Source organism: Leucoraja erinacea, chromosome 36, assembly GCF_028641065.1.
Source record: "Leucoraja erinacea ecotype New England chromosome 36, Leri_hhj_1, whole genome shotgun sequence".
In the NCBI taxonomy this organism is placed as follows: domain Eukaryota; kingdom Metazoa; phylum Chordata; class Chondrichthyes; order Rajiformes; family Rajidae; genus Leucoraja; species Leucoraja erinaceus.
In genome coordinates, this window is record NC_073412.1 from 2,703,293 (window position 1) to 2,775,381 (window position 72,089).

The 72,089-nt window shown below is 46.1% G+C and overlaps 1 protein-coding gene across 10 annotated transcripts; it reads left to right on the forward strand.

The window, feature by feature from the left end:
* Positions 1 to 2,768: 2,768 nt before the first annotated feature.
* Positions 2,769 to 60,494, forward strand: LOC129713677 (protein mono-ADP-ribosyltransferase PARP6). 10 transcript variants are annotated; one of them, XM_055662927.1, is made up of 24 exons: positions 2,769 to 3,206; positions 16,035 to 16,184; positions 18,201 to 18,317; positions 20,093 to 20,170; positions 30,066 to 30,160; positions 35,468 to 35,528; positions 39,043 to 39,133; positions 40,035 to 40,101; positions 42,279 to 42,428; positions 42,834 to 42,984; positions 45,401 to 45,454; positions 46,224 to 46,319; positions 46,714 to 46,806; positions 48,175 to 48,300; positions 49,047 to 49,112; positions 50,464 to 50,531; positions 52,275 to 52,323; positions 53,538 to 53,650; positions 54,165 to 54,237; positions 55,899 to 56,022; positions 57,501 to 57,583; positions 58,932 to 58,995; positions 59,455 to 59,539; positions 60,053 to 60,494. In XM_055662927.1, exons 2-24 carry the CDS (start codon positions 16,182 to 16,184, stop codon positions 60,144 to 60,146), a joined length of 2,001 nt encoding a protein of 666 aa, XP_055518902.1. In that variant the 5' UTR covers positions 2,769 to 3,206; positions 16,035 to 16,181; the 3' UTR covers positions 60,147 to 60,494. The 10 variants fall into 10 exon arrangements, 7 of the variants coding, with proteins under 7 accessions (XP_055518902.1, XP_055518905.1, XP_055518901.1 ...); XM_055662930.1 differs by having other exon boundaries at positions 3,049 to 3,206; positions 55,953 to 56,022; positions 57,501 to 57,580; XM_055662926.1 differs by lacking the exons at positions 2,769 to 3,206; positions 16,035 to 16,184; positions 18,201 to 18,317 and having other exon boundaries at positions 20,057 to 20,170; positions 57,501 to 57,580.
* Positions 60,495 to 72,089: the final 11,595 nt, after the last annotated feature.

The following is a 72,089-nucleotide window of genomic DNA, read 5'->3' on the forward strand; positions in this document are numbered from 1 at the left end:
AACTTGTTCTGTTTGATCTTCTGTTTGTGCACGCCAGGTTGATTGCATTCGTCGAAACAGTGTAGACCATGTGATGGTTGCAATCTCCCACCCCAATAAAACTTGGTGACCAAAACTGAACACAATACTCTAAATGTCACCAACGTCTTATATAACTATAACATGATCTCCCAACTTCTGTACTCAATACTCCGACTGATGAAGGCTATCTTTGGTATAAGCTGGCAGCTGCAGTTCTTGCCTACACATTTTGTCTATCTTGAGTGAGAATATTGTTATTTAGTTATCTACAGCATGTGGGCATCATGATAGTGGTTGCGGGATGTTTCCAGGTGGTCGGGGGTTATGGGAAGAAGGCAGGAGAATGGGGTTGAGAGTCTGAAGAAGGGTCTCGACCGAAAATGTGACCCATTCCTTCTCTCGAGAGATGCTGCCCGTCCCGCTGAGTTACTCCAGCATTTTGTGTCTGTCTTCAGTGTAAACAAGCATCTGCACAGATTATTATACAGTCCTATAACATTGACAGTTTAACAACCATACAGTTTCAGTTTAGTTTATTGTCACGTGTGCCGAGGTACAGTGAAAACCTTTTTGTCGTGTGCAAACCAGTCAGCAGGAAGACAATACATGATTAGTCTGAAGAAGGGTTTTGACCCGAATCGTCACCCATTCCTTCTCTCCAGAGATGCTGCCTGTCCCGATGAGTTACTCCAGCATTTTGCATCTATACATGATTACAATCGATCCATTTATAGTGTATAGATACATGATAAGGGAATAACGTTTAGCGCCAGGTAAAGCCAGCTAAGTCCGATCAAGGATAGTCTGAGGGTCATCAAAGAGATAGATAGTAGTTCAGCACTGCTCTCTGGTTGTGGTAGGATGATTCAGTTGCCTGATAACAGCTGGGAAGAAACTATCCCTGAATCTGGAGGTGTGCGTTTTCACACTTCTGTACCTTTTGCCTGATGGGATTATTTCTCCAGTGATGTTTGAGCACTGGGGAGCTTTGGTGCTTACCTCCGATATGAGAGATGTGGGGAAAGGGAGTCAAGACTCAGCCTACAGCCATGACTCTACTGAATGATGGAACGTGGGTTCACCAGCCTGCTCCTGTTCCTTCGACATGCACGTTAAGCGTCTTTTTCAACATCCTAATTATTATTTAATGTGTCTCCGGAGTGAGAATGCACAGCCTTCTATATTAGAACAAAAGTGGTTGCCGTAAATCACAGCTAACGCCCGAGAGACGATAGTCTGGAGAAGGACGGATGGACACAAGAAAATAGGAGGAGGAATAGGCCTCTCGGCCCCTCATGCCAGCCCTGCTGTTCAATGTGATCATGGCCGGTCTCTCCTAGGCCTCATTTCCTCTTCTGTGCTAATTCCTCTAAGTTTAGTTTGTTGTCACATGTACCGAGGTACAGTGAAAAGCTTTTTTGTTGAGTGCTATCCCGTCAGCGGAAAGACTTGGGACGGCGGCCTTGCAACGATTGCAGCGCCAGAGACCCGGTTCAATCCCGACGACGGGTGCTGTCTGTACCGAGTTTGTACATTCTCCCTGTGACCTGCATGGGTTTTTCCCCAAGATCTTCGGTTTCCTCCCACATTCCAAAGACGTACAGGTTTGTAGGTTAATTGGCTTGGTATAAGTGTAAATTGTCCCTAGTGTGTGCATGATTGTGTTAATGTGCGGGGATCGCTGGTCGGTGCGGACTCGGTGGGCCGAAGGGTGTTGTCCATGCATAGTTTGACCGTTCTCCCTGCAACTGCGTGTGTTGCCTCCCACATTCCAAAGACGTGCGGGTTTGTAGGTTCATTGGCCTCAGTGTGTAGGGAACCGATGCAAAAGTGAGATAACATAGAACTAGTGTGAACGGGTGATCGGTCTTGACTCAGTGGGCTGAAGGGCCTGTTTCCATGCTGTACCTCTGAACCAAAACTAAAAATGATCATAATACCTTTAAAATATTTTTCTAACGAGTGCCATTATAAATGACAACATGTGCACAAAATCATGAGAGGAATAGATTGGGTAGATGCACAGAGTCTCTTGTCCAGAGTAGAGTCATCGAGGAGCAGAGGACATGGGTTCAAGGTGAAGGGGAAAAGCTTTAATAGGAATCTGAGGGGTAACTTTTTCACACAAAGGGTGGTGGGTGCATGGAACAAGCTGCCAGAAGAGGTAGTTGAGGCTGGGACTATCCCAACATTTAAGAAACAGTTTGATAGGTACGTGAATAGGTTTGGTGGGATATGGACCAAACGCGGGCAGGTAGGACAGTTGGAACAGGTGCATGGATAGGACAGGTTTGGAGGGATATGGACCAAGCGCAGGCAAGTGGGACTAGTGTAGCTGGGATATTGTTGGCCAGTGTGGGCAAGTTGGGCTGTTTCCACACTGTATCACTCTATGACTCTATAACTTTAAAAGATTATATTTTTCTAATGCATATACATCTTTAAAAGATGATGCCTTTCTAGTGCTCATCATAATTTTTAAAGAATATATTTCTTATAACTTCAAAAGAAGATATTTTCAAAGTATATTACGATAACTTTGATATTTTTCCAATGTATCTCACAGTATGTTTAAAAGATTCTTTACAATATATAACGACAAAATATAATTTTCTAATGAATTTGACAATGTGAAAATATTCCACTGTATATCACAATAATTTAAAACAATATTTGTCTACTGCATATCACAATTCCTTTAAAAAATATTTCAGTAGTATATCACCATAACTTTATATGATATTTCTCTAATGTATATCACAATATCTTTAAATAATATCTCTCTACTGTATATCGCAATATCTTCTTGCTATGGTATATTAGCTGTGAAAAGCCGATAGCCCTGGGCATTCCTGGCTTGCTGCTGAATAGGACTAATTAGAGGGAATAGCAGTCGGCACACACTGCCAGAGACAAGACACAACCCCTCACAGTTGTATTGGTGTTGCTTTTGTACAGCTTGGGTTCAGATGGAAGTCACATGACCAGCTCGGCACCGAGCATGCCCGAACTAGCTCAGAGTGGAGCTTAATACAAGAGCTGGGAGAACACGGAGCTTGAGATTCATCCCTGTCCGCCCGCCCGCCTGCCTCTTGCTTCTGCCTCCTTGCTCCTGTCTCTCTGGGTGCCACGGTGCTGCAAGCCAGCACACCAACCGGCATAGAACAAAATCCGCATCGCTCACAGTGAGTACCCATCATTGTTCCATGGCTCTTTTAATTAAACAATGACAATAGAGGATGCTGCTAAATGGCATTAAACCCACCTACCCGTCTGTTCCAAGAGAAAGAAAAAAAAGCCCTGGTCTTTGTTGCTGTCTCTGCATCTGTAAATTCCAAGCTTGCGTTTATTTCTCTGTGGCTGTTTGTAGGTTTGGTCTAATTACAGCACGAGCATATTAGTCAACCGGTTGTGGGTGACACACCGTGGGTTTGTCATCCCTCCCCACACTTACAATGGCTTTGGCCCACTATTGGGCCTGTCTGTAGCTGCTTGCGTGGAAATGAGAGGAGAAGAAAGTAATTTGTAAAACAAACCTGTCTCACTCCACATCTGAATATTCCTTCAGGTGTTAGTCTTTAAAATGCTACGGATGTTAAATCACCTTTGTAAGCGATTTAATCTGATTTAGCCCTCTTGTTAGTGAAGAAAATGAATTTTGTGTCTGGATTAGATCATCCAAAACACTGAATGTGTTGACTGTGTCTGTTGTTGCACTGGCTTCTAGTTTCCATTGTAATATTACCGTTGCAATAAAATGTGTCAATTTGGCTGTCGGTCAGGCTTTCTGGCCCAGTTTTTAATCTTGAATAATGGCTAGTTTGTGCTAACGGATTTGAATTTCGTTGGTTTGAATTCATTTCCTTTGAATGACTTGTTTAAAGAGAAAAAAAAAATCTGAGGTAGGAGGGTTATGGAACTGAGCATTGGTTGTGAATTTGGTGTTTGTGGTGACTGTTTTTGTTTGCCATCCACGGAACAACTAATAAGTGAGACACCCTTTAGCGTGGTGATACCCTCCAGTCTCGCAGTCCCGTGTTCACATTTTTTGAGTTGGGCAAGTCCTATTTCTCTGCGAGTTTCTCCTGCGTTAATTGAGTTGGTCCTGGGGCTTTGAGCGGTCTGGTCTCAGCACCACTTCTCATTGCTACACAAGGATCGACATCAGCGATATCCACAGGACGGTGGGAGCAGGGATTTGGGCTTAAAAAGAGGGAACACTGTCACTGGACGTTCATCGGCCACCTGTGTGACCCACAACAACCGGAGTTTATTTGTGTGGGATGGAACTGCAGACGCTGGTTTACAACAAAGACAGACGCAAGATGCTGGAGTAACTCAGCGCATCAGGCGGCATCTCTGGAGAAAAAGATTAGGTGATGTTTTCGTGTCGAGACCCTTCTTCAGACTCTGTCTGACTCTTCCAGTCTGAAGAAGGGTCTCGACCCGAAACATCACCAATTCCTTCTCTCCAGAGATGCTGCCTGACCCGCTGAGTTACTCCAGCATTTTGTGTCTATAACCAGAATTTACAGTTAGAACAGTTTGTCACACGGACTTAACTTAGTGGAGATGATTTTATTTTTTATCGAGTGCGTTTATTGTGAGCTTGCCTGGACTTTAGCCGCAATGATAGCCTCTATTGTCATGCATTTGGATGCATTTGCATTCAGTTATCCAAATTAATAATGTCCAGGTCAGTCTGTGTGTTTCTGAGGGTTTTGAGGAGCTTTGAAGCAGAGGTTTGCAGCCTGGGACCATTGACTGGGACATTGTGGTGGAAAAGGATGCATCTTATTGTACACACAGTTAAGCAACACAAGCTCAGGGCTTTGTGGCATATGCAGTAGAAATATGTCCGCTATTGTATTTGCTCAACAAGTATTGTTCCACTGAAGTCAATGGAGCCAGAATAAAGCCAGACTTTTTTTTCTAGAAACATAGAAAATAGGTGCAGGAGTAGGCCATTCGGCCCTTCGAGCCAGCACCGCCGTTCAATATGATCGTGGCTGATCATCCAAAATCAGCACCTCTTTCCTGCTTTCTCCCCATATCCCTTGAATCCATTAGCCCTAAATTGTCCCACTGTACAAGCTAATTCAAGAGTTCTCCTGCGTTCTCCTGAGTTTCCCCCGATTCGAACTCGGAGAATTACGGTAATAGCTGCTCATAGGTACTCGGGGCTCTCGTGGACATTTTTTCGACATGTTGAAAAAACTTCACGAGTCTTCACGAGCTTACCGCGTTTCCCGAGTACCCTTCCGTTAGCGTTACGAGCCACTAATAGATTCCCCGAACTCCAACGTACCCGCTACGTTCATTCTACGTGCTTCCCACGAGTTTGATTTTTTTTTAAACTCGGGAGAACTCTTGAATTACCTCGAACAGTGGGACAGGGCCTTTAGAGATAAATCTAACTCTCTTGAATACATCCAGTGAATTGGCCTCCACTGCCTTCTGTGGCGAATTCCACAGATTCACAATTCTGTGGGTGAAAAAGTTTTTCCTAAATGGCCTACCCCTTATTCTTAAACTGTAACCCTGGTTCTGGACTCCCCCAACATAGGGAACATTTTTCCTGCATCTAGCCTGTTCAATCCCTGAAGAATTTTATGTTTCTAGAAGATATCCTCTCATCCTTCTAAATTCCGGTGAATATAAGCCCAGTCGATCCATTCTTTAAAGGTAAAGCACTGAGTTCTCACTGATGAGCGATCCTACACACTCGGAATAATTTATAATTTTACCTGCAATTAACCCTGTACATCTTTGTGTTGGGAGGAAACCAGAGCACCCGGAGAAAACCCACATGGTCACAGGGAGAAAGTCCAAACTCCTTACAGACAGCACCCGTAGTCAGGATTGAACCTGGTTCTCTGGCGCTGTAAGGCAGCAACTCTGGGCAACATTCAGCGCTCATGCTGTGGATCATCAGAGAATGCACTTGATGCGCATCATAGAGTGGTACAGCATGGAAATAGGCCCTTCAGACCAAGGTGCCCTATCTATCTAACATGTTGAACATTTTCGGTGACCTGCTGCGACTATGACTGGTGCCGGCAAGTCGCCAAAAAAAATCCTGTAGGTGGGACAGGCCCTTTTGGATACTTCAGACCTGGCCTCTTCTACTATTTGCGATGCTATTTATAAGAATAGAATAGTAGCAGACCTCTCAGATCCTGTTGTCTGGTCTGCCAGTCAATATCAGGATTAATGCTTCATCTTGATTCTATTTCCAGCCAACCCTCCATGTTAATATTCAATATAACACTGTAAGAAACAGGAATGGAGCAGGCCATTCAGCCCCTTAAGCCTGCAGTACCATTCAATAGGTTCATGGCTTAGTCTATATTTATATCAGCACCATTTTAAACCTATTTCTCTTGGCTACTTAATACATAAAAATGTATGAAAAGAATTTGGAGACACAGCACCGAAGATATACATAAAATGCTGCAGTAACCCAGTGGGACAGGGGCAGAAAGAATGGGTGATGTTTCGGGCCTTCATCTCCTCCCCACTGGACTACTGCAACTCACTTCTCCTTGGCATCAGCTCCACCTACATCAACCGACTCCAACTGGTCCAGAACGCAGCCGCCCGACTCATCACCCACACCAAATCCTGGCATCACATCACTCCAGTCCTCAAACAACTTCACTGGCTTCCCATCTCCTACCGGATCTACTACAAAATCCTGATCGTCACCTACAAAGCCCTACACCATCTGGCCCCCCCCCCATATCTCACTGACCTCCTCTCCCCCTACCAACCCTCACGGTCCCTCAGATCCACATCAGCCGGTCTCCTCTCCATCCACAAGTCCAACCTCCACAGTTTTGGGGACAGAGCCTTCTCCAGGGCAGCTCCCAGGCTCTGGAACTCCCTCCCCCAACTGATCCGCAATTCCGTGTCCCTCACCATCTTCCAGTCCCGCCTCAAGACCCATCTCTTCACCTCTGCCTATCCTTAGCCCCACGTCCCCCTCCCTTTTCATCTGTGCATTAATTGCCTCATATTGTGTTTTGTATTGAATTCTGTATTTACTTTGTGTACTAGTCATGTCTCTACTATTTATTTCATTCCCCTTGCATGTTTTTCCTCTACCTGCTAAATTTTTGTACGGTGTCCTTGAGACTCTTGAAAGGCGCCCATAAATAAAATTTATTATTATTATTATTATTCCTTCTCTCCAGAGATGCTGCCTGTTTCGTTGAGTTACTCCAGCATTTTGTGCATATCTTCGGTGTAAACCAGCATCTGCAGTCCCTTCTTACAGAGAAACAGGCACTTCGGCCCACAATTGTTCTTGACAACACACCGGGACACTGAGACCACTGAATCCTGTTCCATGGTGCTCGGAAACTAAAGCCCGGTGGGTGCAATTGAAGAAAGAAGGGGAACGCAAGAGACTGCAGACGCTGGAATCTTGTGTAAAATGCGCAGTGCCGGAGGAGCTCAGCGGCTCAGGCAACATCTGTGGGGGGAAATAGAGTGACGTCGATTTTGTTTGGGACCCTTCTTCAGCCTGATGAGAGTAAAGTCTCAGAACCTTCATGCCAAGGGAGAAACATCAAAGACTAGAGGGCAGAGCATCAAGGAGAGAGTTTAAATGAGGTGAGCAGGACATGGTCTTTGCTTGGAACAAGCTGTGAGGGGTGGTGGTGGAAGCAGATACGATAGTGGTATTGAAGATATGTTTGATAGACACATGGTATGGTGGCCTGGAGTGATACGGATTACGTCCTGGCAGGAGATTAGTTTAACTGCATCATTTTAATCACAGGCATGAATATTGTAGCACTCGCTTCTGTGCCTTACTGTTCTATATGCTTGTAGAATTACCCCAACCTGAAATGCTGTCTGTCCATTTCCCTCTACATTGTTGCCTGGGCTACCATAAAAGCAAAGTAGGAAGCCATTTGTCCATAGGATTCATTCTGCCGCGCAATCTTATCAATGGCACCTCACCTCCCCTTATTTGCCTGTTGTCCAGTAATTGTATTCTCTCTCACAGCTCATCAACTCCACTTTGATTTATTTGCCTCTTATCTACTCTTTTGGGTATGTTACAACCAATTAACCTACCATCACATTTTTGGGAGGAACCCCACATGGCCATGGAGAGAACGTGCAAACTCCACACAAACAGCATCCAAAGCCAGGACTGAACGCAGGACTCGGGAGCTGTTACACGGTAGTACTATCTGCCGCACCATTGTGGTCGAAGACAGACACAAAATGCTGGAGTAACTCAGCGGGACAGGCTGCGTCTCTGGAGGAAAGGAATGGGTGACGTTTCGGGTCGAGTCTGAAGAAGTCTCGTTCCGTAATGTCACCCATTCCTTCTCACCAGAGATGCTGCCTGACCCGCTGAGTTACTCCAGCATTTTGTGTCTATCTTTGGTGTAAACCGGCAACTGCGGTTCCTTCCTGCACCATTGTGGTCCTTGTGTATTTGATGTTACATGGTAAATACTCCAGTAAGTGAAACTCCAGCATGTAGATCACATTTCTGGCGAACACACCATTAACAAACTGGATTTGGAATGGCATCTTTAACACATTGTACATTGCATTAAAGGTAAATATAAGGAACATGGACATAAAGCTTGGAGAAATGACGATGGGTTGCCCAAAGACTTTATGCAACATACCACCAAATTGAATTAGAGTGGTTCTTGACAATGTTTTCCAACACATCATCACCATTGACATATTGGCAGTGTCTTCCTCTCATGGGGAGAAATTCTACATCTTCCTTGAAGATGCACTTCTCTTTTCAGTTTCCAAAGACAGCCTTACAAAGGAGATCAACTTCAAAGCTGATTAATTGAGCAAGAAAATTAAGGCATTAATAACCTACTGATGAATCAATCAGCCTTCGGTGAAGAGATACAGACAGCAACTGATGGCCCGGGGGATTGCAACATGCTCAAAGTTTGCAGTGAAGGAGCCAACTTATAGCCCTGAAAACACTTAATCATAACAAGATCTCTTAAATAAATTATTTGCTAATGTTGCCTGCTATCACGAGACTGGATAATAAGGTGATAAGCCATAAGCGAGATGGAGCAGAATTAGGCCATTCAGCCCATCTAGTCCACTGTGCCATTCAATCATGGCGGGTCTATCTCTCCCACCTAACCCCATTCTCCTGCCTTCTCCCCATAACCTTTGACACCCGTACTAATCAGGAATCTATCTATCTCTGCCTTAAAAAAATCCACTAACAATACAAGGAAGACGCTATTATGAGACAGCTAATAGATTTGACAAACTAAACAAATAAGAGACTACCACATTCTTGCGTAAGAAGTAATTCAATGTCACAGCAAGATTGCAAGTAAAATGACTATGTTTACAGATTGTAGAAACAAGGAACTGCAGGTACTGGTTTATTTAAAAAAAAAAGACAAAGTGCTGGAGTAATTCAACGGGATAGGCAACATCTCTGGAGAACATGGATAGGGGATGTTTTGAGTCGGGACCCTTCTACATCCTATCCATCCATCCTATCCATATCCCCTTCACCTTAAACTTATGTCCTGTGGTCCTTGATTCTCCTACTCTGGGCAAGAGATTCTGTGCATCTACCCGATCTATTCCTCTCATGATTTTATACACCTCTATAAGATCTCCCCTCATCCTCCTGTGCTCCATGGAATAGCGTCCCAGCCTACTCAACCTCTCGCTGTAGCTCACACCCTCTAGTCCTGGCAACATCCTCGTAAATCTTCTCCATACCCTTTCCAGATGTCCTCTGGCACTCGATTCCCCCACTCTGGGCAAGAGATTCCGTGCATCCACCCTATTTATTCCCCTCATGGTCTCTGCTCAGATACAGTAGCGGGTCATAAGTCAGTTCCATGGCACTGGATGCGAACATCACATCATGATGCCGGTGCTGCTGCCAACTTCAGCAACAAGCAGGCTTCCCTGCAACTAGCTCTTTGCATCCCGTGGAGCTTGGCACGGAGAAACATGCAATCCGAAATGTACAATCCAGCATTCTGTGCTGCAGGAAGCTTGCAAACAAAATGCCCACATCCATACCACGCGAGCAGCCAAGATGCACTTGGTGGTAATCTGTTTGTAGCAGTAGCAGGAAAACTGGTACACATTAGATCAGAATCACCAGTGGCTCACTAAATGACCACATGTTGAAATGGGGAACTGCAGGCACTGGATTACAAAAAAAGACATAAAGCGCTGGAGTAACTCAGCGGGTCAAGCAGCATCTCTGGACCGATGACGTTTCGGGTCCATATAACCATATAACCATATAACCATATAACAATTACAGCATGGAAACAGGCCATCTCGGCCCTACAAGTCCATGCCGAACACATTTTTTTCCCCTTAGTCCCACCTGCCTGCACTCAGACCATAACCCTCCATTCCCTTCTCATCCATATGCCTATCCAATTTATTTTTAAATGATACCAATGAACCTGCCTCCACCACTTCCACTGGAAGCTCATTCCACACCGCCACCACTCTCGGCGTAAAGAAGTTCCCCCTCATATTACCCCTAAACTTCTGTCCCTTAATTCTGAAGTCATGTCCTCTTGTTTGAATCTTCCCTATTCTCAAAGGGAAAAGCTTGTCCACATCAACTCTGTCTATCCCTCTCATCATTTTAAAGACCTCTATCAGGTCCCCCCTTAACCTTCTGCGCTCCAGAGAATAAAGACCTAACTTATTCAACCTATCTCTGTAACTTAGTTGTTGAAACCCAGGCAACATTCTAGTAAATCTCCTCTGTACTCTCTCTATTTTGCTGACATCCTTCCTATAATTTGGCGACCAAAATTGTACACCATACTCCAGATTTGGTCTCACCAATGCCTTGTACAATTTTAACATTACATCCCAGCTATACTCAATCGTGAGCTTTCTTCAGATTGAAGAAGGGTGCTGACCCGAAACATCACCTATCCGAGTTCTCTAGGGATAATCCAAGTATCTATTTACACCAAAGATAGACACAAAATGCTGGAGTAACTCAGCGGAACAGGCAGCATCTCTGGAGAGAAAGAATAGGTGGTGTTTTGGGTCAAAACCCTTTTTCAGACTGTTCCCAGCTACACTAGTCCCACCTGCCTGTGTTTGTTCATAGAAACATAGAAATTAGGTGCAGGAGTAGGCCATTCGGCCCTTCGAGCCTGCACCGCCATTCAATATGATCATGGCTGATCATCCAACTCAGTATCCCATCCCTGCCTTCTCTCCATACCCTCTGATCCCCTTAGCCACAAGGGCCACATCTAACTCCCTCTTAAATATAGCCAATGAATTGGCCTCGACTACCCTCTGTGGCAGAGAGTTTCAGAGATTCACCACTCTCTGTGTGAAAAAAGTTCTCATCTTGGTTTTAAAGGATTTCCCCCTTATTCTTAAGCTGTGACCCCTTGTCCTGGACTTCCCTAACATCGGGAGCAATCTTCCTGCATCTAGCCTGTCCAACCCCTTAAGAATTTTGTAAGTTTCTATAAGATCCCCTCTCAATCTCCTAAATTCTAGAGAGTATAAACCAAGTCTATCCAGTCTTTCTTCATAAGACAGTCCTGACATCCCAGGAATCAGTCTGGTGAACCTTCTCTGCACGCCCTCTATGGCAATAATGTCCTTCCTCAGATTTGGAGACCAAAACTGCACGCAATACTCCAGGTGTGGTCTCACCAAGACCCTGTACAACTGCAGTAGAACCTCCCTGCTCCATATCCCTCCAAACCTGTCCTACCCATGTAGCAGTCTAACTGCTTCTTAAACCTTGGCATAGCCAACTATCTCCTCTGGCAGCTTGTTCCATACACCCATCACCCTTTGTGTGAAAAAATTACCCCTCAGATTCCTATTAAACCTTTTCTCCTTCACCTTAAACCTATTTCCTCTGGAGCTCGATTCACCTACTCTGGGCGAGAGACTCTGTGCATTAACCCCAATCTATTCCTCCCATGGATTTTATACACCTCTATAAGGTCACTCCTCATCCTCCTGCGTTCCAAGGAATAGAGTCCCAGCCTACTCAACCTCTCCCTGTAGCTCAGGCCCTCTAGTCCTGGCGACATCCTGGTAAATCATCTCTGTACCTTGATCATTCCTTGATCACTCTTCATCCAGCTTGAATCCTCTTGCTTGTGAGTCCCAACGCATCCTCAATGTCCTTTCTGTCACTGCTCATAATTGTTACTTCTGTAGTGTTTCTTTGTGAAGTTCGAAGCTGCTTTGATTATAAAAAAAATAATTTAATTATTTATTTCGAACAGAATAAAAGAATAAACAGCAAGTGTGAAACAGCATACAAAAAATAAAAAAAACAAAACAAGAATATTATTCATATATTTATAAATAAATGAAATCCTATGTGTCCGAAAGGGAGCAGGAAGAAGCCAAAGCTTATTAATTCCCACCCCTTAATTCATTTCTTATTTTATTCAGGATTGAGAAACAAATTCATATCTGACGAAGCAAAGGGAGCGATGAATCATTCTGTCTTTAGTCAAAATACCGACAAAGCAGAGCATTTAAAACGCATCTTCACCCAGTGAAAGCATTTCCCATAATATATCTTCACATTCATTCCATCCACGTTGTTCGTAGATTGCCAGGTCGAGGCAACCTTTCTGAGATTCCAATATCGGTTGAGTTTATTGTCACGTGTACCGAGGTACAGTGAAAAGCTTTTGTTGCGTGCTATCCAGTGAGCGGAAAGACAATACATGATTACAATCGAGCCGTTTACAGTGTATAGATACATGATAAGGGATTGCCATTTAGTGCAAGGTGAAGGCAGCAAACATGTTCGAAGTCACTAATGAGGTAGATAACAGCTCAGCACTGCTCTCTTGTTGTGGTAGTTGTGGTTGTAATATCATTTGTGGGCGGCACGGTGGCGCAGCGGTAGAGTTGCTGCCTCACAGCGACAGAGACCTGGGTTCGATCCTGACTACGGATGCTATCTATACGGAGTTTGTACGTTCTCCCATGCGGCCCGTGTGGGTTTTCACCGGGTTTCCTGGTTTCCACCCAAATTACAAAGACGTGCAGATTCGTACATTAATTGATCTCTGTAAATTGCCCCTAGTGTTTCGGATGTGAAAGTGGGATAGCATGGAGCTAATGCACGGGTGATCGATGGTTGGTGGGGACGCAGTGGGCCGAAGGGCCTATTTCCACACCATATCTCTAACCTAAACTCAAATCGACATTGCAATTGTATTAGCAAATTATAAACGAGAGCTTGATGTATGCAAGCTTATGCTACATGTGCAGATGTCCTATAATTTTCCCAGCATGGCTCCATCAGTCAGTGTGTGAAGATTTCACCTCTGTTCAACTCAGGAATCTTCTGTCACTCCTCTATCCCTGTGAAGCCATCTGCAAACCGGCTATTGTTTCCGCTCCTGTTGGTAACATCTGTTTTCCACCATGAGTCCCCAAACGCATTGGTCCCATGCTTTAGTGACGTCAGTGCCTTGTCCCCAGGGTATCCCAGTCAGCAGCTGCCCGGCCTACTCCTGCCGTTCTTTGTAGAAACAGTGTTGGGGGGGAGAGGTGAGCTGGGGTTGGCAAGAGCTGGGGGAAGGGATAGGACATTTATGAAGGGACAGAGAGCCGACAGCAAGGGGTTCCCAACTCATCCCGTTTACCCCCCCGGCAACTTTAATAGCACGTAACAATGTTATGTCACTTATTTATGAACAACTAATGATGAACAGATATAGCAGATCCAAACACAGTCAGTCAGTGAGAAACAATATGTTCAAATACAGAATCAACACATTTACCCCAAGGTTGGGAACCCTTGGCCTACAGCAATGATAGGCATGACTCAATAGCAGGTCATTAGTGGGTGAGTGAGAGTAATTCTATACATTGCAGGAAATAGTGATAGAATGAATCTATAGCAGTGAGGAATAGAGAGAGATGGGGGGTGGTGAAAGAGAGCATACAAGCACCTGCCATTTAGTCTGAAGAAGGGTCTTGACCCAAAACATCACCCATTCCTTCTCTCCGGAGATGCTGCCTGTCCCGCTGAGTTACTCCAGCATTTTTGTGTCTACCTTCGGTGTAAACCAGCATCTGCAGTTCCATCTGACGCATCTCGTCTGCTATTTAGTTTAGTTTAGAGATACAGATTTAGAGATTTAGAGAGAGACTTCCAATAATATGAGAGAGTTAGAGAGGGAAATAATAATAATAATAATAATACATTTTATTTGTGGGCGCCTTTCAAAGTCTCAAGGACACCTTACAGAAATTACCAAGAGTAAAAAAAAACATATAATCGTAGTAAAATAAATAATAAGGACATCACCAATACACAAATTAAAGACAGAATTCGGTCCAGACAAAAAAAATCAAAAACACAATGTGAAGAGAGAGCAGCGGCAGCTAAACCGCGCCAGCGTCCACTCTCCCATCCGACAGGGAATGCGAGCGCTATCCTGCTCACTAGGGACGATTTACAGTTTTTACCGAAGCCAATTAACCAACAAACCTGTCTGTCTTTGGAGTGTGTGAGAAACTGGAGCAGGTTTCCCTGAAGATAATCCTTGGGGAGCATACAGACTCCGTACAGATAGCTCCCGTAGTTAGGACCGAGCCCCTGCCTCTGGCGCTGTAAGGCAGCAACTCTACCACTGCGCCACCGTGCCCTAATATGAGAAAGAAAGAAAGTGCACAAGAGCCCATCAGTAATATGAGTGTGAGTGAGGGAGAAGGAGCAGGCAAGAGCTTATTAGTGGTGGGTGTTTTGTTAGAGTTTGTTGTGAAATACTATTGTTCATAAGTTCTAGGAACAGAATTAGGCCATTCGGCCCACCAAGTCTACTCTGCCATTCAATCATGGCGGATCTATCTTTCCCTCTCAACCCCATTCTTCTGCCTTCTCCCCATAGCCCCGACACCCGTACTAATCAAGAATCTGTCAATTTCAACTCTAGAAAATACCTAATGACGGTCACCACAGCCTTCAGTGGCAATTAATTCCACAGATTCACCACCCTCTGACAGAAGAAATTCCTCCTTATCTCCTTTCTAAATGTACGTTCTCTTATTCTGAGGCTATGGTCTCTGGTCCTAGACTCAACCACTAGTGGAAACATCCTGTTAACATTCAGGTCGTCACTGTTCGGTACTCTTCAATGAGGTACCCCCTCATCCTTCTAAACTCCAGCAAGTTCAGGCCCAGTGCTGTCAAACGCTCATCATATGTTAACCCAATCATTCCTGGGACCATTCTCTTAAACCTTCTATGGACCATCTCCAGCGCCAGCACATGCGTCCTCAGATACGGGGCCCAAAACTGCTCACAATACTCGAAATGCAGTTTGACTCTGGAATTCTCTGCCACAGAAGGTTGTTGAGGCCAGTTCATTGGCTATATTTAAGAGTGAGTTAGATGTGACCCTTGTGGCTAAAGAGATCAGGGGGTATGAAGAGAAGGCAGGTACAGGATACTGAGTTGGATGATCAGCCATGTTCATATTGAATGGCGGTGCAGGCTCGAAGGGCCGAATGGGCCTACTCCTGCACCTATTTTCTATGTTTCGATGTTTCTATGACCAGTGCCTTATAAAACCTCAGCATTACATCCCTGTTTTTGTATTCTAGTCATCTCGAAAGAATTGCGGGCATTACCTTTGTTTTGTATTGTGTTGTAAATAGAGTCATAGAGTCTTACAGTGTGGAAACAGGCCCAACTTGCCCACACCGGCCAACATGCCCCATCTACACTGGGTTAAGGAGTTACATCTGGATACAATTCCCACAGATGTGGTAATATGCGGTACCAACAATTATTCAAATAATTTAGTAAATTTAATTTTGTTAAATAAAATGTAGGCAGTAGATTCACACTTTTAACGTACTTTAAGAAACTGAAGCTTCAAAACATTTAATTATTATTTTTAACAGATTCTGAATATTTTTCGAGAGCAGTTCTGTGTCTACTTCAGAAGATGCAGCCATTATTTACCGAGATCTGTTTTTTTTTGTACTGACAGGAATTTGAGAAAAGTTTGGTCATTGTAACGGAGGCAACAGGGTGCTGGCGATCGTTTGGAAGGTCTCTCCTTCTCCCGTCGTAACCCATCTCCAGCATGGAGGGCTGGCATCTAGTCCTAGTACAGGCACGACTCTGAATTGCACAAATGGTGAGCAAATCGCACAGATTCTTTTGCAAGACCCCACACACTGTCCCTGCAGGCATCTGCCCGCACTCCAACCATCCTGAAGACGGCTGGCTTCCTTATACTGCAGTCTGACCATTCCAGGATTCAGACCAGCGGCCCCTGTTACATAGAAACATAGACATAGAAAAAAATAGGTGCAGGAATAGGCCATTCGGCCCTTCGAGTCTGCGCCGCCATTCGATATGATCATGGCTGATCATCCAACTCGGTATCCCATTCCTGCCTTCTCTCCATACCCCCTGATTCCTTTAGCCACAAGGGCCACATCTAACTCCCTCTTAAATATAGCCAATGAACTGTGGCCTCAACTACCTATAGTGGCAGAGAATTCCACAGATTCACCACTCTGTGTGTAAAAAATGATTTTCTCATCTTGGTCCTAAAAGACTTCCCTCTTATCCTTAAACTGTGTGACCCCTAGTTCTGGACTTCCCCAACATCGGGAATAATCTTCCTGCATCTAGCCTGTCCATCCCCTTAAGAATTTTGTAAGTTTCTATAAGATCCCCACTCAATCTTCTAAATTCTAGTGAGTACAAGCCGAATCTATCCAGTCTTTCTTCATATGAAAGTCCTGCCATCCCAGGAATCAGTCTGGTGAACCTTCTCTGTACTCCCTCTATGGCAAGAATGTCTTTCCTCAGATTAGGATTGTTGTGTTCTGTACAACACATTTACCATCAATGTGCTAGAAAGAACTGGAGATGCTGGTTTAAATTGAAGGTTGAAGGTAGACACAACATGCTGGAGTAACTCTGTGGGTGAGGCAGCATCTCTGGAGAGAAGGAATGGGCGACGTTTAAGGTAGAGACCTTCTGTTCTTTTCTTCGCTGGCCTTTGTCCAACCATCTGTCTATCGAAGCCCCCCTGGCCTGCGTTCAGCTATTACTGGCTGCACTTTCTCTTCCGGCTTTCTTCCCCACCCCTCCCCTACAATCAGTCTAAAAGAGGGCCCCGAACTGAAACGTTACCTATCCATGTTCTCCAGAAACCCGCTGAGTTACTCAATAGTTTAATGGTTCAATGGTGCAAATATTTATGTGTCAAATATACAACTGCAGAGTGAAATTCTTTTTGTCCGCATTAAGAGTCAAGAGAGTTTAATGTCACGTGTCCCATATAGGGCAATGAAATTCTTGCTTTTGCTTCATCGCAACAGTATATAGTAGACATGAATACAGAACAGATCAGTGTGTCCATATACCATTGTATAAATATATACACACATGACAGATAAAGTGCAAATAAACAGATATTGGTATATTATTGTTCAGAGTTTTGTTTCAGTTAATAGCCTGATGGCTTTGGGGAAGCAGCTATTCCTGAACCTGGATGTTGCAGATTTCAGGCTCCTGTACCGTCTACCTGAAGGTAGCAGGAAGATGAGTGAGTGGCCAGGATGGTGTGGGTCCTTGATGATGCTGTCAGCCTTTTTGAGGCAGCGACTGGGATAGATCCCCTCGATGGTAGGGAGGTCAGAGCAGATGATGGACTGGGCAGTGTTTACTACTTTTTGTAGTCTTTTCCGCTCCAGGGCGCTCAAGTTGCCGAACCAAGCCACGATGCAACCGGTCAGCATGCTCTCTATTGTGCACCTGTAGAAGACAATCGAATAAACTTATTTATTGATTGATTCATCCATTCATTTATTCATTCATAACCTCAGAATAAAAGGACTACCTTTAGAAAGGGGATGAGGAGGACTTTCTTTAGTCAGAGGGTGGTGAATCTGTGGAATTCATTGTCACAGAAGGCTGTGGAGGCCAAGTCAGTGGATATGTTTAAGGCAGAGATTGATAGATTGTTGATTTGTAAGTGTGTCAGGGGTTATGGGGAGAAGGCAGGAGAATGGGGTTGAGAGGGGAAGATAGATCAGCCATGACTGAATGGTGGTGTAAACTTGGGCTAATTCAAATGGCTTAATTCTGCTCCTGGGAACTAATGAACTAATCAACTCCTTTGCTGGTTTCACTTCAGGCTGGGAACAGTTCAGAGCGAGGAGCAGCATGTCTCACGAGGCTTTCCCCAATTGTCTGGCGCTTCCCACACTCCAGCCTAAAAGGATGGTCAGGAGGCAAGCAAAGCTGCCAACAGGTAGGACCCTGTTACCAACCTCCCTCCCTCCGACCTGCTCGATGTTGCATGCAAACTGTAATGCTTGATGGTGCTTGTTCACCGACACCACTGCTGCCTCACCCCTCCAGCAGCCCTGCTCTGATCCAAACCTCGACTTCTCGCTGTACAGAATTCATACGTTTCAGTCCATCAAGCCCTTCGCTGCTCCAGTTACTTCGACGAAAGGGATGCTGTTTATTTTTTAAATTTTTAATTTTTTTAAATTTTTAATCAAAATATTTATTCAATTATTTTAAAATAATATTGACACCACAATAAAACAAGCGGGAACCCACCACCATCATACAATACAAACATATATCCATAATCAACTATTATACAACTAGGTAACAATCCTTATTGAGGATACATTCAACACCCTGCGGTGTCCAGTGGTCCCTGGAACTCCGTCAGGGTGCCTGTGGACAGGGGGGGCGTGTTCCCTTTCTAACCGCACCCGGGCAAGGACATATCCCCGGAAAAGGGGCAGGCAGCCGGCAAGGGATGCTGGTTGGTAGGTTCATTTGTACAAGACAATGGGCTGCACGGTGGCGCAGCGGCAGAGTTGTCGCTTAACAGCGCCTAACAGCGCCAGAGACCCGGTTTCGATCCTTACTACGGGTGCTGTCTGCATGGAGTTTGCACGTTCTCCCCGTGACCACGTGCGTTTTCTCCAGATGCTCTTGTTTCCTCCCACATTCCCAAGACATGCGGGTTCGTAGCTTGTTGAAGAAGGAACTGCAGATGCTGGTTTAAACCGAAGATAGACACAAAAAGCTGGAGTAACTCAGCGGGACTGGCAGCATCTCTGGAGAGAAGGAATGGGTGACGTTTCGGGTCGAGACCCTTCTGGTTAGAGATGCGGGAAACAAGGGATATAGAGAGTGGTGCGGAGAAATAAAGAACAATGAATGAAAGATATGCAAAAAAGTAACGATGATAAAGAAAGCAGGCCATTGTTAGCAGTATGTATGTTCCACTCAGCCCGCCTGAACCAACCTGATCTCCCGGTTGCCAAACACTTTAAATCTCCTTCCCATTCCCACACTGACCTTTCTGTCCTCGGTCTCCTCCATTGTCAAATTGGAGGAACAGCATCTCATATTTCGCTTGGGCAGCTTACAGGTGGTATGAATTATAATTCCTCTCACTTCAAGTAACCCCGGCGGGACTGTTTGTACCATCGCCCAGTGGGGTATCGCCTCAGCGCAGAGGGAGAAGAGGAGGGAAGAGACTGCAGCCCTAAGATTTTTGCCTCCACCACAGTGAGGAGGTGCTTGGAGGACTCACTGTGGTGGATGTTAATTTGTGTTTATTGTTGTTTATTGTATGTATGGCTGCAGGCACGAAATTTTGTTCAGACCATATGGTCTGAATGACAATAAAGGTAATTCTATTCTATTCTATTCATTCCATCTCTCTCTATCCCTCCCCCACCTAAGTCACACCAGCTTCTCATTTTTACCCTACAAACAGCTAACAATGGCCTGTTTCTTTAATCATCGTCACTCCTATTGCATATCTTTCATTCATATTTCATTATCGCTCTACATCATCATCTATATCTCTCGTTTCCCTTATCCCTAACCAGCCTGAAGATGGGTCTCGACCCGAAACGTCACCCATTCCTTCTCTCCAGAGATGGTGCCTGGCCCGCTGAGTTACTCCAGCTTTTTTGTGTCTATCTTTACAGGTGTATGTTACCTGTGTTCGTGTGGCATAAGGCGTTCTTAATGTCATTTACTTTCCTTCAGGACATCAAAGGTCAGTACTGGACTGATGAGGATTCTGATGGGGATAATGACTCCGATGAGTTTCTGTATGGTGTGCAGGTAAGGAACTCTTTGATATTGGTCACAGGGATATTGAGTCCGACAGTGTGGAAACAGGCCCTTCAGCCCAACTTGCCAACACCGACCATCAAGCCCCAGCTACACTAGTCCCACCTGCCTGTGTCTGGCCCATATCCATCTAACCCTATCCCATCCATGTACTAGTCTAAATGTTGCTTAAACGTTGTGATACCTGCCTCTACTACCTCCTCCAGCAGCTTGTTCCATTCACCCAGCTCGCTTTATGTCCCCACAGGTTCCCATTAAGTATTTCCCTCTCACCTTAAATCTATGTCCTGTGGTTCTCGCTTTCCCCTTCTCTAGGCAAAGGACTGTGCATCTACTCAAACTATTCCTCTCATGATTTTGTACACCTCTATAAGATTACCCCTTCTTCTTCTCCTTGCGTATGGTGTGCACAGTCTAAAGTTGTCGGACAACTTGTTCTATTTGATCTTATTTGATTGTGCACGCCGGGTTGATTGCATTCGTCGAAACAGGGCGGACCACGTGAAGGTTGCAATCTCCCCCACCCCTACCCCTCATCTTTCTGCGCTCCAAGGAATAAAGTCCTTGTCTGCTCATCCTCTCCCTATAGCTCAGGCCTCGAGTCCTTCCGTTGAACGTGGGAAGTAACTGGAGCACTGAAGAGAGCCCGGGCTTCATGGACTGAAACGTATGAATTCAAGTCAAGTCAAGTCAAGTCAAGTCAAGTCAAGTTTATTTGTCACATACACATACGAGATGTGCAGTGAAATGAAAGTGGCAATGCTCGCGGACTTTTGTGCAAAAGACAAACAACAAAACAACCAAACAAATTATAAACCCAATCATAACACACATATTCTTTTACATAATAAATAATGGAAGGAAAATCGTTCAGTAGAGTTAGTCCCTGGTGAGATAGGCGTTTACAATCCAAATTGCCTCTGGGAAGAAACTCCTTCTCAACCTCTCCGTTCTCACCGCATGGCAACGGAGGCGTTTGCCTGACTGTAGCAGCTGGAACAGTCCGTTGCAGGGGTGGAAGGGGTCTCCCATGATTTTATTTGCTCTGGAGTTGCAGCTCCTGTTGTATAGTTCCTGCAGGGGGGCGAGTGAAGTTCCCATAGTGCGTTCGGCCGAATGCACTACTCTCTGCAGAGCCTTCTTGTCCTTGGCAGAGAAATTCCCAAACCAGATGGTAATGCTCCCGGACAAGATGCTTTCCACCGCCGCTGCGTAGAAGCACTGGAGGATTCTGGAGGATTCTGTACAGCAAGTGGCTGAGGTTCGGATCAGAGCAGGGCTGCTGGAGGTGTGAGGCAGCAGTGGTGCGGTGCAATGTCGGTGAACAAGCTCCATCATGTTTGCATGCAGCAACGAGCAGATCAGAGAGAGTGTGGTTGGTTACAGGGTCCTACATGTTGGAGGGGATGAGCTGTATTGTCCATGATGCTCCGCAGAGATTGAGGAGCTTGAGGTGCATCCTCCCCCTCCAAGATCCCCCCCCTGCCCTCCCAGGACGGAGCCAGCCCTCCTGATGAGCTTGTTGATCCTGTTGGTGTCCACGGCCTCTGCCCTGCTGCCCCGGCACACGGCAGCGCACGTTGATATCACGGATGATTGGCAGTAGACCACCTAGCAATCCACACGTCTCCAGAACCTGGAAGAACCACCCCGAAGAATCCCACGCGGTCACGGGCAGAATGTGCAGACGGGTCAGGATCCGATCTGAGTCACTGGAGATATCAGATAGGGAGACACATTGTACCGCTTACAGGAATCGAAAGGAAAGAACTTAACTCCAGACGCTGGTTTAAACCGAAGGTGGACACAAAAACCTGAACCACAAAAGCTCAGCAGGTCGTACAGCATCTCTGGAGAAAAGGAATAGGTGACGTTTCGGGTCGAGGGACCGCTGTGATACTCAGCCGTAGAGTGTTGGCGCCACGCTTTCTCCGTAAATATAATACGCTGTAAACAATGTAATAAACAAGAAAAAAATGATCAGTTTAGTTTAGTTTTGAGACACAGCGCGGAAACAGGCCCTTTGGCCCACCGAGTCTGCACCGACCAGCGATCCCCGCACACTAACACTATCCTACACACACTGGGGCCAATTACTTATTTTTTTACATTTTACACCAAGCCAATTAATCTACCTACATGCACATCTTTGGAGCGAAGATCTCGGAGAAAACCCACACAGATCACGGGGAGAACTCTGTACAGACAGCACCCGTAGTCGGGATCGAACCTGAGTCTCTGGCGCTGCATTCGCTGCAAGGCAGCAACTCTACCGCTGCGCCACCGTGGAGAACAATGGAGGAGTCGGCGTGCTTTTTGACTTTGTCAGTGCCGTAGGTGGCTGCTGTTTGTAGACATTGGATACGCAAGCAAAGAGTCTCACTGTGCCTAGTCACATGTGACAATAAAGTATTCCGTTCCATTCTTCAGACTGTAGAGGGATCTCGAACCCAAAACGCAACCTATTCCTTTTCTCCAGAGATTCTGTCTGACCCGCTGAGTTACACGAGCTTTTTGTGTTTAAGAAAGAACTGCAGATGCTGGAAAAATCGAAGGTAGACAAAAATGCTGGAGGAACTCAGCGGAACTCAGCATCTATGGAGCGAAGCAAATAGGCAACGTTTCGGGACGAAACCCTTACGGGTTTCGGCCCGAAACGTTGCCTATTTCCTTCAGGGTATCGGCCCGAAACGTTGCCTATTTCCTTCAGGGTTTCGGGACGAAACGTTGCCTTTTTCCTTCGCTCCATAGATGCTGCCGCACCCGCTGAGTTCCTCCAGCATTTTTGTCTATTTTCAATTTTCGAGCATCTGCAGTTCCTTCTTGAACATGTAACCTGGGGTCATTGGGTGTTTCGGGTCTTTCAACATCAGACACCCTCACCCAGGCGACCCAGCCGTGGTTCATCAAAAATGCTGGAGAAGCTCAGCGGGTCAGGCAGCATCTATGGAGCGGAGGAATAGGTGATGTTTCGGGTCGAGACCCTTCTTCAGACTGATGTGGGAGTGGGGGCGGGGGGAAGAAGAAAGGAAGAGGCGGAGACAGCAGGCTGTGGGAGAGCTGGGAAGGGGAGGAGAAGGGGGAGAATGCAAGGCATTTTTGTCCACCGCAGCATAGGAACAAGTCGTTCAGTCTACAACGTGAGTGCCAAATGTGATGCCAAGTTAAACAAATCTCTGCCTGGTCCATATCCCTCCATTCCCTTCATATCCACGTACCTATCTAAACAACAACAACTTTTCTTTTGAGAAGCAAGGAGAGGGAAGAATTACAGTTCATGTTTTTCTTCATTCCTTACTTCTAAGAAGTAACAACTTCTACTGAAGTGTGTGAATGGCCATTGGCTCGCTAGGAACTCATCCGCCCTTTGCCAGGTCTTGTGTTTGGTCCTGCTGGGGGTCCACAGCCCCCTCCTCACCTGGCAAACCAGGTGGGGGAGAGGGTTTAGTCGCCGACTATCTGACCATGGAGCGGGTAGCACGGGATTACATGGTACCCGTGGCGGGGGGGAACTCCCCCCCGACCTGTCTAAAAGCCTCTTAAATTGCTGCAACCTTATCTGCCTCCACCACCACCACCCCTGATGCGGTGTTTCATTTGGTACGTTCCTTTCTGTTCAGATATAGAAAATGCATGATACTATTTCATTTACCATGTTCATAAATAACAGAGGGTTTTTCCACAAATAAGTCCAGCGATAAACACAAATAAACTTGACAATCAAATAAGCGGAATGACTGCTTAGGCTCGGAGAACTGTGAGGAGATGTGCAAGTCACTTTTATTTCTCCCCAAGCTCTCGCGACCAATAAAAAATTCTTAAATACTTTCATGAGTCATCAGTGGATAACGTTAAAAACCTCTGGTGAATGGTTTAACATCCAGTCAGTGTGCTCTGTCTAGAGGCCACTGATGATTTCCTTTTTACGACAGAATGTTAAGTAAACCATGGAGCGTGATTTGTATTGAGCGGTGGAGATATCAGACGAGGGCAGGTGATCGTAAATTCACCGCTCGTCTCCTTGGCTTGGATTTCCACTCTGTAAAAAAAGTAAAATGGAGCAAATTCCATTTCCACATGGACTTCAACAAGAGGCGATGTTGTATAGAAACAAAGAACTGCAGATAAGGCATAAAGTGCTGGAGTAACTCAGCAGTTCAGGCAGCATCTCTGGAGAACATGGGTAGGTGACGTTTCACAGAGTGCTGGAGTAACTCAGCGGGTGCAGCAGCATCTGTGGAGAACATGGATAGGTGACGTTTCATAGAGTGCTGGAGTAACTCAGCGGGTGCAGCAGCATCTATGGAGCTAAGGAAATAGGCAACGTCTCGGGCCGAAACCCGTAAGGGTTTCGGCCCGAAACGTTGCCTATTTCCAGAAGGATTTCGGCCCGAAACGTTGCCTATTTCCTTAGCTCCATAGGTGTTGCTGCACCATAACTGAGTGGGTCAGGCAGCTTCTGTGGAGAACATGGATAGGTGACGTTTCACAGATTGCTGGAGTAACTCAGCGGGTCAGGCAGCATCTCTGGAGAACATGGGTAGGTGACGTTTCACAGAGTGCTGGAGTAACTCAGCGAGTCAGGCAGCATCTCTGGAGAACATGGGTAGGTGACGTTTCACAGAGTGCTGGAGTAACTCAGCGGGTCAGGCAGCATCTGTGGAGAACATGGATAGGTGACGTTTCACAGATTGCTGGAGTAACTCAGCAGGTCAGGCAGCATCTGTGGAGAACATGGGTAGGTGACATTTCACAGAGTGCTGGAGTAACTCAGCGAGTCAGGCAGCATCTCTGGAGAACATGGGTAGGTGACATTTCACAGAGTGCTGGAGTAACTCAGCGGGTCAGGCAGCATCTCTGGAGAACATGGATAGATGACATTTTGGGTCAAGACCCTTCTTCAGTCTGAAACATCACCTATCTATAGATGTGACTATCCTCAGTTTAAACCAGCATCTGCAGTTCCTTCCTACACATCTCATCCTTTATCTCTCTAAATCATCATCTATATCTCTCGTTTCCCTTATCCCTAACCAGTCTGAAGAAGGGTCTCAACCCGAAAGGTCACCCATTCCCTCTCTCCAGAGATGCTGCCCGTCCCGCTGAGTTACTCCAGCATTTTGTACCAATCTACTATGTGTACTATCTCTTAAAACCAAAACTAAAACTAAAAAGCCTGTGCCTGACAACATGTTTGTCAGCTTTAAATTCCATTAGCTCCCTGTCCACCAGACTTGAATGCCAGCTAAGATGATTTGCACTCTTTGCAATCATTTGCTCAGCCATGTGTGTTTACTTAAGCACTGTACCATCATATGCTTGAATCATTTATTCCAAAAGCCATTGTGGGTTTCACAATGCCTGTTTGATTCGTCATAGCTGGGACAAAGCAGAATTCATTCTGAATTCCACAGTCCGCCCTATCTCCTGCTGCCTGCTGTAGACATTAAATGCTTGAGTACCTTCGTGAGTAATAAGGGCGGCACGGTGGCGCAGCGGTAGAGTTGCCGGCGTACTGTACTTGCAGCGCCAGAGACCCGGGTTCTATCCCATCTACGGGTGCTGTCTGTACGGAGTTTGTACGTTCTCCCTGTAACCCGCTGGGTTTTCTCCGAGATCTTGGGTTGCCTCCCACACTCCAAAGACATACAGGTATGTAGGTACATTGGCTTGGTAAATGGAAAAGTGGTCCCTAACGTGCGTAGGATAGTGTTAATGTGCGGGGATCGCTGGTCAGTGCGGACCTGATGGGCCAAAGGGCCTGTTTCCTCACTGTGTCTCAAAAACGAAACTAAAACTCAGCGGGACAGGCAGCATCTCTGGATAGAAGGAATGGGTGACGTTTCGGGTCAAGACCCTTCTTCAGACTGAAGAAATGTGCAGGAAGGAACTGCATATGCTTGTTTACACCGAAGATAGACACAAAATGCCTGAGTAACTCAACGGGACATGCAGCATCTCTGGATAGAAGGAATGGATGAGTTTTCAGGTCTTCAGACTGAGGATGGTGAGTGGGTGGAATGTACTACCAGTGGCAGTGGTTGAGGCAGATATGATTGTGGGATTTAAGAGACTTATGGATATGCAAGGATATGAACTCTGTGCAGGCAGATAAGAATGGCCAGCATCATGTTTAGCACAGACATTGTGGGCCAAAGGGCCTGTTCTGGTGCTGTACTGTTCTACGTTCCATATCCTTAATGGTGTAAAGATTAATGGAGCATCGTTTGTTCAGCAAGGTTTCTTTAGAAGCTGAACTAAGGTACCTCTGAACATCTTTTAATCAAACTGGAACTTTCCTAATGAATCAATCGTGAGCCAATTGTTACTTTTGCAAACATTGGACACTTTCCAAAGCTGGGTGATTTGTTGTTCAGGTCAATGAATACAAGAGAACCTTTATCACAGCTCAGCACTTTCTCTTGTGTATTAATGGATGGAAATGAGCAATAGACTTACAGCTACTTCTGAGGTCAGGACAATGTAGTAATGACCACGGTGGCACAGCGGTAAAGTTATGCCCCTGTCCCACTTAGGAACCCTGAACGGAAACCTCTGGGGACTTTGCGCCCCACCCAAGGTTTCCGTGCGGTTCCCGGAGGTTGCAGGTGGTTGCCAGAGGTTGCAGATAGTGGAAGCAGGTAGGGAGACTGACAAAAACCTCCGGGAACCACACGGAAACCTTGGGTGGGGCGCAAAGTCTCCAGAGGTTTCCGTTCAGGTTTCCTAAGTGGGACAGGGGCATTACTGCCTTGCAGCGTTTGCAACGCCGGAGACCTGGGTTCGATCCCAACTACGGGTGCATATGTACATATAAACATTGTTGAGGCAAAGAACTGCAGATGCTTAGAAAGGAACAGCAAATGCCGGTTTAAACCAAAGATAGATACAAAAAGCTGGAGTAACTCCGCGGGTCAGACGGCATCTCTGGAGAGAAGGGGTAGGTGACGTATCGGGTCGAGAGTCAGGTATGAAGAAGGGTCTCAACCCGAAACGTTACCTATTCCTTTTCTCCAGAGATGCCGTCTGACCCGCTGAGTTACTCCAGCTGTTTGTGTCGGACTGCAGATGCTGGTTTATACCAAAAATTGTCGGGTGAAACCAAAGATGGTTTATACCAAGGGCAAAGAGATCATCGGAGAACGAGGAGCATCATCGGAGAGCCGAGGAGGAGATGTCAGAGAGTGAGGAAGCCCTCCGAGAATGAAGGGGGACCCCCAGCCGCGGGTGGGGTGGGGTGGGGAAAGAGGGGGGGTCAACTGCTTCCACGTTTGTCAACACGAAGTAGATAGGAATGTTGGAAGAACCTTTGTAACCTTGTCGACCCCCACGTTGTATTGGCTCTATAAGGCACGCACTGGTCAGGCCGCATTTGGAGTATCGTGAGTATTTTTGGGCACCATATCTGAGGGATGTGCTGGCTCTGGAGAGGGTCCAGAGGAGGTTTACAGTAATGATCCCAGGAATTAGTGGGTTAACCTGTGATGAGCGTTTGTCGGCACTGGGCCTGTACTCGCTGGAGTTTAGAAGAATGAGGGGGGACCTCATTGAAACATGCGGAATAGTGAAAGGCTTGGACAGAGTGGATGTGGAGAGGATGTTTCCACTAGTGGGAGAGTCTAGGACTAGAAGCCACAGCCTCAGAATTAAAGGACGTTCTTTTAGGAAGGAGATGAGGAGAAATGACTTTAGTCAGAGGGTGGTGAATCTGTGGAATTTATTTGCCACAGACGGCTGTGGAGGCCAAGTCAGTGGATCTTTTTAAGGCAGAGATAGATAGATTCTTGATTAGTACGGGTGTCAGAGATTATAGGGAAAAGGCAGGAGAATGTGGTTAGGAGGGAGGGATAGATCAGCCATGATTGAATGGCGGAGTAGACTTGATGGGCCGAATGGCCTAATTCTGCTCCTATCACTTATGATCTAATGAAAACGTGACGACTCTTGTGTACGGCCTAGATGATTTTAGTGGGTCGTATGCAAAATAACCTGAGGTCGATAAATGCAAAGAATTCTCTGCAACGTCAACATGTTTTCTCTGGGGAAATCCTGAGATGAATGGAAAGAAGTTTGGATGTTGACTCTTCCCAAAAATACACAGCATTCAAATGCTGATAAACTTCAGCCAAAAGCCCAAAACTGCTGATGCAGGAAACAAAAAATCCAAGGGATATTCGGCAAGTTAAGCAGTTTTTTTGTTGTTTTTTTTTTAATCAAAAGATTTATTCAATTAATAAAAAAATAATATTTACACTTCAATAAAAGAAGCCAGAACCCACAACCATATTACAATACAAACATATATCCATAATAACCTGTTATACAACTATGATACAATCCTTATTGAGGATACATTCAACACCCTGCGGAGCCCAGCGGTCCCGGAACTCCCTCAGGGTGCCCGTGAACAGGACGAAGTTAAGCAGTGTTGGAGGGGAGAGGGGCGGGGAGAGAGAGGGACGGGGAGAGAAGTGTTTAAGAAGGAACTGCAGATGCTGGAAAATCGATGGTAGACAAAAATGCTGCAGAGACTCAGCGGGTGCAGCAGCATCTATGGAACGAAGGAAATAGGCAACTATTTGTCAAGCGAAGGACATCTGGCGCTGTGCCTGTCCCACTTGCACGATTTTTTCCCGTGACTGCCAGCACCCGTCATAGTCGCAGCAGGTGGCCGAATATATTCAACATGTTGAAAATCCAGCGGCGACCAGAACAAGGTACGACTCTTTGGGCGACTACTCACGACCGTACGGGCTTCACCCCGCGACATGTCTACCGCTGTGTCACCGTGCCACCATGACGATGATCAAACTCAAACGGAGAATGGAAGAGATGTTGTCAACAGATGTGGTGAATGATTGCAGGGGGAGGCCAGTAGGGGGCAGCGGCTGGATGGGCCGAATGGCCTGCTTCTGTGCTGCAAACTCTGTGGAATTCTCGGAGAAATATAAAGTTCAAATTGTGCATTAGAAAAGTTTCTCAAGTTAAATAAACTTTTCCCTCTGCTGTTTAGTCTGCAGCAGACGTAGTTTGGATGCAACATAATTGTACTCGTTGTTCTGTTGGGGAATAATCTGCGACACATAATCTGTCTAGGTGCAAAAAACTAGAGACAACACAAACTCTGTAAAAACTGCAGACAAGACCTTGCACTTGAAGCTGCATTCTAAATATCACGTCCCATTGAAGCACAGGGTGGGAGAGTGAAGAGGGAGGGAGAGAGAAGGGAGAGACACGAAGAGAGAGAAGGGAGAGGGAGGGAGAGAGAGAGAGGGGGAGAGAGAGAGAGAAGGGAGAGAGGGAGGGAGAGAGAGAGAGAGAGAGGGAGAGAGAGAAGGGGAGAGGGAGAGAGAGAGGGAGAGAGAGAGAGGGAAAGGGAGAGAGAGAAGGGAGAGGGAGAGAGAGAAGGGGATAGAGAGAGGGAGAGAGAGAAGGGAGAGAGATAGAGGGAGAGAAGGGGGGGAGAGAGAGGGAGGTAGAGAGGGGAGGAAGAGAGAGAGGAGAGAGAGGGGAGGGAGGAGAGAAGGGAGGGGAGGAGAGAGAGAGAGGGGGAGGAGAGGGAAGAGATAGGGAGGGAAGAGAGGGGGAGGGAAGAGATGGGGAGAGTGAGAGGGAAGGAGGGAAGAGAGGAGGGGATGGGGTGGAGAGAGGCAGGCAGAGAGAAGGAGCAGCATACTGAGAGGCAAAACTCAAAGAGAAGCAGAGGGGGCAGCGACAGAGATATGCGGAGAGACAGCAATAGAGAGAGGAGGTGAGAGAGGGGTAAAAGGCGGGGGGGTGAGGGAGAGAGGACGAGAGAGCGAGCTGGCCTGAATCCTAGGAGTGCCAACAGAGCAGCGGTGAGACCAGCCCAACCATATATTACAGCGTGTGTCTGTTTTTCCAGGGGAGCTGTGCGGCTGATCTGTACCGACACCCACAGCTCGATGCAGACATTGAGGCGGTGAAGGAAATTTATGGAGAGAATTCTGTCTCTGTCAGGTAAGTATTTAACGTTCTCATTTATTTTCAAGTCTTGCGGAACTGATGGCGTTTTTTACCACGGTTATTTACAAGCCTGACATTCTGCCTGTCATTTTCTTTAGGGAATAGAATTCTGAAAACAGAGAAAAAAAAGAGAGAGATGACTTAATTCGTTTTTAGCTTCAGTTTTTTTCCCCCTCGATCCTGGCTTCCAAGTTTCATTTCATTAGCTAGAAGGATTGCATAGTGCAGGATGTCGATTTTCCCCACTGCTGCCATCATTGCTGCTTTTCTAATTACCACTGCAGTATGGGACTGGCCCTGTTAGTTTTACCTTTCCTCCTGTCCAAAGATGCAGTGTGCTATCCTGAAAAACATTCAGCCCAGCCCGTGTGGTTAAAACTTAGAGTCAAACTTATACCCTCTCAACAGGGTTTCAAACCTGCACCTACATATTATGTATCTTTTCTTCTTGAATGTTTTTGTGTATTTTCCAAGCAGACGTGGATTAGTTTCACCAGCCTTAACCACTGTGGATCATATGTGGTGCTAGGGAGATGCAATGGTCTATTAAGAAAGAATGCAGAAAATAATGGCAAGAGCCAATTCGCTTCTCCCTCCACTCCACTCCACTCCTGGAAGTTCTGTGGGAGATTTGTCAGAGATGTGCGTGGGGTTTTCAAGACATAATATTTGTGCAAGAAAAAAGGGTGGCTCAGCGGGAGAGTTGCTGCCTCTCAGCACCAGAGACCCGGGTTCGATCCCGACTGAGGGTGCTGTCTGTACGGAGTTTGCACGTTCTGCCTGTCTAACAGTCACTCTTATGTCTTTATTTATTGTGTATATATATGGTCTGTGGTCTACAGACACACTGAACTTTTATCTCCCGTTCGGTATTATGTTTACATATTCTGTTGTGCTGTTTCATTGTCATGTGTCCCAGATAGGACAATAAAACTGTCTTGACTCCTGAGCGTGTGGGATTTCTCCGGGTGTTCCGGTTTCCTCCCACATTCCAAAGACATCAGATTCAGATTCAGATTCAGATTCAGATTCAATTTTAATTGTCATTGTCAGTGTACAGTACAGGGACAACGAAATGCATTTAGCATCTCCCTGGAAGAGCGACATAGCAAACGATTTGAATAAATAATAATAAGTGTCCGGCTGGGGGGGGTGGTGATTGGCAGTCACCGAGGTACGTTGTTGAGTAGAGTGACAGCCGCCGGAAAGAAGCTGTTCCTCGACCTGCTGGTTCGGCAACGGAGAGACCTGTAGCGCCTCCCGGATGGTAGGAGGGTAAACAGTCCATGGTTGGGGTGAGAGCAGTCCTTGGCGATGCTGAGCGCCCTCCGCAGACAGACATGCAGGACTGTAGGTTAATTGGCTTCTGTAAATTGTCCCTAGTGTGTGTAGGATAGAACTAGTGTACGGCGCGGACCTAGAGGGCCGAAGGACCTGTTTCTGCGCTGTATCTCTAAACTAAAATATCGGGCCACTTAAATCAAAGTTGCTTACACCTTTTGTTCTGGTTTAACTGCTCCCTTCATTCCTTTTTACAATTACAATTAATCATCTGTGATACATGAGTATATTCTTAAAGTACATCTATCAAATATTGTATTGTGTGTTTTTCACTAGAAGGGTTGAACAATAGTTTAGTTTAGAGATACAGCACAAAAACAGGCCCTTCAGCCCATCGAGTCTGCGCTGCCCAGCGATCCCTGTACCCACTAGCATTATCCTACACACACACTAGGAAACATTTACAATCTTTACCGAAGCCAAGTAACCTACAAACACAAGTTGTGAACTTGTCTTTCAGGAGATTAGAGTCATGGATTCATGGTCGTACGGCATGGAAACTTGCCTAGGTGTCTAGGATGCCCCATCTGCACCAGTCCCACCTGCCTGCATTTGGCCCATATCCTTCTAAACCTAAGGTACACAAAAAAAGCTGGAGAAACTCAGCGGGTGCAGCAGCATCCATGGAGTGAAGGAAATAGGCAACGTTTCGGGTCGAAACCCGTAAGGGTTTCGGCCCGAAACGTTGCCTATTTCCTTCAGGGTTTCGACCCGAAACACAAAAAAGCTGGAGAAACTCAGCGGGTGCAGCAGCATCCATGGAGCGAAGGAAATAGGCAACGTTTCGGGCCGAAACCCTTCTTCAGACTGACGAGGTAACGTTTTTGGGCCGAACAAACCTGTACGTCTTTGGAGTGTGGGAAGAAACCAGAGCACCTGGGAAAGTGCCACGCGGTCACGGGGAGAACGCACGCGCTGCATCCATAGTCAGGATTGAACCCGGGTCTCTGGTGCTGTAAGGCAGCAACTCTACCGCTGCGCCACCGTGCCGTAGAGTACTAGAGCAGGTTAGTGCTGTTAATGTACTGGTTAAGAGAAACAGTATGTCTTGAACCTTATGCCCTCAGCACATCTTCTCAGCAGCACTTGTTCACCGTCCCTTGCGGACCAAAGCCAAAGAGGTTTCTGCTGATCAAGTCAGTGCTAGCTCAAAGAACAATCCAACTAGTCCTATGTTCAATCACACGCCTCTTAAATGCCCCATGATTCACCTACCACCCACCGACACAATGGATAATTTATAGGTAATTAAAGAACAAAAACATCTTACGATTAATGAAAATGAAAGTTCATATTTTAAAATATGAGTAGTAAAAATACTTTAAAGCAATTGAAAATATTAAAACAAATTCAAGTCATTTAGAACCTAGCTTGTGGCCATTCCTGTCCAATCAAGTGAATGAGTCACTAGGAAGTAACTGCAGCTGCTGGTTTAGACCGAAGACAGATACACGAAATGCTGGAGTAACTCAGCGGGACAGGCAGCATCTCTGGAGAGAAGGAGTGGGTGACGTTTCAGGTCGAGACCCATCTTTAGTCTGAAGAAAGGTCTCAAGCCGAAAAGTCGCCCATTCCTTCTCTCCAGAGATGCTGCCTGACCCGCTGAGTTACTCCAGCTTTTTGTGTCTATCTTCTCTACAACGGCAAAATGTCTCTTGGGCTGACATTCATTCGTTGTTTGTATATTTAATGCAGAGATCCATAGCTTTTTTTGGACGTTGAGGGAATGCATGGATATGGAATTAGGACAAGAAAATGACACTGAGATAAAAGATGTTGATTTTATTGTATAAGATGGAACTGCAGATGCTGGTTTAAACCGAAGATAGACACAAAAAGCTGGAGTAACTCAGCGGGACAGGCAGCATCTCTGGAGAGAAGGAATGGGTGACGTTTCGGGTCGAGATCCTGATCTGATTCGGGTCTGAGGAAGGCTCTCGACCCGAAACGTCACCCATTCCTTCTCTCCAGAGATCCTGCCTGTCTCGCTGAGTTACTCCAGCTTTTTGTGTCTGTCTGCTGATTTTATTGAATGTGTGTTTATTGAATGAGGTGTCAACAGAGATTAAAAGACTCTACCACTGCATAGTTTAAGAAAGAACTGCAGATGATGGAAAAATCGAAGGTAGACAAAAATGCTGGAGAAACTCAGCGGGTGAGGCAGCATCTATGGAGAGAAGGAATAGGTGACGTTTCGGGTCGAGACCCGAAACGTCACCTATTCCTTCGCTCCATAGATGCTGCCTCACCCGCTGAGTTTCTCCAGCATTTTTGTCTACCACTGCATAGAGTCTTCCAGCCCTGCAATGGTGTCTTCATCCAACTGGCCCATGCTGACCAAGATGCCCCATCTACACTAGTCCCACCAGCCTGCACTTGAATCATACCCCTCTAAACCATTCCTATCCATGTACCTGTCCAAATACCTTTTGTGCTTCTTTTGTTCCCGACGGAAAGAAATTCAACGAAAGCAAGGAACTGCAAATGCCGGAAGAAGACACAAGGAACTGCAGATGCTGGTTTAAAAAAAAAAAAGACACAAAGTTCTGGAGTAACTCAGCAGATCAGGCAGCATCTCTGGGGAACATGGATCGGTGATGTTCAGGGTTGGGATCTTTCTTCAGATGAGAGTAGATCTGTCTCTGAATGGAAGTAATTCAATAGACAATAAACAATAGACAATAGGTGCAGGAGTAGACCATTTGACCCTTCGAGCCAGCACCGCCATTCAATATGATCATGGCTGATCATCCCCAATCAGCACCCCGTTCCTGCCTTCTCCCCATATCCCCTGACTCCGCTATCTTTAAGAGCCCTATCTAACTCTCCCTTGAAAGCATCCAGAGAACCTGCCTCCACCGCCCTCTGAGGCACAGACTTGGTTGCCACATTAAAGGAAGTGCATGCTTTCACTGGAACAAGTGCGGAGTGGATTCATGTGGATGTTACCAGGAGCAGAACATTTCAGATATAAGGAGAGGCTGGACAAGACTTACAGCAGAGGAGGCTGTAGGGAGGAGTACTGAGGTATATGCAGGATATGATAGATGTAGCCTCACTTTAATTCATGATCATGGAGTTAAGCAAAGTAGAAATAGCCCCCATGTCCCAACATGTCCATACTGACCACCAAGCAGCTCTCTGTGGTGGGTCCATTTCCCACCACTTGGTCTGTAGACCTCTATGTCTAGTCGATCCAAGTACTTGTCTTGACTTGTCTGAAAGATAAGTTATTCTTTCTGGTTCAGTTTGGTTTAGTTATAGAGTCACAGTCATACCACACGGAAACAGGCCTTTCGGCCCAACTTGCCCACACCGACCAACATGTCCCATCTATGCAAGTCCCACCTTGGCCCATAATTGCTAGATTTTAATTGAGACATTTTAGTTTTTCCTGACTTTGGATATAAATGGATAAGGAGTCTTGATGGTGTTTGATGATGTTTGGATGTATGTCAACCCTAATCTGGAGTCTGAAGAAGGGGCCTGACCCAAAACATCATCTACCCACATCCCATGGGGATGCTGCCTGACCGCTGAGTTACTCCAGCACTTTGTGTTCTGTGCAAGATTCCAGCATCTGCAGTTCCTTGTGCCTCGACATTAATCTAATTGAACGGTGCCTCGGTCTCAGAGCTCTTTTTGCAACTTAATATATCCTAATGTTAATGATTCTGAAGAAGGGTCTCAACCCAAAACGTCACCCATTCCTTCTCTCCAGAGATGCTGCCCGTCCCGTTGAGTTACTCCAGGTTTTTGTGTCTATCTTCAGTTTAAACCAAAACCTGCAGTTCCCTCCTACACAGCCTAAAGCGGTTGATTGCATTAGTCGCAACAGGGCGGGCCACGTGAAGGTTGCAATCTCCCACCCCTCCTACACATTTAATATATAATGGACTATAATTGAAAAAGATGAAAGTTAGGCTGCAACTTACCTATCCTAAATACTTATTTCCACAGAGAATATGGAACGATTGATGATGTGGATGTGGACCTACACATTAACATGAGCTTTCTTGATGTAAGTAACAGCTCATTTGACTTAAGTTGGATTCACAAGATCAACGTGCATGAATAATATCAATGGAAGCAGAGTATGGTTGTAATATTGCAATTATTTAACCTACGTGACAATGCAGTTTAAATATAATTTAGTGTTGGTTTGGTGAAATTGTGTCTAACGTGTGTCTATTTTTTCTTGCAAGTGCCAATCCTGCTTGTTGTGGCAATTTGCTATGCCACGTGTTGCTAACAACAGCTCTGCTGTAATAACGCAGGTTCCTCACTGATTGTGAGACCGTTCTATCTAGAGCGCGCTACCAGGGGAGGTGGTGGAATAGACCACTGTAGCTATGTTTAAGAGGCATTTAGACAGACCAATCAGTGTTGGTGGGGAACGCATTTAGAGTATTGTGTTCAGTTCTGGGCACCATGTTACAGGAAAGATGTTAAATTGGAAAGGGTGCAGAGAAGGATGTTGCCAGGACTCGAGGTTCTGAGCTATAAGGAGAGGTTGATTAGGCTGGGACTATTCCTTGGAGCACATAGAGGTGTATAAAATCATTTATGTGGTGTGTTCATGGAACGAGCTGCCAGAGGTGGTCATAGGGTGATATAGTGTGGAAACAGGCCCTTCGGCTCAACGCCCCCACCGGCCAACATGCCCCAGCTACACTAGTCCCACCTGCCTGCGCTTGGCCCATTTCCCTCCAAACCTGTCCTATCTATGTACCTGCCCAACTGTTTCTTAAACGTTGGGATAGTCCCAGCCTCAACTAACTACTCAGGCAGCTCGTTCCATACACCCACCACCACTTTGTGTGAAAGGTGGGTGTATGGAAAGGTGTTGGTGGAGGCAGATACAATAGTGGCTTTTTAAAAGGCACGTGGATGTGCAGAATATGGATGGATATGGATCATGTGCAGGCAGATGAGATCTGTCTTGGCATCTTGCTCAGCATGGACATTGTGGGCCGAAGGGCCTGTTTCTGTTCCGTCTCAACCTCCAGTGCCCATGGGAAAAGGATGGAAATAAAAGTGATCATGTCGGTAGGGGAGGTATAAAAAGCTTGCCCGGAGTTAAATAAGTAAGTGGGCCAACTCTGTAAGTTTCCTTAGGGATGTTGACTTTGTTTGTTGCTTGGTTAGTTCAGTTTTTAGTTTGGAGATACAGTGTGGAACACGGCCCTCGTCCCACCAAGCCCGCACCGACCAGGCTGTTCACACGAGAGCAATAGGTGCCTGGAATGCAGTGCCTGGGAAAGTGGTGGCGGCAAATGCAACGGCAATGTTTAAGAGGCATTTGGACAGACACACAAACAGGGGAATACAAACCACATTCAGACAGATGTGCAGTTAAAATTGACATCATGGCCGGCAGTGAAATGATGGGCCAAAGGGCCTGTTCCTGCACTGTGCAGTTGGGTATACCTTTGAGATTAGTTTTTAGTTTAGTTTAGAGATACGGCGAGGAAACAGGCCTTTCGGCCCACCGAGTCCGCACCGACCAACGATCCCCACACATTAGCACGGCCCTACACACACACCAGGGACATTTTTTACATTTATACCAAGCCAATTAACCTATAAGCCTGTACGTCTTTGGAGTGTGGGAGGAAACTGGAAATTGCAGAGAAAACCCACACAGGTCATGGGGAGAACGTACAAACTCCACACAGACAGCACCCGTAGTCGGGATTGAACCCGCGTCTCTGGCGCTGTGAGGCAGGAACTCCACCACTGCGCCACTGCGCCGCCATTCAAACTGTTTGAATAAAATGCAAGAAATCATGTTTTGTGGATTTATAGGGTAGATTACAAAGAGTTAAATTATATGTCCTACTTGTGAGATAAAGTATTGCACGACTAGTGATCTCATTGTTTGGCCATTTCTCCCATTCAGTCTGATCACTGCTGTTAATTTATTCCAATGCAGTTAATTCTGCATTGACAATTTTTCCTGGCACAGCCTTGTAATGCTGCTGCCTTATTGACCCAGTAATAGATTGGGCCTAGTCGGCACTTGTTTAGTTTAGAGATACTGCTCAGAAACAGGCCCTTCGTCCCACTGAGTCCGCGCCGACCACTAGCTCTCTTCCCGCACACTAGCACTATCCTACCCACTAGAGACAATTTACAATCTTTACCGAAGCCAATCAACCCACAAACCTGTACGTCTTTGGGGTGTAGGGGGAAACCATAGAAACATAGAAACATAGAAATTAGGTGCAGGAGTAGGCCATTCGGCCCTTCGAGCCTGCACCGCCATTCAATATGATCATGGCTGATCATCCAACTCAGTATCCCGTACCTGCCTTCTCTCCATACCCCCCTGATCCCCTTAGCCACAAGGGCCACATGGGGTTAAATATAGTCAATGAACTGTGGGTGGCAGAGACCAGAGATTCAGCACCTCGGGGAAAAAAAAGCCATGCATCTCGGTTTTAAAGGATTTCCCCCTTAGGGGTAAGCTGTGATCCCTTGTCCTGGACTTCCCCAACATCGGGAACAATCTTCCTGCATCTAGCCTGTCAACCCCCTTAAGGAATTTTGTAAGTTTCTATAAGATCCCTCTCACTTCTAAATTCTAGAGAGTATAAACCAAGTCTACCCAGTGCCTCCTGACATCCCAGGAATCAGTCTGTTCTCTGCACTCCCTCTATGGCAATAATGTCCTTCTCAGATTTGGAGACCAAAACTGTATCACAAAACCCTGTACAACTGCAGTAGAACTCCCTGCATGGTCGCGCAATGGCAGCGACTCTACTGCTGCGCCACCGTGCCTTTTGTTCTCTTGGCCTCTCTCATCCAAAACACATCTTCATGGCATTGTGCGATTGTAGTGTTGTTTTTCCCTCATGAAGGGACTATGTTGAGGGTGAACGAGCTAAATGTGTGAAATGGCCCCTTACCACCAATGTAACCAGATCATTATTGACCTCTGAAATGGTCTAACAAGACACAGGGTGTCAAGGGTTACGGGGAGAAGGCAGGAAAATGGGGTCAGGAGGCAGAGATCAGCCAGGAGCGGGCTTGATGCACGACTAGTGTTCTCAATGGTCTAATTCTACTCCCATAAACTTGTGAACTTGCGAAGATTAAAACAAAATATTCTTGGAACTGTCCTGTGCATCAAGCAGCATTTATGGAGAGAAACAGAATGAGTTTCTAATCCTATCCTAATGAAATATTATAACCATATAACCATATAACAATTACAGCACGGAAACAGGGCATCTCGGCCCTACAAGTCCGTGCCGAACAACTTTTTTTCCCTTAGTCCCACCTGCCTGCACATACCATAACCCTCCATTCCCTTCTCATCCATATGCCTATCCAAATTATCCCGACAAAGTATTCAATCTACATCTGTCTCTCCAGGGATGCTGCCTGACTTTGTAAGTTTTTAAAAAACTTTTAGTTTTAGAGATAAAATCGCATGAAAACGCCGGGCTGTTTGAGGATGAAATGTTAATTGTTGACGAGAAATATGTTCAAGGACCAGGACGTATGTAACCAATGAGTTTTGTTAATAGGAAGAGATTGCAACGGCTTGGAAGGTAGTGAGGATAGAGCCCATTGTACTCAGACTGCGATTCTCTCTGTCCCAGTACCTAGATGGACCTGGTAAGTCCCATTCATGTCTTTCATTCATCGTTTTTCTTCAAACCTACCACAACCATTTTCTTTACCGAGGATAGACACAAAATGCTGGAGTAACTCAGCGGGACAGGCAGCAGCTCTGGAGAGAATGAATGGGTGACGTTTCGGGTCGAGACCCTTCGTCAGAACCGAAACGTCACCCGTTCCTGCTATCCAGTGGTGCAGCCTGTCAATAGGCAATAGATAATAGGTGCAGGAGTAGGCCATTCGGTCCTTCAAGCCACCACCACGATTCAATGTGATCATGGCTGATCATCCCCAATCAGTACCCCGTTCCTGCCTTCTCACCATATCCCCTGACTGCTATTTTTAACCCTATCTAGCTCTCTCTTGAAAGCATCCAGAGAACCTGCCTCTGAGGCAGGTTCTCTGGATGCTTTCAAGAGAGAGCTAGATGTCCCGCTGAGTTTCTCCAGCTTTTTGTGTCTATCTTCGGTTCAAACCACCATCTACAGTTCCTTCCTACACATTTGTTTAGTGAACTCTTCCATTTTGGTTGGAATTATTTTTACTCATTTCTGAGTTCTGCACATTGAAGAGGCTATAGTTTATTGCGTATCCACGAATGGCCTAATTCTACTCCTGTAACAATTGATGCTTTCAGAATGCCATTAGCTAGACAACTGGTGATGTGGGATAGAAATGAAGCAAGGACCAAGCATGGACTTGATGGGCTGAATGGCTTTCTTCCAGGCTGTAATACGTGCTATCAATGTAATACCTGTTTCACGTGCTAGCAATGGAATTCCAGAAGCTAGGGTGAAAGTTCTTCCATTACACCATGAAACATCGTATACCAATGAGCAAAATTGCATTGGAAAGTACTGTGAGCCCTCACGGCTAATGCTTTTTAATTCCCCAACAGAGCCATCGGTAGATGTTTTCCAGCCATCCAACAAGGAAGGATTTGGTCTGGGATTACAACTAAAGAAGTAAGTATATCAGTAACCACCAAGCTCATATACCCAGCGCAAGGATTCATACTCATACTCACTTTATTAGCCAAGTATGTTTTGTAACAACCGAGGAATTTGATTAGCCGTACATTCATACTAATAAAAAGCAACGGAACACACTAAATACATTTTAACATAAACATCCACCACAGTGTCTCCTCCACATTCCTCACTGTGATGGAAGGCGGAAAAAAAGTTCAATCTCTTCCCTTCTTTGTCTTCCAGCAGTCAGGGGCCTCGAGCCCTCCGTTGACGGGGCGATCTTGACTCCCGTAGTGGCGGTGGGCCTCCCCTTCAATGGTTCATTTGCACGTTGTTGTCACATGTGCAAAGTGCAAATGCACAGTGAAATTATTTTCTTGCCAAAGGTCCAGAATAGTATTGCTGATTAGTGGTTGTACAGAAATAGTCTACAGAGGTCGCATGCAATAAGCGCTGTGGCTTGGCACTTGGCATTTTCCAAGTCCAGTCCACGCTCCAGTTGTGAGCGGTGCCCAATTGAGGCAAGAGCAAGGCAGCTGCAGGGCCTCCAGCCGTCGCCTTCCTTGGTCGACCAGCGACCGGCGTCCTCTCCTCTCATCTCCACGCCTGTCCACCTTTGTTCCCCAGGGGTGGGTCCCGCAGTCGCTCATTACCTGGGCGGCACGGTGGCCCAGCAGTGGAGTTGTTGCCGTCCAGTGCCCGGGGTTGTAGTTAAAGGTTCACGGGACGTAAGTCGTGGAGTAAGCCACGTATATCTGGCCCATGATTCCTTGTTGTATGATTCTATAACACCTTGGAACATATACCCTGAGGGAGTGGTAGACATGGTCACTGACAGCATTTAGGAAGTGTCTAGACCGGTTCTTGAATCAATTAGGTACAGAAGGCTCTGGGCCAAGACCTGGCACGGTGGCGCAGCGGTAGAGTTGCTGCCTTACAGAGGTTGTAGCACCAGAAACCCGGGTTCGATCCCGACTACGGGCGCTGTCTGTACGGAGTTTGTACGTTCTCCCCATGACCGCGCGGGTTTTCTCCAAGATCTTCCGTTTCCTCCCACACTCCAAATAATGTGCAGGTTTGTAGGTTAATTGGCTTGGCGTATGTGTAAATTGTCCCTAGTGTAGGTATGTTACAAAATCTACCTGAATCGTCATTGGGAATCTGCCCTCAGCCATGGCCGCGATTTTGGCGCTGTTTGGAGGGGGCGGGTTTAAAACGCGATTTTTACTAGGCTGTACTAATCGCAGATGTTCAGCCTAGTAAATCATTAATGAAAAATCGCTGCAAGACCCGGTCGCAAAAGGTATTATTAGTTTTATAGGCCTCGAATAATAGTTATAATAGTTTTAAAATTACTGTCTCATTCCGCAACCACTCGCAGCCCCAGGGTTTTATAAAGCAAACAATTAAAGGTATGTACCTTATTTTTACATTAAATGGGGCATATATATAACCCTGTATATCAAGTTATCTATAGCGAGTAGTTCATTTTGGGCTTTTTATATCCCGCAGTATTTTTCTCGGCATTTGAGGGCACTAATCCAGCGCGATGTCAACGTTCTAAACCAGCGCGTTCACATGAACCCACTAGAAAGCTGATTTAAATGGGCATTTATTTACAGCAATTGAACACTAAATTCCTTCCATTTGGCCTATAAATTAATGTAAATTAGATATAAAAATCATGTTATATTGTGAATTATTTGTGAATAATCTTTGGACACTTAGGCTATTTAAAAATGTTAATCTTTCCTTAAGAAATGGGCTTTTGACTATCCAAGATCACAGCTTTTTTGTAATGTCCATTGAAAATCAATAGGGAACAAGATGCTAATTTCCGAGTATGAAAATGGCCATAACTTTTTTAATACTTGAGATATGAAAGTGAATTTGGTGTCAAATTAAACTTATTGTTATGCTTTATCTGATGGGATAAATTGCAGACTTGATTTTTTAAATCTCAAAATTTTGTAACATTGCTACCTAGTGTGTGTAGGATAGTGTTAATGTGCAGGGATCGCTGGTCGGTGCGGACTCGGTGGGATCTAAAATAAACTAAACTAAAAATGGGTCAGTGTGGGGGTGAAGGACCGAATGGCCCGTGTCCCTACTGAGTGACGAGGCGGGGAGTTCATACAATGGGTCAACGTCCTGTGCTTTGTGTTTTGCAGAATTCTGGGAATGTTTACATCTCAGCAGTGGAAGCACCTCAGCAATGACTTCCTAAAGCACCAGCAGGAGAAGAGGCAGAGTTGGTTCAAACCCAGCGGCGCAGTGAAGAAATTCCGATCAGGCCTCAGCATCTTCTCTCCCATCCCAAAGTACGGGGGTCAGAGGTGACGGGGGGGGGGGAGGCAGGAGAATGGGGTTAGGAGGGAGAGATAGATCAGCCATGATTGAATGGCGGAGTAGACCTAATTCTGCTCCTATCACTTATAACCTTATGAAGGGGCTAATGGAGATGGCCTGTGGACTTGCTAAGAGGTGATAGAGCTGGAGTGAAATGTTGGCTATTTGGCTTCTGTAATTGTCCCTAGTGTGTGTAGAATAGAACTAGTGTGTAGATCAGGGGGTGGGCAACCTTGTTCTGCATCGGAGCCAGGACCCATGTCTGTGAGGCCACATCTATCGCCATAGTCTATCGCCATTGACTGGATAGCACGCAACAAAAAGCTTTTCACTGTAATTTAGTAATAAACTAAACTAAAGTCTATTTCTCTTTGCAGATCTCCAAGCTTTCCTCTCATACAGGATTCTGTACTAAAGAGTAAACTTGGGGTTCCCGATCTCCGGGTCAATCGTATTATTAACCGTTCCATCTCTTGCACTATGAAGACCCCCAAGCCTGAGCTCTTTGGATACCCCTCTGCAAATCAGGTAAGAGTAAACGGGGCACTGATTGGGGATAGACTCGGCTTGTACTCGCTACAATTCAGAAGATTGAGGGGGGATCGTATAGTAACTTACAAAACTCTTAAGGGGTTGGACAGGCTAGATGCAGGAAGATTGTTCCCGATGTTGGGGAAGTCCAGGACAAGGGGTCACAGTTTAAGGATAAGAGGGAAGTCTTCTAGGACCGAGATGAGAAAATCATTTTTTACACAGAGAGTGGTGAATCTGTGGAATTCTCTGCCACAAAAGGTAGTTGAGGCCAGTTCATTGGCTATATTTAAGAGGGAGTGGCCCTTGTGGCTAAAGGGATCAGGGGGTATGGAGAGAAGGCAGGGATGGGATACTGAGTTGGATGATCAGCCATGATCATATCGAATGGCGGTGCAGGTTCGAAGGGCCGAATGGCCTACTCTTGCACCTATTTTCTATGTTTCTATGATCAGCCATTGAATGGCAGTGTAGGCTCGAAGGGCCGAATGGCCGATTCCTGCACCTATTGTCCATTGTCTATTATCTAAATGACCTGCAGTAGAGTAAAACTCTGTTAATCTGCCAGGTGAACGATGGTGCTTTATTTGGTCGCATGAGCATCTGTACAGTGGAATTATTTTTGCATATTTATACATGTTTTGGCACCATTTCCAAAAGTCCAAAGTCCACTCGGCCCACGAGCTCGGTCTAACGGAGCGGCTCCCGGTCCAGGGAAGCCCCAGGACCTTCCTCCCTCGCCTTCGATCAAATCGGCCCGCGGACCGACGTCCCTCCCCTCTCCTCGCCCGCCCGGACACCAGGAGCACCTCCCATTCAGGAAGATCCCAGCACCTTGTGCGTCACTTGCTGCACAAAGCCTTGAGTGCACTGGGCATCAACGGAACGGAGAGGAGAAGAGCCATCAAGAACACCACAGAGGCAGCGGAGAAGGCCTCGAGATGGCTCTGGATCAGGAGAGAATAGAATAGAATAGTTTCTTTATTGTCATTGTAACATGAACCATGTACAACGAAATTTAAAAATGTCAGCCAGTCAGTGCACCATTCAAACATTTCTAAAAGCTAACGATACATACAAGGTAAAATATTAAAAGATAAACAACTAAATAAATATCACGAAAATAGCACGCATAAACACCCAACCCTCCATCCTTCTGTCGATTTCACAGTGTACCACAGTCCCTTAGTCTGTATCGCCCCTGCGTTCCTTGGCGGCTACATTTAGTGCCTTTATAGCAGTGGGGTAAAAACTGTTTTTTAGTCTGTTCGTCCTTGTCCTTGTAGATCTGTACCGTCTGCCTGACGGCAACAGTTCAAACAGGGAGTGTCCGGGGTGGGAAATGTCCTTTATGATGCTCTGGGATTTTTTGGTGCAGCGGGAACTGTGTAAGTCCTCCAAGGTAAGGAGAGGGCAGCCGACAATCCTCTGGGCGTTGTCAATGGCCCTCCATGGGAGGTCCATGGGGAGGGGTGAATGCCACCTAAACACAAGTCGTGGTCTGATCAACCACGGCTGGGTCGCCTGGGTGCGGGTGTCTGATGTTGAAAGACCCTAAACACCCAATGACCCCAGGTTACATGTTCAAGAAGGAACTGCAGATGCTCGAAAATTGAAAATAGACAAAAATGCTGGAGGAACTCAGCGGGTGCGGCAGCATCTATGGAGCGAAGGAAAAAGGCAACGTTTCATCCCGAAACCCTGAAGGAAATAGGCAACGTTTCGGGCCGAAACCCGTAAGGGTTTCGTCCCGAAACGTTGCCAATTTCCTTCGCTCCATAGATGCTGCCGCATCCGCTGAGTTCCTCCAGCATTTTTGTCTACCTTCGATTTTCCAGCATCTGCAGTTCCCTCTTAAACGCAGAAGCTGAAGTTGGACATCATTTAATTGCACACATTCTACAAGACAGCGCAAAGAAAAAGACTGCAAACAAAAAAACACAAGATATTAGTGCAATGCTACATAATTAGAAAGCAAAATAAGAAAAAAAAGCAAAATGGTGGCATGGTGGTGCAGCGGTAGAGTTTTGCCTTACAGTGCTTGCAGCTCCAAAGATCCGGGTTCGATCCCGGCTTTGGTTGCTGTCTGTACAGAGTTTGTATGTTGTGGTTTTTCTCCGAGATTGGTTTGTGTAAATTGTCCCTCGTGTGTAAGGGATAGTGATAATGTGCGGGGATCGCTGGTCAATGCGGGCTCCATGGGCAGTACGGCCTGTTTCTGCGCTGTCTCTCTAAAATAAACCAAACTAAACCCCTGAGATTGTCTGTGTTGTTTGTGTCTCATTGCGTCTGACTCAATAGACAATAGGTGCGGGAGTAGGCCATTCGGCCCTTCGAGCCAGCAGCGCCATTCACTGAGACAAGTATTCATTTATCATTCAATAATTCTGTTTCTTGGGCAATTTATTCACAGGCTGGGAGTCATTGTAAGAACATTCCAACATTAGAGTATGGCTTTCTCGTACAGGTAAGTTCAGGGAAACAGTTTAAACACTCATTATAGACACAAAACGCTGGAGTAACTCAGCGGGACAGGCAGCGTCTCTGGAGAGAAGGAATGGGCGACGTTTCGGGTCGAGGCCCTTCTTCGGATTGAGAGTCAGGAGAGAGTAGACCAACATGAGCAGGACCTACCTACACAGTGAATGGGAGGCCTCTGGTAAGTGTGGTAGTCAGAATATTGAATAGAGAGGTTGGGAGGTCATGTTGCAATTACAAAATATGTTGGTGAGGCCACATTTAGAGCATTGTGTTCAGTTCTGGGCACCATGTTATCGGAAAGATGTCAAGCTGAAAAGGGTGCAGAGAAAATGTACAAGGATGTTGCCAGGACTCGAGGGCCTGAGAGAGGTTGAGCAGTCTAGAACTCTAGGAGCGCAGGAGGATGAGGGCGATATCATAGAGGTGTACAAAATCAGGAGAGGAATAGGTCGGTTGGACGCACAATGACTCTTGCCATGAGTAGGGGAATCGAGAACCAGAGGACATGGGTTTAAGGTTTAACTATGGGTGCATGGAAAGGTGAGGGGTGATCTCTCTATGACTCTATAGTCAGGCAGCCTAAACCACTGAGTTACTCCAGCACTTTGTGTCTATCCAAATGAATAGTGTTCTCTTCCCCCCCCCCCCTCATCTATTATGACAATTTGATGCATGTTGACAATGTTGACTTGAGTATCATGAAGGATTCTCTTGATTACATGGAGATTCATTTATATCTTCACGTTTGTGTTCAGACTATAAAGTATGCAGAGCAAAGGATTCCCACTTTGAACGAATACTGCGTTGTCTGTGATGAACAACATGTCTTTCAGAATGGCTCAATGCTGAAGGTAAGTGTCATTAAGTTGGTCTTTGCGGCAAGGCAGACATGGAGTAGAGATTGAGTCTGAAGAAGGGTCTCGACCTGAAACCTCACCTTTTCCTTCTCTCCAGCGATGCTGCCTGTCCCGCTGAGTTACTCCACATTTTGTGTCAATCTTCACGTCTCAAATGTTCCTTGCCTGACTCAATCACCTCCTGGACTTACTGAGTAGTTTGGTTTAGTTTATTATTGCAACGTATACCGGTGTACAGTGAAAAGCTTTTTGTTTGCATGCAACAAATCAGCGAAAGGACGATACTGTTCTCGGCGGCACTCTGTGACACTGCTTCCTGATGGCTAGAATTGATTGGCCTCTAGTGGTAGACCTGACCATTTTTGTTCTTCCCTCCGCTACCACCCAGCCTGCTGTGTGCACACGGGAACTCTGTGTTTTCTCATTCTACACACTGGGAGTGATGTCTGGAGCAGCGGAAGAGGTGGCCACAGGAGCAGAGGTGGGTAAAGCAGGTTGGAGCTGACCCAGAGATGGGGAGGATGGGAGGGGGGTGTCGTTTCACGTCTAAGCCAAAGATGATCAGGGTCCCAGGGACGGTCGGCCATAAACATTTGCTGTCTGTCTCTGAGCCTAGTTACTTCCATCCACCATCTATGGAGTCTCTCACATCTAAGCCCACGTACACACACTGCTCTTCTACCCAAGTGACCAGACAACAACACAGTCCCACAGAAGCCAATTAACCTACAAACGTGTACGTCTTTGCAGTGTGGAATGAAACCGGAGCACCCGGAGAAAGTCCACACGTGCACAGGGAGAATGTACAAACTCTGTACAGACAGTGCCCGTAGTCAGGATCTCTAGTGCTGTGAGGCAGCAACTCTACCGATGCTCCGGTATGCTGTCCTTGTTCCGACATACAAACCTTTACAGGGTTTCACAACACCCAATCTCTGATCCTCTTCTTTCTTGGATCCCAGCTGAGTTTTTTAAGTCTGGCCAGTTGTCTACCCCCTCCCCTCTTCACTTAAAATGGACTTCTTGCTTCCTACAGCCTAACCATACTTCCTAAGTCACAGCACTGGTGGAACACAATCCTTCACATAATGAGGGGGATCTTCCATCGAGGGGATCTATCACAGTCGCCTCAAAAAGGCTGGCAGCATCATCAAGGACCCACACCATCCTGGCCACACACTCATCTCCCCGCTACCTTCAGGTAGAATGTACAGGAGCCTGAAGACTGCAACATCCAGGTTCAGGAATAGCTACTTCCCCACAGCCATCATAGAAACATAGAAACATAGAAATTAGGTGCAGGAGTAGGCCATTCGGCCCTTCGAGCCTGCACCGCCATTTAATATGATCATGGCTGATCATCCAACTCAGTATCCCGTACCTGCCTTCTCTCCATACCCTCTGATCCCCTTGGCCACAAGGGCCACATCTAACTCCCTCTTAAATATAGCCAATGAACTGGCCTCAACTACCCTCTGTGGCAGAGAGTTCTAGAGATTCACCACTCTCTGTGTGAATCTCTGGAACTCAGGCTATTAAACTCAACTCAAACAAAACTCTGAACATTAATAGCCAATTATCTGTTTATTTATTTATTCATGTGTGTATATATTAATATAATGGTATATGGACACACTGATCTGTTCTGTATTCATGCCTACTATGTTCTGTTGTGCTGAAGCAAAGCAAGAATTTCATTGTCCTATCAGGGCCACATGACAATAAACTCACTTGAACCTGAACTTGAACTTGGATGGAAGCATTTGAAGCCATGAATCTTGACATCCAGGTTTGATGTCACAGTCGGGATTGCTCCTCAAAGAACTATCTGAAGGACGTTTGTTTTCAGGTGGTGGACCTGCTGGTGGCCATGTGTCGAGCTGCTCTGGAGTCCCCGAGAAAAAGCATCATCTTTGAGCCTTACCCCTCTGTCGTGGACCCAAGTGATCCCAAGACCCTCGCGTTCAATCCCAAGGTAAGACATTTAAAGAAAATACTATATAGAACAAACAACAGCACAGACACAAAAAGCTGGAGTAACTCAGCGGGACAGGCAGCATCTCTGGAGAGAAGGAATGGGTGATGTTTCAGGCTGAAGAAGTGTCTCGACCTGAAACGTCGCCCATTCCTTCTGTCCAGAGATGCTGCATGTCCTGCTGAGTTTTGTGTCTCCAGCGTTTTGTGTCTATGATTTGAAGCAGCATCTGCAGTTCTTTCCTAAACAAAGGTTCAGCGCTTGAACAAACCCTTCAGCCCTCAATATGAAGCCTAGACCAACTCTTATTTGCGTACACATAATCTAAACTTATCCACATGTCACCACCATTATGAATGCTAATGTTACTTTCCAGGTGCAGAATTAGGCCATTTGGCTCATCGAGTCTACTCCGCCATTTAAACATGGCTGATCTATCTTCTCTCTCAACCCCATTCTCCTGCCTTCTCCCCGTAAACTTTGACACCTTTACCAACCATGAACTCTAGTGATAATCTCTAGTTTAAATGACTTGGTCTCCTTAGCCGTCTGTGGCAATGAATTCCACAGATTCACCATCCATCCTCTGGCCAAATAAATGACTCCTCATTTCCATTCTCCAGGCACATCCTTTTATTCAGAGCACAGTGACTCTATCCTGTGAGAAGGAATCTCTCCCCACCTTGGATCTTGGCAATTTAATCCATTATCAATGTAGCTGATTATTTTCCTCTTATCTTTCTTAGAAGAAGAATTACGAGCGACTGCAAAAAGCCTTGGATAGTGTAATGTCGATTAGAGAAATGACACAGGTATGTCTCCAGAACACGGTGCTATAATGTTGCTAACTGTTGCTGACTTGGCTATGAATTAAGTTGTTAGATTTTCAACCTCTGCTGTAGCTTCATGTTTTGAGTGTAGGAAGGAACTGCAGATAGACACAAAATGCTGGAGTAACTCAGCGGGTGAGGCAGCATCTATGGAGAGAAAGTCTCGATCCGAAATTCCCTCTCTCCATAGATGCTGCCTGACTCGCTGAGTTACTCCAGCATTTTGTGTCGAACTTCGATTTTACTAGCATCTGCAGTTCTTTCTTGAACAAATGAACTGCAGATGCTGGTTTACACTGAAGATGAACACACTATGTTGGAGTAACTCAGCGGGTCAGGCAGTATCTGTGGAGAACATGGATAGGTGACGTTTCACAGAGTGCTGGAGTATCTCAGCGGGTCAGGCAGTATCTGTGGAGAACATGGATAGGTTACGGTTCACAGAGTGCTGGAGTAACTCAGCGGGTCAGGCAGCATCTGTGGAGAACATAGATAGGTGACTTTTCACAGAGTGCTGGAGTAACTCAGCGGGTCAGGCAGCATCTGTGGAGAACGTGGATAGGTGACGTTTCACAGAGTGCTGGAGTATCTCAGCGGGTCAGGCAGCATCTCACGAAACATGTATAGGTGACGTTTCATAGAGTGCTGGAGTAACTCAGCGGGTCAGGCAGCATTTCTGGAGAACATGGATAGTTGACATTCTGGGTCAGGAAGGAGGATCCCAACTCAAATCGTCACCTATCCATGTTTTCCACTTTGTGTCATCAGCATCATTGACAACATCAAGGGCACACTACCTTACAATGCTGTGTACGCCAGTGATCGCAACTTCTACTGAAGTGTGTGAATGGCCGTTGGCTCGCTAGGAGCTCATCCGCCCTTTGACAGGTCTTGTTTTTGGTCCTGCTGGGGGTCCACAGCCCCCCTCCTCACCTGGCAAACCAGGTGGGGGAGACGGTTTAGTCACCGACTATCCGACCATGGAGCGGGTAGCACGGGATTACATGGTGCTCCCCCCGACCTGACTTTGTGCCCATTTGTGTAGACCAGCATCTGCAGTTGCTCATTTCTATAATTAGGGAAACTCAGGTTGGTTTAACATGGAGGAAGGACAATGGGTTGGATGAGCCGACCCTTCTGATTTCATGAATTCCCGCCCACTATCTTCTGTTGTGCTGAAGCAAAGCAAGAATTTCATTGTCTTATCAGGGACACATGCCAATAAACTCTCTTGAATCTTGAATCTCATTCTTTCGAATTAAGACTGAAATATAATGTTTTCTCAACAACCTGGGAAAAAAAAACCCTTTCACTTCTTTCTTATCTATTGCAGGGATCGTACCTAGAAATTAAAAAGCAAATGGACAAGTTGGACTCTTTGGCTCACCCATTGTTGCAATGGTACTGATCTCATTATGTTTCTTTGATATTGTGTAATTATATATATATATATATATATTTATGATTATAAATTATATTTATTCATAATTTATGCGCTGTTTAAAGTGCAAACTATCGGTTGTTGACAACAGGGTTAGAGCTTTGAGTGGTATTGGTAGTGTAGATTGTAGAACATGAAGGCACGGTGGCACAGTGGTAGAGTTTCTGCCTTACAGCACCAGAGATGCGGGTTCAATCCTGACTACTGGTGCTGTCTGTATGCAGTTTGTACTTTTCCCACTCTAACCATGTGTGCTTTCTCCGGTTTCCTCCCACATTCCAAAGACATGCAGGTTTCTAGGTGTGTTGTGCATGAGTGATCGATGGCTGGCTAGCACAGACCTGGTGGGTCAATGGGCCTGTTTCCATGCTGTATCTCTACTCTAATCTAACCACGACCTCTGGCCTATAATGTCTGTGCCGAACATGATTCCACGACCATCACTTACCTACCTGCAAATAGCCCTTATCCTTCCATTCCCTGCATATCCAAGTGCATAATACCTTTCCAGCAGGAAATGAATGGATTCAGATGCACTGTAGATCCCTGCATAGGATGTACGAATGAGGTTAGAATAGAATAGAATAGTTTCTTTATTGTCATTGTAACATGAACCATGTACAACAAAATTTAAAAATGTCAGCCAGTCAGTGCACCATTCAAACATTTCTAAAAGCTAACGATACATACAAGGTAAAATATTAAAAGATAAACAACTAAAATAAATATCACGAAAATAGCACGCATAAACACCCAACCCTCCATCCTTCTGTCGATTTCACAGTTTACCACAGTCCCTTAGTATGTCTCGCCCCTGCATTCCTTGGCGGCTACATTTAGTGCTTTTATAACAGTGGGGTAAAAACTGTTTTTTAGTCTGTTCGTCCTTGTCCTTGTAGATCTGTAATAGTCTGCCTGACGGCAACAGTTCAAACAGGGATATGTCCGGGGTGGGAAGTCCTTTATGTCTTTTTTTTGGGCAGCGGGAACTGTGTAAGTCCTCCAAGGTAAGGATCCTCTGGGCGTGTCAATGGCCCTCTGGACAACTCCTCTGAGCCGCTGTGCAGCGGTGTACCACACGCATACACAGTATGTCAGTATGCTCTCAATGGAGCACATCCAGCAGCAGTCTCTGTGATGTCATTCTTCCTGAGCACCTTCACAGAGTCATAGAGTGATACAGCATGGAAACAGCCCCTTCGGCCCAACTTACCCACACCGGCCAACTAGTATGCCCCAGCTACACTAGTCCCACCTGCCTGCGTTTGGTCCCTATCCCACCAAACCTGTCCTATCCATGTACCTGTCTCACTGTTTCATAAACATTGGGATGGTCCCTGCCTCAACTACCTCCTCTGGCAGCTTGTTCCATACACCCACCATACACTCACTGTGTGAACAATTGAACCTTTTCCCCTTCACCTTGAACCTTGATGTCATAACAATCCACTTGCGCTTACGATAATTCAGCGTGTCAATGGTGTTTCTTTTGGTTACATGTGCAACTTCACGGTGAAATTCTTTGTGCGTGCGGGCACCGCCATTTTTGGTGCTGTTATTCAAAGTACGTTCTATGAGTACGACTCTGTTGACTTTAACTGGTGAACGAGCGGTAGGGAGGGGAGAGAGGGGCAGGGAGGGAGAGATGCGTGACTGGGCAACTGTGCCAAACTATAACGGAGCTTTTCATCTTTATTTCCAAGGATAATCTCAAGCAACAGATCCCATATTGTGAAGCTGCCGCTCAGCAGAGTAAGTGGTTTCATTCCGTTGAATTGATCGGCGAGCGTTTGGGTGCCATTCAGCTGTGGCTTTGCATTGTTGAAGGGCCTGTCCCACTGTACGAGGTAAATCAAGAGTTCTCCCGAGTTTTCCCCTGATTCGAACTCGGAGAATGTCCGTAGCGGGTTAGTTAGGAGCTCGTGGATGTCCCATAGCGGCTCGCACGAGTAACGTTAGGTAAACTCGTGATGTGTTTTCAACCCCGTGAAAAATGTCCACAAGTAAAAAAAATACTCGTGATGAAAAAAATTGTTACTTTTTACTCGTACGAACCGCTACGAGATATCCACGAATTCCTACGGACCCGCTACGGGCATTCTCCGAGCTCGAATCAGGGGAAAACTCCTCGTACAGCGGGACAGGTGCTTAAGTGAGAGATTTAAATTATTCTGCATGAAATCACGATACAATGGATGGTGGAATGATGAAACCGAAGGAGGCGCAGTGTTGTAGCGAGCAAAGCTACCTGATTTATCAAGAGACCCAGGTTCAAGCCTGTTCTTCGGTGCTGTCTGAGTGGGGTTTGCACGTTCTTCCTGAGGCCCTTTGGTTTCCCACCAGATGTACCTGTTTCATCCCACTTCCCAAAATACATCTCGGAAATATGTCGTCGTTTCGCCATTTGTCACTGAGTCTTGGAACTCTGTCTGCCTGCCATTAGCACTGTGGGAATTCTGTTCCTGTTCTTCAAGGAGTTAGGTCGCCCTCATATTGAAGAGCAATTAAGGATGACCAATAGATATTGCCGTTATTTTTAGTTTATTTTATTTTAGAGAAACAGGGCGGAAACAGGCCTTGGACCCAAGGGGTCCGCTCTGACCAGCGATCCCCGCACATTAACACCACGTTATACACACCAAGGACAATTTTACATATAGGTCTTTGCAGTCTTCTGGGAGGAAACCAAAAACCTTGGAGAAAAGTCACAGGGAGAAGGTACAAACAAACTCCGTAGAGACAGCACCCGCAGTCGGGATGGAACCTGGGTCTCTGGCGCTGTGAAGCAGCAACTCTACCGCTGCGCCTCCGTTGCTCCTCATTACAATGTGATGTAAATGAATATTAAAAGGGGTGTTTCAGTGGCAGGTTATTGTGGAGTGTTTGGCTGTAGTTGGGGAGGGGGCAAGGGGGGGGGTCCAAGCTGCCAAGACTTTGTGAACCTGCCATGTCTTTTATCTTCACAGCAGTTGAAATTCATGCACACATCACATCAGTTTCTCCTGCTGAGCAGCCCGCCCGCCAAGGAGGCTCGCTTCCGTACCGCCAAGAAACTCTACGGCAGCACCTTCGCCTTTCAGTAAGTCACCGACCTCTGCCATTGAGTCACAGTCAAAGAGTAATACAGTGTATAAAACAATGATCTATTCTACATTGACCTTCGTCTCCATTGATGTCTCATTTTCACACCACACCCTTCCATATCTCTGTCAAGTCAAGTCAAGTTTATTTGTCACATACACATACGAGGTGTGCAGTGAAATGAAAGTGGCAATGCTCGCGGACTTTTGTGCAAAAGACAAACAACAAAACGACCAAACAAATTATAAACACAATCATAACACACCTATTCTTTTACATAATAGATGTATTATTATGTAGATAGATCACTGTGTCTCTTACTCTCCCCGGACTCTCAGTCTGAAGAAGAGTCACGACCCATTCCTTCTCCCCAGAGATGCTGCCTGTCCCGCTGAGTTACTCCAGCATTTTGTATCTATCTTCGATTATTGGTATTCCTTTCTTGCACGGTTAAAGCTACTCTCTAATAATATTCTCTGCTAATATTTGTCTCAATCTTCCCTCTTTCTCAGCGGCTCACACATTGAGAACTGGCATTCGATTCTGAGGAATGGCCTGGTCAACGCATCTTACACTAAATTACAAGTAGGTATTCTCTTACGAATGGGACCGCTCATAACGTCAATCTCTGGGCAAATGCGTCAAGAATATCATGGATCATTTTCTCAGTGTGTTCCACAGTTTCCTGCCTTATAAGGAAAATGGGGTTGAAAAGGATGGTGCAGTTGCCAAAGGAATTCACCAAGGCATCACAAAGAGATAGACTTTGGTTGTTTTCAGGGGAACAGTAGTGTAACGAGGGAAGATCTGGAGCAACTCAGCGGGACAGGCAGCATCTCTGGAGAGAAGGAATGGCGACGTTTCGGGTCGAGACCCTTCTTCAGACTGAGAGTCAGGGGAGAGGGAAACTAGAGATAGGAAAGGGTACGAAAAACACAAGGTGTGAAAAGGACAGATCAAAGCAGACGATGATCAAGGAAATATGCAAGAGAGTATTGTTGGCTGAGGGGAAGCTGACAACGAGGCATACAAACAGTAAACGTAATCAGGAGGACAGTGAAACTCGTGGGAGAACTAGGATGGGGGAGGGACGGGGAGAGAGGGAGAGCAAGTTAGAGAAATCAATATTCATATCGCTGGGTTGTAAGCTGCCTCACAGCCACAGAGCCCCGGGTTTGATCCCGACCTCGGGTGCTGCCTGCATGGAGTTTGCACGTTCTCCCTGTGACCTCGTGGGTTTCCTCTGGGTGCTCCGGTTTACTCCCACATCCCAAAGGTTTGTGGGTTGATTGGCCCTCGTTAAATTGCCTCTTGCGTGTGGCCATGTGGTAGAATCTGGGCAGAGTTGATAAGAATACAGAGAGGATAAAATTGGATTGGTTTAATGAAGGATTAAACCCAAGTTTGTACGGAGTTTGTACCTTCTCCCCGTAACTTGCCCGGTTTGCTCCGGGTACTCCTGTCTCCTCCCACACTCCAAATGTGTACAGGTTTGTAGGTTAGTTGGCTTGGTATCATTGTAAATTGTCCCTAGTATGTGTAGGATAGTGTTAGTGTGCGGGGATCGCTGGTCGGTGCGGACTCGGTGGGCCGAAGGGCCTGTTTACACGCTGTATCTCTAAACTAAACTAAACCTGATTAGTGTCAATGAATGCTTGACAGTCAGTGTGGACTTGGACCTGTTTCCTTGCTGCATCCTTTTCTCTCTCTCTATCTCTCTATCTCCCTCTCCCTCTCCCTCTCCATCTCTCCATCTCTCCATCTCTCCCTCTCTCTCCCTCTCTCCCTCTCTCTCCCTCTCTCTCTATCTCTCTCTATCTCTCTCTCTCTCTCTCTCCTCTATCTCTCTCTATCTCTCTCTCTTATCTCCTCTCTCTCTCCATCTCTCTCTCTCTCTCTCTCTATATCTCTCTCTATCTCTCTCTATCTCTCAACTCTACCTATCTCTCTCTCTCTATCTCCCTCTCTCTATCTCTCTCTATCTCTCTCTATCTCTCTCTATCTCTCACTCTATCTATCTCTCTCTCTCTCTACCTCTCTCTCTATCTCTCTCTCTCTATCTCTCTCTCTCTCTATCTCTCTCTCTCTATCTCTCTCTCTCTCTCTATCTCTGCTCTATCTCTCTCTCTCTCTGCCTCTCTCTGCCTCACAACTCCATGTGGGATTTCCAGCCAGTGCAACGTTGGTACATGGTGCAGCCTGGTCTCCATGTAAATATTGTGATGTATTGAAGCCTTTGGTTACAGTTCAAGTATTTGCTCACCTGTAGTCGTAACGATCACACTGCTGTCTCTTACAAGCTGCACGGTGCAGCCTATGGCAAAGGCATCTATCTCAGCCCCATCTCCAGCATTTCATTCGGTTACTCAGGTAAGTGATCTTTCTGTTTGCCCTCGATCTGGCCACTGCGATGTAGTTAGTTTAGTTTATTGTCACGTGTACCGGTGTACAGTGAAAAATGTTGTTGTTGCGTGCTAACTAGTCTGCAGAGAGACTACACATCTTGGTTCTTGGTTTCTTGGTCCTCCAAAATATTCCAAATGGAATTTAAACTGGAGGTGGTGAAGGGAGGGCTTAAGCCAGAAAGGGTTATTGGGAAGAAAGAGCTACTTTAAATGTAGTTGCATCTGGTTGGGTAACTATAGTTGGGTGGAGATTATTCCATGCTTTCATTGTGTGTGCGGGGGAAGAACGAATTGCTGTACACATCTGTCTTTGTAGCTGGGATCACAAATTGGATCGAATGCCCTCGTCTGCTTCTAATTGGTTTGGGTTTGGTGTAGGTCTTGTAGTCTATGTCGAGCTGACCATTTAACATTTTGTAAAAACGTTAAGGTCAAACGGTGAGCTTCACGTCTGTCTGTCTGTCTGTCTTGGAGAGGATTTATTACATGATTATACATGATTATAATCAAGTCACCCACAGTGTACAACAGTGGTGGACTGGCCAGGGTGTCAGCTTGCCCGATGGCAAGTGGGCCCCCTTTGTCTCCTGGCAACCAATATTTTTAGACCCAGTCAAGTCAAGTCAAGTCAAGTTTATTTGTCACATACACATACGAGATGTGCAGTGAAATGAAAGTGACAATGCTCGCGGACTTTTGCGCAAAAGACAAACAACAAAACAACCAAACAAATTATAAACACAATCATAACACACATATTCCTTTACATAATAAATAATGGAAGGAAAAACGTTCAGTAGAGTTAGTCCCTGGTGAGATAGGCGTTTACAGCCCGAATTGCCTCTGGGAAGAAACTCCTTCTCAACCTCTCTGTTCTCACCGCATGGCAACGGAGGCGTTTGCCTGACCGCAGCAGCTGGAACAGTCACTGGTGTACAAGATACATCTTAAAGGGTAAAATGTGAATAACATTTAGTGCAAGGGAAAGTCCAATGAAAGATACTCCAATGAGGTAGATAGTTGAGGACTGCTCTCTTGTTGGTTGTGGGATGGTTCAGTTGCCTGATAACAGCTGGGAAGAAACTGTCTATGAATCCAGCAGGTAGACAAATATGAAAGGGTATATAAAATGGTACACTGGCAAAGGTATATATATATTTAAAAAAAATCAATGATGCTGGAAATACTCAGCAGGGCAGGTGGGATCTACAGAGAGAGAAGCTTTCAACAGGAAAGAAATAAAACAAGTTTGTTTTTGAATAACGAGACACTTTAGCCTGAGACACTTTTTCAGTCTCTACCCGGAAATTCACCCACTCCCTCTCTCCAGAGATGCTGCCTGTCCCGCTGAGCTACTCCAGCATTTGTGTGTACATGTAATAAATAGCTGGCCATGGTGTCGATTGCGAGGTGGAAGACTAAAGGAGCGTTTGCTTTTTGCAGGAATGGGCAAAGGGCAACACCGCATGCCGTCCAAGGATGAGTTGGTACTTCGTTACAACAGGATGAACACGATTCCCCAGGTATTAGTAGCCCACTTCCTTCCCACCGCCTGTGCCTGCCGCCTCTGTCACCCTTTGTATTTTGCACTGTGAAATTCTTTGCCTGCATGCCCAAGGTATGCAAATAGCTGCCACGTAAAGGGCGCTTACAATGGTACAAACTCCCCCCCTCCCTCCACACCAGCTCCCCATTGTGCTTATAATTTACTGGATTGTCCCCTTGTCGTGGTGGAGAAGCTTGTGTGGACCTGAGATCCTGAGAGCGATGCCGTCTGGAGCCATGCTCCTGGTAGGGCCACCCATGGCGGTAAGGTCGAGGGGGAGGTCTGATCTCTGACAGAGAGCCAATCCAACCAAGACCTCAACGGTGGAACAGGCGGAGGACGATGGCTGGCCTTAGTGGAGCGTCACAACGGCTGGGAAGGCTGCAGCAGGAAAGGGTCTCCAGTCGTCTTGGATTCCGTGCCACTGGATCCTGACCCTGATCTGTCAAGGACCATGTGTGGGGTGGCTGTCTGTGCACCAGTCTCCCCACGTTAAACAAAGTCACGCACAGGTGTCCTCCATGAGATGACAGTCATACTCGTTTCAACTGACTGCCGATGATGATGTAATTTGCTGCTATAATTGAAAGAATGTGTGAGTGAGAATGAGTGAGTGTGTGTGTGTGTGTGTGTGTTTGTGTCGTGTGTGTGTGTGTGTGTGCGTGCGTGTGTGTGTGTGTGTGTGTGTGTGTGTATGTGTGTGTGTGTGTGTGTGTGCGCGTGTGTGTGTGTGTGTGTGTGTGTGTGCGTGTGTGTGCGTGTGTGTGTGTGTGTGTGTGTGTGTGTGTGTGTGTGTGTGCGTGTGTGAGTGTGAGTGTGAGAGAGTGTGTGTGCGTGTGGGAGTGTGTGTGTGTGTGTGTGTGTGTGTGTGTGTGTGTGTGTATGTGCGTGTGCGTGTGCGCGTGCGCGTGCGAGTGTGTGCGTGTGTGTGCGTGTGCGCGTGTGCGTGTGTGCGTGTGCGTGTGTATGCGTGTGCGTGTGTGTGTGAGAGAGAGAGAGAGAGAAAGACACCCTCTAGCTATATTGTGTTAACGTGTGTCTGGGAGTGTGTGTACATACATGTATAAAAGGGCGTGTGCTTGTGCAGGTGTGTGCATGTATGGTTGTGTGTGCGTTCATGCACATGTAAATACGATTACACAGAGTGAAGTTGTGACCTATATTAGCCACAACTTTCCATCAAAAATCTATTTATTCTTCATCACATAAAATATACATGTAGACTGAAACAGAAAATGAGTTCCGTCGGTTCTCGGCCTCCTGGGCGGTATAATTCACCCATTTCTCCTGCTTTCAGGAGACTAATATCCATTTTTTTCCTTCTACAGACAAGACCCATTCAATCCAGATTCTTACAGAGTCGAAACTTGAATTGTATAGCACTTTGTGAAGGTAGGAATCTCCTTTGCGTTCTCCACAGCTCGGAGTGGATTGCTAGCGCTATTTTTTACACTTGTTAAATAACCTATTTATTCACCAAGCATGGGTACTGTGAACACAGAATCTAGTAAACACGGAATCAAGGGATACGGGGAGAAAGCAGGAACGGGTTACTGATTCTCGATGTTTAAGAAGGAACTGCAAATGTTGGAAAATCGAAGGTAGATAAAAATGCTGGAGAAACTCAGCGGGTGAGGCAGCATCTATGGAGCGAAGGAAATAGGCAACGTTTCGTCCCGAAATCTAACTTCCTCTTAAATATAGCCAATGAACTGGCCTCAACTACCCTCTGTGGCAGAGAATTCCACAGATTCACCACTCTCTGTGTGAAAAATGTTTTTCTCATCTAAAAGATTCTTGATGAAATCGTGTCGTGTCAACTTCTCTCTCTTGTTATGTTATGTTTCGTAGTTATAACTTCAAAAGACCTCCAGAAACACGGGAACATTTGGGTCTGCCCTGTCTCGGACCACGTCTGCACGCGTTTCTTTTTTGTGTGAGTATCGTTAGAGGCCGAGATACGACCTCCTACAACCTCCTACAACCTCCTGTGACGACCATGCTGCGAGTATGAGTCGAGGGCAAACTCGGCAGAGGTCATGAAAGTGGGACAGGCCCTTCTTCTAAGGCGTGCACAGCCTAAAGTTGTGGGACAACTTGTTCTATTTGATCTTATTTGATTGTGCACGCCGGGTTGATTGCATTCGTCGAAACAGGGCGGGCCACGTGAAGGTTGCAATCTCCCACCCCAGACAGGCCTTTAACTTAGCGGGTCAGGCAGCATCTCTGAAGAAAAGGAATAGATGACGTTTTGGGTCAAGACCCTTATGAAGAAAGGACTCGACCCGAAATGTCACCTATTCCGTCTCTAGCACTTTGTGTGTGTGTGTGTGTGTGTGTCCTGAACAATTTTTCTGCTTGTTGCTCTGCTTGGACTTTCGAAAATCGTCCAAGCTCATAGAATTAACGTTCCATCTCCCGTTGACTAACCTGGCGTTGTCGTTTGCAGGTATGAGGACGGTCAAGTTGGTGACGCCAACATCAATACTCAGGACCCCAAAATCCAGAAGGAGATTATGCGTGTCATTGGCACTCAGGTTTAAACCAGCCAAACTTTGCAGAACCCTGACAGAACCATCTGAAAGATGCCCTCCACAGATCTGAGACCCACCTCAATCATTTCCCAATCTTCCTTCCCTGGGCTTTCGCAAGAATTCTTTATAAATATTTTCAGCAGGAAAGGTTTTTAAAGCCAGAACAAAAGAGAAATCAAAGCATCGTTTATCTCAAACCATGCATCAGTGCTGTAATGGTGTTATGATACATGTATATATATTTAAATATATATATATAGAATGTGCTTTTTTGTATGACTGTATTGTGTATGTTTGACAGGAAAATGTCATCAGTTTCATTAAATTATATGTATGAAAAATAAATATTTTGCACAATTATGACTGAATATGATTATATTTGGAGTTGTGAAGGGAGGAACTGCAGATGCTGGTTTACAACGGAGGTAGACACAAAATGCTGGAGTAAGTCAGTGGGACAGGCAGCATCTTAGGATAAACAGAGATGCCTGCCGCCTGTCCAGCTGAGTTATTCCAGCAAAATGCTGTATTGTGAGTTGCCCAGTTACTGCTTCCAATGGTAAAGAGTCCACACTGACCAGCGATCCCCGGAAATGAACACTATCCCGCACTGGGGACAATTTACAAGTTATACCAAGCCAATTAACCTACAAACCTGTACGTCTTTGGAGTGTGGGAGGAAATTGGAGCACCCGGGGAAAACCCACGCTGTTCACGAGAAGAACGTACAAACTCCGTACAAGACAGCACCCGTAGTCGGGATTGAACCTGGGACTCTGGCGCTATGAGGCGGCAACTCTACCGCTGCTCCACCCTGCAATTCAGTTGTTGTTCAGGACCTGGGAAATGCTCGGTGTAAAATCGAAGTTTCGAAACTAAGCACTTGCTTTTAAGAATGAAGAAAATGCAATTCTTGGGCAATTCTTACCGCTTTGATCTGTGGTAAGTCCTCAGATGATGCTGCACAAAAATGCTGGAGAAACACAGCGGGTGCAGCAGCATCTATGGAGCGAAGGAAATAGGCAACGTTTCGGGTCGAAACCCTGAAGGGAATAGGCAACGTTTCGGGTCGAAACCCTGAAGGAAATGGGCAACGTTTCGGGTCGAAACCCTGAAGGAAATAGGCAACGTTTCGGGTCGAAACCCTGAAGGAAATAGGCAACGTTTTGGGTCGAAACCCTGAAGGAAATAGGCAACGTTTCGGGTCGAAACCCTGAAGGAAATAGGCAACGTTTCGGGTCGAAACCCTGAAGGAAATAGGCAACGTTTCGGGTCGAAACCCTGAAGGAAATAGGCAACGTTTCGGGTCGAAACCCTTCCGGGTTTCGACCCGAAACGTTGCCTATTTCCTTCGTTCCATAGATGCTGCTGCACCCGCTGAGTTATTTCAGCATTTAGTGTCTATCTTGAACGTACACAGGAAGGGGCTGGGACAATCGCAGCTGGTAGAGCCACTACCCCACTGCACCAGAGTCCCGGGTTCAATCCTGACCTTGGGTGCTGTCTGTCCAATAGATGCACATTCTCCCTGAGACCAGGTGAGTTTCCACCAGCTTACTCCAACATCCCAAGGAAGTGCAGGTGTAGGGAGTGGATGGGCATTAGGCCATTCGGCCCATCAAGTCAATTCCGCCATTCAATCATGGATGATCTATCTTTCCCTCTCAACCCCATTCTCCTGCCTTCTCCCCATCAGGGTACTGGCTAGGAGGAGAGGTTTGCAACATTTGGAGTATATTCTCAGGAGCATAGGACATTATGCTTTCAGCATAAGATTATAAGAGGCATTTACAGCCATAACCTTTTTTACTCACAGTTTAAGGATAAGAGGGAAATCTTTTAGGACCGAGATGAGGAAATCTTTTTTCACACAGAGAGTGGTGAATCTGTGTAATTCTCTGCCACAGAAGGTAGTTGAGGCCACAGTTCATTGGCTATATTTAAGAGGGAGTTAGATGTGGCCCTTGTGGCTAAAGGGACCAGGGGGTATGGAGAGAAGGCAGGTACAGGATACTGAGTTGGATGATCAGCCATGATCATATTGAATGGCGGTGCTGGCTCGAAGGGCCGAATGGCCTACTCCTGCACCTATTGTCTATGTTTCTACTTAGGATGGAAATATCAAAGACTAGACATGGCTAAGGTGAGAAGAGGAAACTTTAAATAATTTGTGCAGAGACTAATTTTTTTACATAGACACATTGATATTGCAGAGAAGGGTTGGATAGGACACAGAAATTTAGAAGATAGATGCAGGAGTAGGCCATTCGGCCCTTCAAGCCAGCATCGCCATTCAAAATGACCATGGCTGATCATCCAAAAATCAGTACCCCATTCCTGCTTTCCCCCCATATATCTTGATTACGTTAGCCTTTTAAGAGCTATATCTAACTTGAAAACCTCCAGTGAATTGGCCTCCACTGTCTTCTGTGGCAGAGAATGGATATGGATCACATACATGCAGAGGAGATGAGTTGAGGAGGCCTTGAGATGGGCAAATGGTCACGCAGGGAATTAAGTTATACTGATCATGTGTAAAACAGAGTGGTTAAGAAGGAACTGCAACTGGAGAAACTCAGCGGGTGCAGCAGCATCTATGGAGCGAAGGAAATAGGCAACGTTTCGGGACGAAACCCTTCCGGGTTTCGGCCCGAAACGTTGCCTATTTCCTTCAGGGTTTGGGGACATGACATGAGAATTAAGGGACTGAAGTTTAGGGGTAACATGAGGGGGAACTTCTTTACTCAGAGAGTGGTAGCTGTGTGGAATGAGCTTCCAGTGAAGGTGGTGGAGGCAGGTTCGTTTTTATCATTTAAAAATAAATTGGATAGTTATATGGATGGGAAGGGAATGGAGGGTTATGGTCTGAGCGCAGGTATATGGGACTAGGGGAGATTATGTGTTCTGCACGGACTAGAAGGGTCGAGATGGCCTGTTTCCGTGCTGTAATTGTTATATGGTTATATGGTTTCGGCCCGAAACGTTGCCTATTTCCTTCAGGGTTTCGTCCCGAAACGTTGCCTATTTCCTTCGCTCCATAGATGCTGCCGCACCCACTGAATTTCTCCAGCTTTTTTGTGTACCATGTGAAAAACAGAGATGAGTTTAAGATGGCATTGTGGTTTGGCATGGGTACTGTGGATCGAAGGGCCTGTTCCTGTGCTGGGTTACTCTGCACAGCGTAGACTACTAGAACAACAAAAACACACACACACACACACACACACACCGGTCGATACTCCGTGGAAACCAGGGGTGAGAGTCGCGACTATCTTCGAGCAATAAAACACGAGACAGATTTGAGCTTTCCACCAGACTGTATTTTATTTCAGTCAAAGCAGAATAGCGTTACCTACAGAACTACTTTAATTGTTTTACACGACATCAAGTTGTCAGAATTACAGGGCGCGTGTTCTGCTTGGTCTGTACAATCTCCAAGTTAAATTACATATCTGGCAGTAAATGTGAGAGAGCAGAGAATCTTTCCACCCCCACCCGATAAATAAATAAGAGCGGCATTATGGCAATTAAATTATTAAAATTCAAGAAACAACAGTGATAAAAAATGTCCTTAAATCTGATCATAAATAGCAAATAATAAATTATTTAAATATCAGATCTTAAATAGATGGGCTGAACAAATATCTGCATTGCCCCATTTTCCTTTTAAAATTTCATTTAATATTATGGTAACACATATCATTGTAAATCTTAAATTTTTTTTTAATTCATCTGTGTATTATAAAGAAAATCATTGGTAAAGAAAGAAAAATATGCTATACTATATGTACAAATGTAGCAAAGTCTTGGTAGCTAGTTTGCAGTACCTGCAACGAGAGGAGTTTGTTAGTTAGAAGCTTATCGCTTGAATGTATCGTTCTGCCGGTGTAATGCAAATGCAGTCTCCGTCATCTGTTCTGTAGTTTACGATGAGCAGAAGCAAGGACGTTGGTAACTAATGTAAGATATGTTATTCTTCCTCACTGAAAGCCGACTTTTTATGCATTACTGCTGGTTCATTATATAAAATGACTGAATCGACCTATTTGTTTCTCAGGCAAAGTAGTGTCCATGTCTTACCCTTAGACTTCCCATTAATGGCCAAGGAGAGCAGGAGAGAAATGCTTGTGGTTGTGTGCTTTGGTGCGTTGTATTCATTTGTGGGTAGGTGGCTGGATTCAAAGTCCGGGCAGTCTGAGTCCAAATCTCACGGAGGCAGGTCAACACTTTGGAAACAGAGTGGTTAAGAAGGAACTGCAACTGGAGAAACTCAGCGGGTGCAGCAGCATCTATGGAGCAAAGGAAATAGGCAACGTTTTGGGCCGAAACCCTTTTGGGTTTCGGACCGAAACGTTGCCTATTTCCTTCAGAGTTTCGGCCCGAAACGTTGCCTATTTCCTTCAGGGTTTCGACCCGAAACGTTGCCTATTTCCTTCAGCGTTTCGGCCCGAAACGTTGCCTATTTCCTTCAGGGTTTCCAAATCTCACGGAGGCAGGTCAACACTTTGGAAACAGAGGGGAGGAAGTATCTAGCCATAACCACTCAAGCCCAAACCAGAACATGGCTGCGGCTTGCATCTCTGGAGAGAAGGAACGGGTGTTGTTACAGGTCGAGACCCTTCTCAATCCGAAACGTCACCCATCCCTTCTCCCCGGCGATGCTGCCTGTCCCGCTGAGTAACTCCAGCATCTTGTGGCTATCTCCAGCATCTGCAGTTCCTTCCTACACAGGGCTGGGCTTGGTGGAGTTTGCATTTACCAGGATGCTGCCTAGATTAGAAGGTATTACTCATAAGGAGAGGTTGGAGAGAAAGCTTTTTTCTCTAGAGCATTGGAGGCTGAGGGGAGAATGTTCCCAAATTGTCAAATATTTTCAGGGTCCCGGGGGAAAGTTTAAAGGTGGGGCAAGTTTTCTACTCATACCTGGGACATGCTGCCGGGGGTGATGGTGAAAGGAGATACATTAGTGGGGTTTAAGACACTCTTAGATAGGCACATGGATGTGTGGATGTAGAGATATGGCATCACGTTTGGCACAGATATTGTGGGCCCTGTTCTGTGCTGTGCTGTTCTATGTTGGATGTTGGATAGTGTGAGAATGGCTGTGAGTGAGTGCTAGTGGCTCGGGGTCAACACCTTGACATACAGCAACATTTGGTTGCAATTCACATTGCATACGGCTAAAGGGCCTGTCCCACTTTGGCCGTTAGTTACGTGACAGGCCGGTGGCACGTGAAGATTTTGTGCAGGACGAAGTCCACACTCCTCCACACGCTACCCACACGCTACCCACACGCTAGCAGGTCACGTAAATGGCGCGCAAATGCCAGCCAAGTGGGACAGGCCCTTAAGAGACTCAGAATTAAAGGACGTTTCTTTAGGCAGGAGATGCGGATGAATTTCTTCAGTCAGAGGGTGGTGAGTCTGTGGAATTCATTGTCACGGAAGGCTGTGCAGGACAAGTCAATGGATATTTTTTATATGGTGTAGAGTTGGAGGGTTAGAACAGCCATGATTGAATGATGGGCCAAATGGCCTAATTCTGCTCCTATCACTTATCATCTTTTGTCCTTTGGTCAGTCATTATAAGGACATAAGACTCCTGAATAGTAGACCCATCACACTGCCTGAGAAACAAACTCAATCAAAAGATCTGATCCGATACAAACAGATTTTTTTTCCCCGATAGTACTAGTACTAAATAAATGCTTAGGAACAGCAAGAACAGCATTTCTACATTGTTTTACAAGTAACCTCTAGTGCTTTTATAATGAACATCCTGTAATTTCATCAGCTACTGTACATTGCGACACAGCTCATAAGTCTGCTTTCAGGAATATAAAATGAATTTTTTCTGCTCCAATATAATCGCAGAATCGATTGTCTTTCTAGTCTGAGTGCCAACCCTAAAATGACTCTTAAATCCTATGAAGCCTTCGTGAACACACAAGTATTTTGTCCTAAGTCACCATGAAATGGCATGATCTATTTTTTTTTTTCGTGTTTTACTTACAACTATAAGATATTAAAAAATTTTGGTCCTTTGGTCCCTACTCGTCTAAGGAATGATGTGATTTACAGTAGTACATTTGTTAAGTCTCTGTGCCAGCCTTTGTAAATGCTTCCCTTTAAATCTGTAATATCCTCTCTGTTTGAGAGGCACGTTTGTCTTAGGCACACACACACACTTATCCAGCTGGCTTTGGTTAAATTGAAAAGTCTGTAATTATCGTATAATCCTCTGAAAAGTTGTTCCGTGCTTTCTGATAAACTCAGCCACGGAATATCTCAATGCCCCTTACCACAGTTCCAGCACGATTATCAATTTAATTTCTTGTCATTTTTGTTTGATTTTTTTTTTTTTTTATCCCGTCCAACATCCATTTTTAATTCCCCCAAATTGTTCCCAAGCCGGGGGAGGGGGGGGGGGGGGGGGGGGGGGGGGGGAGGGGGGTTTCCCCCCCCCACTTTGAAATCTAATCGTCCACAGTGATTCGCAGCAAAAAAAAAAGTCATTTAGTTTTCAGACTGCACTTGTGACAAGGTATCATTGAATGTGACGGTGTTTCCAACCTGAGAGGGAGAGGGAGAGAGGGGGAGAGGAGGGGGTAGAGGAGGGGAGAGAGAGGGAGGAAGAGGGAGAGGGGGGAGAGGGTGAGGAGAGGAGAGGGGAGAGGAGAGAGGGAGAGGGGAGAGGGATAGAGGATGGGGAGAGGGAGTGAGAAGGAGAGGGGGAGAGAGAGACTGAGAGAAGGGGAGGGTGAGAGAGGGAGAGAGGGAGAGGGAGAGGGGGAGAGGAGAGGGAGAGGGGGAGAGGGAGAGGAGGGAGGGAGAGGGAGAGAGGGATAGAGGAGAGAGAGAGATAAAGGAAGGGGGTAAGGGAGGCAGGGCGATGGAGGGAGGAAAAAGGGAGGGGAAAAGGGAGAGGGAGAGGGAGAGGGAAAGAGAGGGGGAGAGGGAGGGATAGAGGAAAGGGGAGGGAGAGGGGAGGGAGAATGGGATAGAGGAGAGGGGGAGAGGGGAGAGGGAGAGAGGGAGAGAGGGAGGGAGAGAGGGGGGGAGGGGGAGAGGGAGAGGGGGAGAGGGAGAGAGGGAGAGGGAAGGGGGAGGGGAGAGGTAGAAAGGGAGAGGGAGAGAGAGGGAGATGGAGAGGGGAGGGAGAATGGGATAGAGGGATAGGGGAGAGGGAGAGGGGGAGGGAGAAAGGGAGAAATGGAGAGGGAGAGAGGGAAGGAGGGAGAGAGAAACAGAGAGGGAGAGGGAACAACATAAAGACAAAAAATATGCATTAATACAATATGAAGATCATTACTTGTGGAAAGCATCTAGTAAGCACTCAGTGGCAAAGCTAGGTTTTGTATTACAAATAGTATTCATACTATATTCCCCCATATTTAACAATTTCTTATATTCCTTGCCTTGAGATAAGGTTTTGCGGACATTAGACTTGGAGAAAAGGTGGGAAATCAATTGTCTTTTCACACGTAGAGCCTTCTAATCACTGAGGGGAATGGATAGGGTGTAACAATGTGTTACTCAGGTTGGGGACTCAAGAACCAGAGGACATAGGGTTAAGGTGAGGGGGGGAAAGATTTAATCGGGACCTGAGGGAGGCGGGTGTGCAAACCAGTCAGCAGAAAGACAATGCATGATTACAATCGAGCCGTTTACAGTGTACAGATACATGATAAGGGAATAACGTTTAGTGCAAGGTAAAGCCAGCAAAGTCCGATCAAGGATAGTACGAGGGTCACCAATGAAGTACTGTAGATAGTAGTTCAGGACTGCTCTCTGGTTGGGGTAGGATGGTTCAGTTGCCCGATAACAGCAGGGAAGAAACTGTCCCTGAATCTGGTGCTGGCTCGAAGGGCCGAATGGCCTACTCCTGCACCTATTGTCTATTGAGTTGGGGATATGTTTACAGAGCTGAGGGGACTGTGGCACAAAATTGTTTGGCAATCACTGGTTTAGAGGGAAATGGGCCAAATGCAGGGAAAAATACTTCAGGGATTGGACAGGCTAGATGGTGGAATCATGTTCCCCATGTTGGGGGAGTCCAGAACCAGGGGTCACAGTTTAAGAATAAGGGGTCGGCCATTTAGGACTGAGATGAGGAAAAACATTTTCACCCAGAGAGTTGTGAATCTGTGGAATTCTCTGCCACAGAAGGCAGTGGAGGCCAATTCACTGGATGTTTTCAAGAGAGAGTTAGATTTAGCTCTTGGGGCTAACGGGCCCTTGTGGCTAAAGGGATCAGGGGGTATGGAGAGAAGGCAGGTACAGGATACTGAGTTGGATGATCAGCCATGATCATATTGAATGGCAGTGCAGGCTCGAAGGGCCGAATGGCCTCTACTCCTGCACCTATTTTCTATGTTTCTAATGGGCTAGCTAGCTTAGATGGGGCAGGTAGGTCGGCATGGAGGAGATGGGCGGAGTGTGCTGTGTGGCTCTCTGTATACAAACTGCAACGTGCCCTAGCTGTGCCACTGAACGACGCAGGGTTTATAACCACTCGCTAGGATTCACCGCACCAGAGGTGACCGTTCACCAGAAACAACTTCACAAAGGAAAGACCAAGCTGAGTAAAGTGTGAATGTTGTCACTGGTGCATGCCAGGGTGGAGAGGAACAACCATGCACAGTTTAGAATCCATTGAACGCAAACACAGCAGCTCTGCTTGAAACCAGAAATGAAACCACAGTCACATAACATTCCTACAGCACCAGCAATATACAGTGGAGGACCCTTCCCATTTCACGCTTGGTCCATATAGGGTGATTTCACGAAAGGTCACTGGAGCGTAGATCCGCATCCACGTGACCGAAAATCTGAAGTGGAGGACATGCTACACATCCGGTACATGTTAGTGGATGGGGAAACACGCACTTTCCCACCCGTTAAAAACATGGAAAACGGCCGATATTTGAGCTGAAATTTTCTGTGCTGGTCGGGGTGACCGTGAAGCACAGCGACCTAAATTTACAGGCAAAAAAAAATAGATAGAAACTAAGGTAATTACAAGAGGGAACTGAAGGTGGAAAAACAGCGGAAGTGAACAGCGGACATTTGCCGTGGAGATTTAAAGATCCAAAATATCGGGAATTATCGCGTTAGCTCGCTGAATTTCATCAAAAGTAAGGCATTATTGACTTTTTTTAATCTTTATTGATGAAATGCAGCGAGCAAACGCGATAATCCCCGATATTTTGGATCTTTAAATCTCCACGGCAAATGTCCGATAAGCATTTCCGCTGGATTTGCACCTTCAGCTCCCTCTTGAATTTACCTTAGTTTCTATCTTTTTTTTGGGACTGTAAATCTAGGTAGCTGTGCCTCACGGTCACCCCGACTGGCACAGTAAATTGCAGCTCAAAAACTGGCCGTTTTCGATGTTTTTAACGGGTGTGAAAGTGCGTGTTTTCCCATTGGATGTATAGCATGTCCTCCACTTCAGATTTTCGGTCACGTGGGTGCGGATCTACGCTCCAGTGACCTTTCGTGAAATCACCCTATGCTCAGTAACACAAAATTGCCTTTGTCTCTCCCAGACCTGGCTATCCACTATCCACCAGGTCCCTGGCACAAAGTGATGGAGCACAGTTGCGGCTCCGTTATCTAAAGGGGCTGGCGGGAATTCACAGCCACCGCCCTCGTCTTTGGCCACCCTGTGCGTAGGGGAGAGGGTCGGGTTAAAGATGTCCCTGGTTTGGTTGCTCCTGGGCCTGGCCAAGCTGGCCATCATCGAGTCACAGCACCAGACGGTGGAGGACTCTGCCCGAGCCGGCTGCCCACCAGCACCTTGCCCGGGTGGGACTAGAGAGGGTCTACACACTGTACACGGGGAGCCTGGGAGGGTGTCCGGGCCGCTGGGCACCGCGGGGGGTGGAACAAGGACGGGGAATGTAATTTAAGAATATTCGTTTTACTTGTACTATGGAGCTGTGTTTTGGTTTGAATCATTTAGTATTGTACATATTGTAAATGTATAGTGCTGGAGGAACTCAGCGGGTCAGGCAGCATCTGTGGAGAACGTGGATAGGTGACGTTTCACAGAGTTCAGGAGTAACTCAGCGGGTCAGGCAGCATCTGTGGATGGAGGTGACGTTTCAAGGAAGTAACTCAACGTTTCGGGCATCGAAACCCATAAGGGTTTCGAGTGCTGGAAACTCAGCGGGTCAGGCAGAAGGATTTCGGCCCGGAAATAGGCCTATTTCCAGAAGGGTTTCGGCCCGAAACGTTGCCTATTTCCAGAAGGATTTCGGCCCGAAACGTTGCCTATTTCCTTAGCTCCAGGGTTTCGGCCCGAAACGTTGTCTATTTCCAGAAGGATTTCGGCCCGAAACGTTGCCTATTTCCTTAGCTCCATAGATGCTGCCTGACCCGCTGAGTACTCCAGCACTCTGTGAAACGTCACCTATCCATGTTCTCCACAGATGCTGCCTGACCCACTGAGTTACTCCAGCACTCTGTGAAACGTCACCTATCCATGTTCTCCACAGATGCTGCCTGACCCGCTGAGTTACTCCAGCACGCTGCGTCTACGAACTGGTGAAGCTGCTGGTGAGACACTTGCAGCCTTCTGAGAAGCTGTGAAACTGAGGAGGTGTTTCCGTGAAGAGTTTCTGAAGGAGGGAAGGCAATTTTGTGTCACGTTTCTCTCCAAGATGGTGCAATAATTATGCACTGATACACCTGGCAAAAATGGAAAAGGCCCTTGCATTTCTCCAATATAATCTTTAGTGTCAAGATATTGAAAAAGGCATCGGACGGTGACATAGATATCCATGACCAGTGGTGAAATAGCAAGGAAATTGCAGAATAAGAAGCCAACTCTCGATCTATTTTTCTCTCGATAAATAAGTTGCACATTCAATATTCCACCACAACATAGAAGGTCACACTACAAGACAGTAATATTAAACCCACGGGCACATTCTGGTCAGGGTTGTGACCAACTAACACTCCAGGTTTACTTACAACGATCACCAAGGGCAATACCAATGACGAACTGGCACAACTGGCAAAGAAACACGGGACCTCACTTCATGCAACAGTCCGCCACAGGGTAGGACCTCTTCACACCACACCTACGCTGCAGAAAACGGCCAACTTACTGCTCGGGGGGAAGTTGCCCTTCCCCGTAACTGCTAGTGTTGTTAGGTAACGTCTCAGGGTTTTGGGAGTGAGCGTGCGTGTGCGCATCAGCTGCTATGAGTGGGCCCTGCCTGGGTTCATAGGGTTTTCAGTTGCAAGAGAAAAGAAAATGTTTTTGCAGAAGCAGCAGGAAGGCGTTTACTTTCTTTACTCTGTTTATTTTCGTTCAAAAACTCCGTCCTCACCCCCCCCCCCCCCCCCCCCCTCCCCCTCTTCCCACGCCCAGAGGCCCAGAGTATCATTACCTCTTCCGGCACATCGCTTTTTCAACAATGAAAAGAAAAGAGACATTTAACAAGATGTAACAACATAAATTACACAACGGAACAAGATGGGGTTTAATACATCATAGCTTGGCTGGTACCGCCTTCGTCTCTACTCCGAACCTGGGCATTGCGTTGTCATTGTAACCTTGTGTGTGACCCCTGGTCCTAGACTCCCCCAACATGCTGTTGTCATTGTAACCTTGTCTCCACCCATCACTTTATCTCCATTTACTTGGCATTTTCATCGGAGGCTGAGGTTCCAACATTCCCAAGCTCAAGGAGAACATTCTAAAGGGCCCTGTCCCACTGTACGAGTTCATTCAAGAGCTCTCCCAAGTTTAAAAATCAAAATCAAACTCGTGGTGAGTACGTAGAATGTACGTAGCGGGCACGTCGGAGCTCGGGGACGCCTCTTAGCGGCTCGTAACGCTAACGGCAGGTACTCGGGAAACGCGGTAACCATTTTACATTGAAATCCTCCCTTCCCCATTTATTCCCATAATGTATAAAGATTTATACAGATGAAGAA

Coding starts and splice junctions, on each gene's coding strand:
- LOC129713677 (XM_055662927.1), top strand. Junction 39,134..40,034: donor CCAGTACCTAGATGGACCTG/GTAAGTCCCATT, acceptor ATTCCCCAACAG/AGCCATCGGTAGATGTTTTC. Junction 53,651..54,164: donor GGCAGCACCTTCGCCTTTCA/GTAAGTCACCGA, acceptor CCTCTTTCTCAG/CGGCTCACACATTGAGAACT.